The sequence below is a fragment of the Balaenoptera physalus genome (assembly GCF_965194825.1).
Source record: "Balaenoptera physalus genome assembly, chromosome: X".
Classification (NCBI taxonomy): Eukaryota; Metazoa; Chordata; class Mammalia; order Artiodactyla; family Balaenopteridae; genus Balaenoptera; species Balaenoptera physalus.
In genome coordinates this window covers 91,787,290-91,859,378 of record NC_138903.1, presented here as the reverse complement: position 1 = coordinate 91,859,378, position 72,089 = coordinate 91,787,290, and the positions used below count along the sequence as shown (strand labels likewise).

Here is a 72,089-nt window from a genome sequence, read left to right as displayed (position 1 = left end):
AATAATATAGGAAGTCATTTAGAATATTGATTTGGGAGCATTTTCCCCCGGCATGACATGCCAAAGTTCACAAAGGAAAAGGTTGACACATTCGTGTTTCTTATACACACAGAGAGACCCACTTAGAAGAAAAATGACAGTTTGGAAAAAATATTTCCAACATACCAAAAAACCTTAGTATTTAATTATTAGAAGTCAATAAAAGAGGCAAAACAACCTAGTAGAAACGAGGACAAAATATTTACATAAGAAAAAGATACATATGAATGTCTGAAGATATGCTCAGTATCACACAAATGCAAATAAAAACATCTTACTACATACTAGATTGGACCCCCCAATTTTTTTTCCAAAAAGATGTTTATCCAGTGTTGCTGAAGGTGTGGGTGAATGAACTTTAACGTTTTTGCTGGGAGTACAAATTAAAACAGCTCTTTACAAATTAATTTGCCTGTATGTCATCAAAGTTGTAAATAAGCAAATCCTTTGCGCAGTTCCACTGCTGAGAATGTCCTGAATACTTACCTAACATGCTAATATGTCTGTACACTGATGTCTGTTACAGCATTTCTATAATAATGAAGTATTGGAAACAACCTAAATGTTCATTTATATGGGGCTGGTTAAATTATATTATGTGGAGATTATAGAATGATGCGGATATTAAAAAGAATGAGCTAGGTATGTGTGGATATAGATGGCCGTGATAAAGTGAGAAAAGGTGGGGAGCAATATGTATCTCACATTTGTCAAGACAAATCAAGTAAATGCATGATACATATTCACAATATGAACAGACACATTTAGTTTTAAAGGTAGGTTTTTGTGTGAATGTGTACATAAAAAGATTTGAAAGCATACACACTCATTCTGGGATTGAGGTGGGGAGGGGAGAATGCCCACATCTTTATATATTCTGGTATTTATAATTACGTAAAGGAACTATTACTCAAATGTTACCACAAAATTAATTACTCAGGCGGGAGGAATATATATTTTCAGTTCACAATTTAAATAATTTCTGGGTGGATTAAGGAATTAAAATATAAACAAATCCATTAAAATGTCATCTTAATCTTTAAGCTTAATGGAAGGAAAAACCACATATTTCATCATACAAATCTTAATCTTATCAGACACTAAACTAGGGGAAATATTTGCCCAATATGATAATTGATAAACAACTGTAGATGTTAAACTCATTAAGAACCAACTCAAAATGAATGGGCAGAGGACAAGTAAAATATAACTGGCCAGGAAACACATTTTTTAAATGTCAAAACCACTAATAAAAAATACAAGCTGAGTAGATACACCCGTTTTCCTTATCAGATTTACAGTGCTGGATAGACGGTGCCGACCAGAGTTGTGAGGTTGAAAATTGGTACAACTTGTGGGGAAAGTAATTTGGCAACAAACATATTACCTCTCAACCTACTAAATCTGCATCTGGGAATCTTAAAGGAATAATGAGGGCAAAAGATATTTTACTTACAGGATAGATTGAGGGGGAGGGTCACTTTCCAGAAAGGGGGTGGTTAAGTAAATTACAGTATGCCCATTTGGTGGATCTCCTACAGCTCTCAAGATGTATGCAGATTATAACCTTACTAACATAGGGAAATGATCTGTTGTAATAGCAAGTTTTTTTAAGTGAAAATCTGATTTAATACCAGGATGAGGTTACCTCCAAGTATTTACACAGAAATTGAAGATAGAAAACTAAGGCAAACATACGGATGTGTTTTCTCAATATCTGGCATACCCTAGAGCTGACCTGTAGGGAACAAGTGGAAAAATATTTCATGACTGTCGTCCCTAATTTGTGCTTCCATTTTCCCCATGTGTTGAATCACCTCCTCACTGATTCACTAATGTATACCATACCCACCAGGGACCTAAGTGCTACTGCAAAAAGCACAAGATACATATTACACAAGGCCTATGGCAAATGGAGGTTAATGATGTAGTTCCATAAGCAAAACTAACACATGAAACATTTAAATACTAAGCTGTGGAGTACTAACGGCTTCATATGACACTGGCGATGGGAGTGAAAGGTGGGCTAGAGTAGTTAGGAAATTTAAAGAGGAAATGGGACTTTCGTGATATTTAGATGAGGGAGATGAAGGGAGGAAGCATGATTGGAGTTAAGAGTGGGTATACAAAGCCAGTAAACGATGTTAATAAAGTCAGAAACTGGCAGATTTGAAGTTTAAAACAGCTCAAAGCAATATATAGTGCTAACGTTTTTAATGAGGAATATGCACAGCACGTCTGCCACCAAGCCGTGGAGTAATGTAAGCTTCTAGGAAGGGAGGTACAAAGTACAGTGACCCTAATGAAACTCCATAAATTTGTATTACAGGTAGGAGCCAGACATCAAAAGGATGGGTCTTCCCTCTGATGTTTGGCTTCCTACTCCAGGTAGTAATAGTTGCTTGATCTGTAGGATACTCAGATGGAAATAAAGGTACTGAGACAATTCTTAGAAAGGCTGCTTCCCTGGCTTTATTCAGTCTGGGCAAAAATCTTGACTCGTGTGGGTATTCTTCTGTACCGTGTCAGGTATTTCATTCAACTTGGGACTTTATATGAAAAATAGAATTTGTAGAGAATGATGGAACTCACCCACTTAATGAGAGCCAGGTAGAATTCCTTGTTGTAATTTTCTTGTGCATAAATACATGTAATCAATGCCAAGGATATACAGTAGGTTCAGGGATCATTCTCAAGTTCCTCACTAAGGAATTGCTGATGACCAGTGTGACTTCCAAAAGAGTTCCTATGCAGCCTGGCTCTACTTCTGTGTGTTTTACAGTCTGGTTGGCACTGGGTCATTCTGCTTTCTTTAGTTTGTATTTTAACTATACCCTTGTTTTGTGGAAGGTCTGCCCATTATTAGCCCCCAGGTAGGCTTTCTGGATTTCACCTATATAACTTAACTAAATTCTCTGATATCCACACATACTGTGTCCCCACTGTCCCAGTCACAATAATTTTTTTTTTAGAAACACTTTATAAGCTTGGTAGCTTACAGTATAATGCCATGAAACACTGGCCACTCTCTGATCCTTCACAGGATGTGTCTATATATCCCTCTCAGCCAGAAAGTTTCTGATTCCCACAGGGTCAGTGTCTGTATTCACAGATCTTGATGCTCTCTGAGGAGCACCTTTGCTCTGATTTCTGCTGAGAGCTTTGTGTTCTGTCAGAGGATATCATTTGCTTAGTGATAGAAGCCAGGCCTCTCTCGCCAATAACTGGCTTCCCTGATTCACAGCTCTAGTTTTCTGGCATTTCTCACCTCATTTCCTCTTCACGGATTCCCTGACACCTGCCCACATAATCTTAGGGGCTAGCGATTGGCAAAAGGGCTTTTTTTCTGTGGGTTAAAATTGTAGTTACCAGAGAAACCTGGTTTAAGGCTTGCCCACCATCATATCTCGTTCTTTCCCCGAGGTTACCCTGGCTTTAATGGTGTGGTGTTTATTCATCTAGTTACTTTCCTGTGTATTTTTTTAAAAATATTTATTTATTTATTTGGCTGCGCTGGGTCTTAGTTGTGGCGTGCGGGATCTAGTTCACTGACCAGGGATCGAACCCGCGCCCCCTGCATTGGAAGCGCGGAGTCTTAACCACTGGACCACCAGGGAATTCCCAACCTTCCTATGTATTTTTATACACATCAGTTTAAAACATAGAAATTGGACCTCACTGTTCATAAAAACTGTCTAAAATATTGTTATTTCTCCACTTGTGCTATCTCTGGGATCCTCTTGTACACATTATTATGCAACTTGCCTATTTACCTAATAGTGTATAATTGAACATCTTTCCATGTCAGTACATGAATCTCTGCTTAATTCATTTGAATGTTCTTCCATGGTGTGCATACATAATAATTTCTATTACCATTTCCCTGTTGAAGAATATTTGTTTCCAGTTCTTCAGTATTACAAACACCACTGCAGTGAACATCCTTGTATCCATGTTCACATATGCAGATATTCCTGCAAGGTACTGTGCTAGCTGTTCAGCCACATCGTATTTATGAAATTCTTAACAAGAACCTGTGAAGGCTGGGGGTAATTTGCTACATTCCATAGATGAAAAAACAGGCTAAGAGAGCTTACATATCTTGCCCATAGCCTCACAACCCATAAATGGCAGAGCCTTATTGAAGTAGAAGTATGTCTAACAGCAGAACTCATGTATTTTCTTTGATATCACAATTGTAAACCACATGTTTTTAAATTAGATTTTTTTCCCAGTATTTCAGAAAAGTTTATCTTCATTGCTGATGTCTGCTTTCCTTTCTAGGTTGTGTCTCCCACCTCATCTCTCCAGACATCCCAGAAGATCTGTAAGATTCCATCTGGGAAAACACTAGGAGTTTTTGGAAGGGAAAGAAGGAAGAGGATTATGTAAGTCAAAGGACTTGTTTAATCTGTCATACCATAAGAATCACAGAACACTGTCTTTTCATCTTTATCTTACTAACCCTCTCTGCTGCATTTTACAGTGTAGATTATCTCTTTTTCCTTCTTGAAACTCTCAACTACTTTGGCTTCCAAAATAACATTCTTCTAATTCTCATACGGCTGCTCTGACCTTTTTGTTTTATTTGTTCTCTCTCTCTCTCCCTCTCCTCACCCCTTAAATACCATTCTTTCTTAGGTTTTTCCAGAACTCTGTACTTGGTTCAGTTTTTCTTCTACTACCAGCTATATGAGGATTACTCTCAAATCTCCGTTTCTGGTTTTGACCTCTCACCTAAGCTTTAAAGTCATTTGTTTAACTCCATACCTCACACTTACTACATCTAGTACTGAACTTCTTTCCTCTCTAATCCATTTCCTTCTCCTCTAGATGCAGTCTCATTTGGTGATAATACTATGACCTAATCACCCATTCTCAAAACCCTGGCAGTCATCACTGACTTTATCCCTCACCAATTTATTATCTCCTCCAACAAGCTATTGCTGAAAGTGGTGTTCGGTAGCATTTCTTGTTTGCTCCGAAAATATTCTGTGCCTATAACTATCACTTTACTAACCTTGTTGTTTTATAATTGTCACTTTAGATATTCGAATCCCTAGCGCCTAGCATAGTACATGTCCAGAAGCAGATAAGCAGTAATGTATGATGACTAACTGAATGGATGAGGTTAGGGTGGGGTTCCTGGGGTTAGGGTGGGTGCAGGGGTCATTCTGTATCCTTGTCTGCCTTGTACCCACCATCTCCCCAACTTGTGTGACTCCCTTCTCGTCTACCTGCCTCTGTAAATACTCCGCTTCCCCCCAATCAAACTTGGTGTGTGTTCTCCCAAAAAAAAAAAAAATAAGATCGGGCGCTCCTATTATTTTATTGCTGATTCCAAACTAACCATTAAAAATTAGTGCTTTTATTAATTCATTAATTACTCAGGCTTAAAACTGTGGAGGCACCTTTGACTCCTCCCTCTCCTTCATTTACCAAGTTCTATATTCAGTTTCTCTTGACTCTGTCATCAGCTTAGTTCAGGCCTACTGGACTTACAGAAAAACCTTTGCTGTTACTCATTTTGCCTCCAGCCACCTAAGTTAATCTTTCTTGTTTCTTTCATCTTGTCATTTTCCTGTTCAGAAGTCTTGAATTTCAGTTCCACTGCCTTTTGTAGTTTAATTCATTCTTTCGCTAAAATTATATTCCTGTCTTTTGAGTGGCATTGAAAAGCTAATTTATGGGCAGGTCTGATGAGTGATTGGGTGGGCTGAGAGTAGTGGGTGGGTGGTAGTGAGGATCAAAGAGAGAGAAGAGGTAGTAAGTCACTTACAATTAATTGGTTGGCCCTGAAATAGGATTTGAAATCCAAATTCCAAGAGAGTAGCGTGTGTTGTGCTTTGATAGGTTTTTAGGAAGCACGGTGTGTTAAAGTTCGCCATAGAAAACAACCAAGTAAAATACTTTATATATTACAGTGGTTGGAATAAAAACAGGGTTGAATGAGTTCCAGAAAGCAGGGTTCTCAAACTCGTGGACAACAATCTGCAGACGAAGACAACTTCAAAAAACCAACTAGAAGCAACATGCAGAGAAGTAAGATGAGAGGGGCCTCCTCGGGAAAGAAGACAGCTGGTCCCCAGCAGAAGAATCTGGAAGCAGCACTCCCAGGCAGATGGGGGGGCCGCTCTGCAGAGAACCCCCCTTCAGGGTCCGTGAGGAAGACAAGAAAGAACAAACAGAAGACCCCTGGCAACGGAGATGGTGGCAGCACCAGCGAAGCACCTCAGCCACCTCGGAAGAAAAGGGCCCGGGCAGACCCCACCGTTGAAAGTGAGGAGGCATTTAAGAATAGAATGGAAGTTAAAGTGAAGATTCCAGAAGAATTAAAACCATGGCTTGTTGAGGACTGGGACTTAGTTACCAGGCAGAAGCAGCTGTTTCAACTCCCTGCTAAGAAAAATGTAGATGCCATTCTGGAAGAGTATGCTAATTGCAAGAAATCGCAGGGAAATGTTGATAATAAGGAGTATGCAGTTAATGAAGTTGTGGCAGGAATAAAAGAGTATTTCAATGTGATGTTGGGCACTCAGCTGCTCTACAAATTTGAGAGGCCCCAGTATGCCGAAATCCTCTTGGCTCACCCTGATGCGCCGATGTCCCAGGTTTATGGGGCGCCACACCTACTGAGATTATTTGTAAGAATTGGAGCAATGTTGGCATACACGCCCCTTGATGAGAAGAGCCTTGCGTTACTGTTGGGCTATTTGCATGATTTCCTAAAATATCTGGCAAAGAATGCTGCGTCTCTCTTTACTGCCAGTGATTATAAAGTGGCTTCTGCTGAGTACCACCGCAAAGCCCTGTGAGGGTCTACTGACCACTCACTGTTATGTCTGGTATCTGTAAACACTCTTTTTGTTCTTAGTCTTTTTCTTGTATAATTGATGTTCTTTAAAATTGTTAATGTATAACAGGGCTTATGTTTCAGTTTGTTTTCTGTTTTGTTCTAAACAGAAAATAAAAGGAGTGCAAGCTCCTTTTCTCATTTCAAAGTTGCTACCAGTGTACGCAGTAATTAGACAAAGAAGAAACATTCAGTAGAACATTTTATTGCCTAGTTGACAACATTGCTTGAATGCTGGTGGTTCTATCCCTTTGACACTACACAGTTTTCTAATATGTGTTAATGCTACGTGAAAAAAATGCCCTGATTCCTAGTGCCAAAGGTTCAACTTAATGTATATACCCGAAAACCCATGCATTTGTGCTCTTTTTTTTATGGTGCTTGAAGTAAAACAGCCCATCCTCTGCAAGTCCATCTATGTTGTTCCTTAGGCATTCTATCTTTGCTCAAATTGTTGAAGGATGGTGGTTTGTTTCATGGTTTTTGTATTTGAGTCTAATGCACGTTCTAACATGATAGAGGCAATGCATTATTGTGTAGCCACGGTTTTCTGGAGAAGTTGATATTTTAGGAATTGTATTTCAGATCTTAAATAAAATTTGTTTCTAAATTTCAAAGCAAGAAATTTGCAGTGTGCCTTTAATGTTACTGAGGCTGAGAAGTCAGCAGGCTCAGGAAAGATCTAGGTGGTATTAAAGGAGAGAGTTCTGACCCCTAGTGAAAGAATTCCTTTTATTGGGTGGGGCAGCCAGGTGTGTACCCTGCCCGGCCAGTCTCCCTCCTCTCCCCTCTGTGAGGCTTCTCAGGGTGGGATTGCTTTCTAGTGCTGCCTGTAAGAGCCACTTTTGTTCCCGATGCTCCTTGCCTCTGTGAGTTGGGCTGGTATAATAGGATATTTAATGGGTACTATAACAGCCCCTTATACTTACGCAGACCTTTGCTCTTTCCCACCAGGGGAAGCATGGGCAGCCACCTTCAGTATTGTATCAGAAATACTTGTAGATTTGGGGCCAAGGATGGCAGCTTTCCCAGCTCCAGCATTGATGCCATGTTCCCTATGCTTTTATAATCCCTTGGACATAAGATTGAGAATCCTAGAGTAGGGTATCTGTGGAGAAGAGGGATGGTGTTGGACGCCTATGATTATAAATCCATCTTACATGAAAATTCCCTAGTCAAACCAAGTTTTGCTTCATGACAGTGTTTTTTTACTTCTTTAGTGAAAAAAATATTCCATGGTTACTGCAGAAATTTCGGAAGATACACTAAGAACAAATATGAGAATAAGAATCACAGATAATGCCACTGGATCCGTCAGGGTCCCAGCAGGAAATAAATGAGACCCAAAATGGATGATTTGAGAAGTTCAATAGAGAATTTTTTCCCAAGTTGTCAGCAGAGGAGTCACCCACAGACTGGGTGACTTAAACAACAAAAATTTATATTCTCATAGTTTTGGAGGCCAGAATTCTTAAGATCAGGGTGTTGGCAGGGTTGGTTTCTTCTGAGGCCTCTCTCCTTGACTTGTAGATGGCTGCCTTCTCCCTGTGACTTCACATGGTCTTTTCCTCTGTACCTATCTGTGTCCTCCTAATCTCTTCTTATAAGACCAGTCATATTGGATTAGGGCCCACCCTAATGATCTCATTTTAACTTAGTTACCTCTATAAAGACTCTATCTCCAGATACAGTCACATTCTGAGGTACTGGGGGGAAGGGGGTAGGACTTTAACATGAATTTGGAGGTGACTCAATTCAGCCTGTAACAGGGTGTTACTACATCTAGACAAAGAAGAGTAGGAGAGGAGAGAACAGGGTGAGGGGAGGGAGTGGGAGGAGGGAGTGTGGGAGACTGTGGAGTAGGGGTGAGAGGAAGGAGCAGGGTGAGGGGAGAAAATAGGAGTAGTGGGAGGGGGGAGGGGAGGGGGAAATTACTGGAATGGTAGACAGCTGTGTGGAAAGGGCCACCTGACAGCAGCTGGAATCTTTAGGATGCAGTTAGCTCACAGAAACCTCAAAGTAGGCAGAATCCAGGAAGAGGGGCTGGGGTGGTGTACCTGACCTCACTCTTCCCTGCTTTTTATCTCCTGCTGGGTATTTCCCTTTGGCCATATTGGAAACCAAAGGGCAAAGAAGACCTTTGATATATCTATATTGGTAAGCTTGGGGGACACAGCAAGGAGGAAAAGTAGATTGGTGGGGGTAGAGCAAATGAGATTTCTAGCACACACATACCTGAAATAACCATTATTCACACTTTGCCATATATTCTTAGAATTATTATGTCCTCTTTGGGGCCTAGGGCGTTGGCCAACTAGCAGGATTCTTAACAAGGCCATTTATCCATTGAACTGGAGGCCTAGTAAACAAACGGATGTTAGCTCACATGCTTGAACATGTTAGAAATATCACATTTTAAAACATCACATTTCTAAAAATCACATTGCCTCTAAATGAACATAAATATGACCCTGAGATCCAACCGTAACATGTTGGTGGGATAGCCACTTCAGTTATTATTGAGGATCCCCCATCTTTATTACTTGTACAAACATTCTATGGTCGCATCAAAGCCTGAGGAGGTCCCCACTGACATCAGATGTCTGTCCACACTGGTTAGGAATGAGGTGCTCCTTTACTGAATTGGCCCGGTATCTTCAGATCCCTTGTCCCTGCTGCTTCCGTCAACCCTCTGGGTAGGGGGATCTTTAGTAAGACTAGGTGCCCAGCTTCTCTGAGCCCACCACAGAGTCTTCCTTGGGGCCTAATATGGAAAAACATGTCTCCGCTACTGGAAGGACCCATAAACCCTGACCTCTTTTCTCTTGCTGCCTTCAAATGCCCTCCATTCCCATCTAGGGAAACCGTGTTTGATTTTGTCAAGGCATATAGTCCTTTTCAAAATATAAAAGCCACTGGCTTCAAGCAGCTTTCACCTCCAGCTCTGCTATAAACCTCCCTCTCATGGATCTCTGCGGAAAATGGGAGGAGAGAAAAAATATAAGAACACAATATACATGTTAATATCTCAATGACTAATAATTCAGTATTTTCCAGTTAGGTTCACAGGTACTTTCTTTCTATTTTAGCTGATTTCTTCTTGTGTCATTTTTTAAAAGCAACACCTTAGGAATATTCAGGAGCGGCCTAAAGTGCTTTGTTAGGACCTAAACCAGGCCATCCTATTGATTAAAAAAAAGAAGGCAATTATAATAAGTATATCCAAATTATTACCCAAATCTCTGTTGATTTAGCAAGTTTCTATATTCTTAAACTACACAGGTGATGTAGTTTCATCTAGCCATCTAAATGACTAAAGGCTTCCCTTCTGAAACTGAAGGGTGGTTTTGAGAATATATTTACCGCATCAGATTCAGCACCTAGCTAACATGGTGGTTCCATAATAAATGCTATTATAATTGTTATTTATTATTTTCAACAACATCATTAACAAGAAAAATAAGTCATTTTCCATTCAGGAGAATGTATGTGGATTTCACAACGGAAGCAGGTTGTGAAATAACTCTCATGACACCCATAAAACACCTAGAAAGTAAAGGTAGCCATTAAATATAAGCCTTATCTTGCCTAAGAAAATTTTCTGGTACAGAATAAACGTTCAAAAATGATAATCCTCTCTCCTCTTTCACTTCCCAAAAGAAAAGGGTGAATAATATATTTCTAAGATCCGTGGTTCTCAACCTGAGGTCCCCAGACTCTTAAGGGTTTTTAAAGATACCATTAAGAATTGAAGAGCTCTCTTCTCTTCGGGTCTTCCCTCTTCTTTCTTTTTTTCCTAATTCATTATGAAGTAACACCTAGCTGAGCTTTTTCTAGAATCAAAGGAGATAATATATTTTAAAATACATCATGAATTGTGAATTATAATAATAATAATGGTTAACAGTTTGCTTGCTTATAGAAATGCCAGTTATCAGAAGCTGTATATATATATATATTTTGAAAGACCTTTCAAAATGTAGAAGTCTAAATAAGGAGGAGCATAGAAGTTGGAGATAGTTTAGATTTTGTTTAAAAATATAAAGTTAGAATTCCCTGGCAGTCCAGTAGTTGGGACTCTGCACTTCGCTGCCAAGGGCCTGGGTTCCATCCCTGGTCAGGGAAAAAAGATCCTGCAAGTCGTGCAGCACAGCCAAAATAAATAAATAAAAATTTAAAAAGTTAGATAATCAATTTAGAAAAATCTTAGGACAAGCACTAAAAGATTAAAAATAGAGGGGGCTTCCCTGGTGAGGCAGTGGTTAAGACTCTGCCTGCCAATGCAGGGGACACGGGTTTGAGCCCTGGTCCGGGGAAGATCCCACATGCCGCGGAGCAACTAAGCCCGTGCGCCACAACTACAGATCCTGTGAGCCACAACTACTGAGCCCGTGTGCCACAACTACTGAAGCCCGTGCACCTAGAGCCCGTGCTCTGCAACAGGAGAAGCCACCGCAATGAGAAGCTCACGCACTGCAAGGAAGAGTAGCCCCAGCTCGCTGCAGCTAGAGAAAGCCCGCGTGCAGTGACAAAGACCCAACGCAGCCAAAAATAAATAAATTAAATAAATTAATTAAAAAAAATAGAATGTGTAAATACCAAAATTCCAAAGAAAACTCCATTGGTCCAGCAGAAGGCAGGAAAGGAGAGGAGGGGAAGGATGCAAAGAACAAACATTATAAACAGAAAACACAAATTAGGAAGGTAGAAATAAATGTAGCTACAGTATGCCAATAATCAAAATAAAGATACACGGATTAAACTCAACAGGAATAAAACCTCAGATTGGATTTATTTTCCAGGCACAGAATCCAGTTCCATGCTTTTTCTCAGAGATGCTCTTAAAATTATCCAGAAAAATTCAAAATAAAAAGATGGAAAAATATATACCAGGCAAATACTAGTCAAAAGAAAGCTAGTGTAGCAAAAGTTTTTCCCAGGCCCCATGGCTTTGTAGCTCACTCCAAAGAGCTCTCCAGTCACTTTAAATCACAAATTGAGCCTCATTTCAGTGATTAGAACCCCTAGTCCCAAATAATAAAGGAGCCTTTGAACTCGATTCAGAGTTAAACCTCTCCTCCCTTAGCTAGCACCAACTTCTGGTGGGCCTCCCACTTTGTGGGGAAGGGATGTGCTGGGTTTCTTCTCTTTCCCTATCTTCCCCATTCTCTAGCCCATCAGATTTCTTATGCTAGAGTCAGATCCCATTTCACTGTGCCTCCAAACTCCAGGAGCTACATATCAAGCTTCAAGGGGTCCAGTTAAAGCCTTGGGGTGAAGGGCAAAGCACCGGAACTCTTCCCCCTTGGAAGCCCACTCCAAAGAAATCCTCAAAAAAATTCTTTCTCCATATCTCCTCTCTCTTAATCCTTTTAATCCTTTTAAGTTTTAGAGCTGCTTGGTTATTTCCTTTGAAAACGTGGCTTTAGAATTTCGTATCTATTATATCTTGGTTGCTCATGAGAAAACTCAAATTTAACATCCTGTCATGCAAATTTAAACCAATAAATCCCCCAGTCCTGGAAGGTCACCATCTAAAGTTTAAAAAATTTTAAAAGGTAGGGTATGGGCTTTGGAGTATAACGAAACCTAGGTTAGAATATAAACTCTATAATTTACTAGATTAAGGGCCTTGGAAAATACACCTAACCTCTCGGAGTTGTTTCTTCTTCATGTAAGGGAAATACTGCTACCTACCTCACAGGACTGTTATGGGGATTAAAGAGAGAATCAACCCAAAACACCAAACACTGCATCTGGCCCTTAGTGAGCACTCATGAAAATGTTAGTTCCCTTCCCACCCTGCCTCTTCCCTTCCTTGAAAAACATGCCTGTGACACACTCTACCATAAAGAGTATTTGGTAAATGTAACAACAAGAAGAGGAATCACAGGTATGGTCTTCAGTGCCATTTCTGTATTCCAGAATAAGTTGTCTGATGGATACAATATAGGAAAAGGGACAATATTATCATACCATTCTCACTTTGGGAGTTACCCACCCAATGGAGTTGAAGGCAGGAGTCACAATCATCATGCCATTTAACTGGTTCATGTGTTTTCCTAAACCTTAATTTTAGCTTCTGGGTTAAAAATCAATAAAACATATGTACTTAGAGCTGTAGAACCGTAAGACTGAGAGTTCCAGACCCAAGCTCATCAATAGCTACAGGACCTGGTAAGATCCTTCCCCTCTTCTGCCTTCATCTACCAAAGGTGGTAAAATAGCTGATATTATTTAATATGTGTGAGATACTAAGTGGTCTGTATAAAAATCATTCATATAAACCTCACAACAATCCTAAGAGGAAATAATGTGATTATCTCAGTTTTAGAAAAGGGGCACAGAGGCCAAGGACACACAGCTAAAAGTAATAGACCTGGGACTTGAACCCAGTTAGTCAGGCTCTTAACTACTATACTACCCTGCGTCTCTGAAAAACAGTACAGCTATTGAGAAATGTGAAACGTGAGCTCTCATCTGTGAAAGTACCCTGAGCCTAGGTACCAGTTCAGGCCTTCCTAGAAGCAAATGCCAAGACAAGATTAGGCAACATTAGAGATTTATTGGGGGAGCACTTATGAAAAATAAAAGAGGAAGGACCTGGAAGACATGGGGAAAGCCTTCAGACTGTGATGCACATCTCACACCTGTGAAAGAAGAGAGGGAAGGCAGGCAGACTAGGCAGGAAGAGCCTCAGACTGTGGTGCAATAAGAAAGTCTGGGAACTTCCCTGGTGGCGCAGTGGTTAAGAATCTGCCCACCAATGCAGGGGACACGGGTTCAAGCCCTGATCCGGGAAGATCCCACATGCCGCAGAGCAACTAAGCCCATGTGCCACAACTACTGAGCCTGTGCTCTAGAGCCCATGAGCCACAACTACTGAGCCCACGTGCCACAACTACTGAAGTCCGTAAGCCTAGAGCCCGTGCACTGCAACAAGAGAAGCCACTGCAACAAGAGAAGCTACCACAATGAGAAGCCCACACGCCACAACAAATAGGCCCTGCTCACCGCAACTAGAGGAAGCCCGTGCGCCGCAATGAAGACCCAACACAGCCATAAATAAATAAATAAATAAATAAATAAAAAATAATAAATAAATTAATTAATTAATTAATTAATTTTAAAAAAAAGAATGTCTGCACCAGGCCAGTGGGGAGGACAGGCAAAGATTAAGGGAATGCAAAGAGCAGAAACGGCCTGGCTCTGGCTGCCCAACTGTGCTCAGTTAGGGTATGGGAGCAATCTGGGTAAAATGTGGCCTTAGCGTGAATGTCAGGGAAGATCTAAAGGTTCTTTTGAGGAAATATCTGAGCTATGTGACTCCATGGCCACCACAGACCCGGTGACTTTTTCCTGGCAGTCATCCACATACCTTCTGGCGCCTGAGTGTTTTGCAAGAACCCTGAACCTGATCCCTCTACCCTGCCTCACCAGAGGGGCTCCCACTCCCAGGCACTGTCTCCCAAGGGCTTGGGCATCCTGCTTAGCAGACAGCTCTCTCCAGGGTCCTGGACCCTCAATGCTTTCTGCTCTGGAGTTGGCCAGGCAAGTAGCTTCTTGGACACGTGATGGGGATATCAGCCTTCTGTGTGGGCGGGGAAGTGGTGAGGGGGCCAGAGAACCAGGCTCTGGATGCTGCTGACCCTCCACCATCAACGCCTCCAAAACATCTTCACACCAATCCACAGCCTGACTGCCCTGACCTCCAAGTCGTGGGCTAGGCCTGCAGTGCATAGGGGTGTTCACACAGGAGGTGCCACCCCTCTTCTCCTGAGCTGTGAGACCACATGCCTTTGAAGCTCCCTTTACCTGGGGGCTCCCGTGCCTCTGGGCCTGGGCTGACGCAGACCTCAGGAGCGCCGCACCAGGCACACACAGACCTAAAGTCACCGCAGAACCACTCAAACAGGCCAGGGCACATCTGAGGCCCTTCTGGGAATCTGAGCAACGTGAGTGGGAGAGGGATGGGTGAGGTCGTGTCTGAGGTCTAACCCCATTTCAGGGGGGCTACTTCACTGGACTCTGACAGAAGGGCCAGCCCCTTCTGCTTCAGCCCCAAGTTACCTGGTCAGGCCCAGCCAGGTCAGACATCTGTTTGCTCAAAGACTGTCCCGACCAATGTTTCCACTTGGGAACCCTTGGGCTTTATCTCCTCCCCTATAAAAGGTTCCCCAAAAGAGACAGGGAAAAGGAAAGAGAGGCAAAGTGCTCTGACCTGCAATGGGACAGTCGTTGTCCTCCTGGTGTGTATGTCCAGGACAGCCTGGCCTTTAGCCTAGAAGAGTCTGGTGCCTGCTGCAGGCTGGAGCAGAGAAACCAATGTCAGACCACCCTGGAGAGGAGTATGGCTTGGGGGCGCCTTTCCACATCCTGCCCCAGCACCAACCCTCAGTGCCAGGGGGCTGGATTCATTCCATCCTATAAAGCTGGCAAGTGAGTTGCTGGACCCTCAACTCACTCCAGCCAGAATCCAGCCCAATCAGCATCCTTCAGGCTACCATAACCTTAAAGAATGGTCTGAAGATTCCCCCAAAATAATACCACTGAGAAAACAAAAAGGCAAGGGTACATTCATTCTTACTTTGCTCCATAGAAACTTAATTATACTTGTCACTTTTTCTTTACAATTTTCAATTTTTCGTTTTAGTGCTTTAGAAAGGCACTCCCCCTGGAATTTTTATGAATATTTTCTTTTAGTTTATTTTTCTCACTTTATAGTATATACTGCCTCTGCACACACAAAAAAACTATGCTTCCTAGTCCCATAGCACCCTCAGCCCCTTGCCATTAGGTGAGGCTACGTTACTAGTTTTGGCCAGTCAGCTGTGCAGAGCAGTGACTTATGTTACTTCTAGACTACAGTGACTTTAGAAGAATAAGAGATTTCTATGACACTCTCCCTTTGCCACAGTGACCAGCGATGTTCCAGGCTGTGGAGCCTCTGTCAGCTGGTGTCCCTGACAGATAGGAAGCAGAGCCCCCTCACCCCTGACCTTCACCAACATTTGTTGGGCACTTATTGCGTGCTAAAACTAAACCCTTACTATGTTAAGCCGCTGAAGTTTGGGGGTTGTTACCCCAGCATAAGCTTAGCCTAACCTGACAAACAGCGATGGCTCTCAAAGTTTAGGATGCAATAGAATCACCTGTGAAACGTTAAAATACATATTTTGTGACAAAAAATATATTGGGGGACAGACATGGATTAGTGATGATAGGAGAGAACTACTCAATTATCGGCTGATTTGACAAATCCTTTTGAATTTTATACTTTTTAATTTTTTTAACCTTATAATAGTATTTGTCACCCAGGTGCTTGGAAAAACAGAAGACGCAAACAAAAAGGAAAAATTAAAAATCCAGAACTCCACACAGATATTGCTAACCTTCTAGTGTGGCATGTTAGGAATTTTCTTTTGAAAAAAGTCCATGTTTTCCCTACAAGAGAGGAATGGAAAAAAGAATGCACAGCACTCCTTTCAAGAGCTCCGTCAGCTCCCCTAATCAGACACACACACGTACACGCACACGCGCGCACACACACACACACACACACACACACACACACAGGCACGCACGCGCGCGCGCGGCAGGGCAAGAGTGTAGGGAATGCAGTCCTGAAAAGGATTCGCTTCCATGTCTGCCCGCCCCCGCCCCTGAGGGCTACAGGCGCCAGCCACTCTCGCACCCATCTGCAGGGATCCGGGGTGCTTACCTCTCTCCATCTTTCCCTCGACCCGCCCACATCCTCCGCAATAGGATGCTTGCAGCCACGCAGGGTTCCCGCCCACCTCCCCAGCATTCCCCATTGCCCACCATTTACTGAATCAAAATGGATAGAAGGCGTGGATGTGGGGTGAAAACTGCAGAACGGGGTCCGCTTCCCACCCCACCCCCCACGCCCCTTTCCTTTCCAGTGGTTTGCAGGTGGCTCCCACCTGCACTTCCACTTCCAGGGAACCCTGGTGTTTTCCTCCTCCTCCTCTTTTTCTGGGCCAGAGGCCAGCCTGCTTTCAATGCAGTAGGGAGCTGGTACTCAAACATGACCGCCGCCCCCTTCCCAGATCCCTCCCCCAAGCCCACCATTTTTTTTGCCCCAAAATGGACCGGAGCAGGGGCAGGAAAGGAGCATAGGCAATGCAGTCCTGGACTCGCAATGGTGTTCGCCCTCGCCTTCGGATAGCCTCTGCTCTTTCAAACCTGCTCAGATCCCCCGGCAGGTGGTAGTCACTTCCTCTGGTCTAGTGTCCAGAAGAGCGCCCGCCTGCCTCCAAGGTAAGAGGGAGATGGTGCTCAGGCGGGGGAAAGAGGAGTCAGACTACACAGTGACTGAAGTTCACGTCAGCCCTTTGTCCAGCGAGGCCCATGTTAACAGTGAGTTCAGTTCCCCAATTAACTCTCCCAACAGCACTGCAGCGGGAGCCAGGTTGTTCCTGCCCCGCCCCACTTGACAATCTTTTCAGTCTTGGCCAGAAACTGGAGAAGTGTATCATCTCCTTGGAATTTCTATGCGCCTTTCTCAGATTATCAGAGAGGATCAGCCCCTGAAGGTTAGTCGACCCGTGTCTCCTTCCCCCGCCCCCCCTGCTCCCTAGATTCTCCACCTCCCCTCCCCCAAGACCCGAAGGTCTACCATTTCCCTTGCAGTCCTGTCCAGGCACTGAAATGGGGTTCAGGAAGTAAGGATCGGAGTGAGAGAGAGATTTTTTTACTAGTTCTTTTTAACATTTGTCAGTTCTGTGCCTTGTAGTTATTATTATCATTACCATTATTACTATCAGCCTATGTCCTTTTTACCATTAGAAAATAGAAAAGAGCTATCTATTGTCATTTGGGAAGCAAGAGGTAGATTCACGTGTGTGTGGGAATAAGCAAACAACCCAGCCACCTGTTTTCCCTGCTCAGTGTTAATACAAATATAGATCCTTTAGGCAGCTACGTTTTTGGAAGTTTGAAATGTACAGAGCAGCTGGAGGCTCCTTTTGGGAGGGGCCCCTGTGTGTGTGTGTGTTTGGGGGGCTGGTCCATGAAGTCAGCCTCTGAGGTCACATAATTTCATAATACCAACTTGGAATTTCAGATTTTAAAAGCTGGTCACATGTCCTGGTCTTCAAGATTATTATTAATTTAACCTCCACAATTGCTCTGTTTCCCAGTTCTCTACCACATCCACATCCCTATTAACCCTTTCCAATTGCAACCAAAATTTCATACTACTTCTTACCATCTCAGGGACAGATCTAGGTTGTGAGGCCTGAAACTTAAGATTCAGGGGACCCTCTTTAAGAAAAAGGACACTAAAAATTTATGGGTAATGCAGGCAATTAGGTGCCAAAGTTAATATTTATTTATAATGAGAAATCACAAGAAATTATGAAATTTGAACAGCTGGCATATACAAAACATCCCAATTTCTATACAAACAATATTTTTATTAATTACTGCCTGGCACACCTCTATGATATTTTCCCTACAATTTTTTTTTATTATAAACTCTTTGATCCTCTCTTCATATGCCTGTGTAATATTTTTCCTAGAGAAAATGTAAAGATAATTCAGTCTTTCCTTTGCATGGTTAATCAATTTATTATTATTATTGTTGTTGATAAAAGTTTCAGCTTTACAACTCATTCTTGGTGATGGGTGAATTTTTAGTATTATCAAATTTGAGTAAACTGCTGTCTAACTCTGTCAAGTTTCTTTCTTATATGGGCTTAAGATTTAGGTTTTCTTGTGCAGATTCTTATCTTAAATAGTCTTAATAATGACACTTACAAACCAGTTTGATGTCAGTGTCCTGAAGAGGAGCAGAATTTGCCACCCCAAAATATGCCTCCTGGGCATAAAGATTATTTTAGACTGATTATTTTTAAGAAACCCAGACCTAGTGAAACAAGAGGGAAGGGGGCAGGGCACAACCTTTAAAAGGATGACATAGACACGACATAAATGGTTAGAACCAACTAGGTCCAAGATGGCAGACGAAGACTTCCACTAGACCTTGAGCCTCAGTATACGCTTATTGTAGCACATCAGCACGCTAAATGACACACCCACAGGCACCATGACAGTTCCAAGGCCGACCATAAATGTCAAAAAGTGGGCAGTGGCCCAACTCCTGGAAATCCCTACCCCTTCCCCAAAATAGCTGGAATACTCCTCCCACTCATTAGCCTATGAAATTACCAACCCCTACAAAAACTAACAACCCCATACTCTAGGGCCATTTTTGCCTCTGAGGTGGCCCACACTCTGTCTGTAGAGTGTGTTTCTCTCTAAATAAATCCACTTCTTACCCATCACTTTGTCTCTCACTGAATTCTTTCTGCGATGAGACATCAAGAACCTGAGCTTCATTAAGTCCTGAGACCAGGTGTGTGATCTCAGTTAAAAGACCGTGGGTTCAAGTTCCAATCTGGGTTTTGGCTGAGTTCAAGTCCCAATCTGGGGTTTAGCTGGGTTCAAGTCCCAATCTGAGATGCACCGTTTCACTAGCAGAAGCTCAGAAAACTGGTAAGTTACCCTTTTGTAAGAGAGATTTACATTTATAAGGGAAATCTCCATTTGTAGGGGTGTCTCCCTCTCAGTGCCTGGAGGAGAAGGATGACTAAATCTCTAGAAACTCTTATCAATGGAGAAGGCAACGACTCGAATTTGCATAACAACCTTACTCTTGTTTACTGTGCTTTTCCTGGTCACCTCCCATAACTGGCCACCCACCCACCCCCCCAGCAACATCCTTTGTCTTTAGAAGAAGATGATATTTAAAGTGGTGTCTTGGGCTATTTTGGGGAGTTACTCAGTTTTGCTGGGTCTCTCCTCTGTATACACATTATTATTATTTTTAATATTTATTTATTTATTTGGCTGAGCCCAGTCTTAGTTGCAGCACGCAGGATCTTCATTGCCGCGTGCAAGATCTTCGTTGTGGCATGCGGGATCTTTACTTGTGGCACGCGGGCTTTTAGTTGCAGCACACAGGATCTAGATCCCTGACCAGGGATCAAACCCGGGCCCCTTGCATTGGGAGTGCAGAGTCTTAACCACTGCACCACAAGGGAAGTCCCTATACGTGTTATTAAATGTGTTTGTTTTTCTCTTATTAATCTGTTCTTTATTACAGGAGGGTCTCAGCCAAGAACCTAGAAGGGTAGAAGGAAAATTATTTGTCTTCCCCCACAGTCCTCATTGTAGTAGTGATTTTGAGTTTTAAGGTATCTTAGCCAATGTCAGTATTTCATGCCACATCACCAAGAAATTAATACGAACCTGTGTGGATGTGATTGGGCAAAACCATACATGTGGTCGGTGTAGCAAAAGACCAGGAGTGCATTTTTGATAAATCATATCGTACATACTTATAGGGCAGCAATGGGAGCCAAGACTAAAAAAAGTATCTTGGAATCAGGTAATGAAGTGGGAAATAGCATCAAATGCTGGCAAGTAGCTGGTGTTAAACCACCATGGTATTAATTTGAGCTGTAAAATTTGTTCATAGTTCCCTAAACATATGAAAGGCAATAGAGTGTAGCATTAGTTCATTAGCATTAGAATCAGACAACCCTAGTTTGAATCCTAGAGCTTCTACTCACTACACTGTGAAATCTTACTAGTAATTAATCATACATGGAAGTGACTGAGAAACACATGAATAAATTATCCAATTAAACCCAAACTAAATGTAATTCCAAGTCAGCTTCCCCTCAGCTTGATCCCAGACATGCCCACCTCCATCTCACTGTTGCAGGAAGGGGGACGCCTTCCAGGGCCCAAGAGTGGGCTCTTATCTAACACTCGGAAAGGAATTGTCCGAGGAGACACACGTGCTGACAAAGCAAGAGACTTTTATTGGGAAGGGGTGCCCGGGTGGAGAGCAGGAGGGTAAGGGAACCCAGGAGGACTACTCTGCCACATGGCTCGCAGTCTCGGGTTTTATGGTGATGGGATTAGTTTCCCGGTTGTCTCTGGTCAATCATTCTGACTCAGGGTCCTTCCTGGTGGCGTGTGCATCGCTCAGCCAAGATGGATCCCAGTGAGAAGGATTCTGGGAGGACATATGGACTGGCGTCTCCTGTCTCTTTTGACCTTTCCCGAATTCTTCCAGTTGGTGGTGGCTTGTTAATTCCGTGCTCCTTACCAGGACCTCCTGTTTAAGATAACTCATGCAAGTGGTTACTATTGGGCCTGGCCAGAGCGGGCAGTTTCAGTCAGTGGTTCCCCTAACAACTCCCCCCTGAGAGACTTCATACTCAAGATAGTTCTTGGGAGTTGGGGCAGAGGTCTCTTTCTTCTGTAACTATTTCCTGCTGAGAGTGGGCATAGTCCTGCCTAGTAGAGTAGAAGTCTCTCTCCACCTGATCTAAATCGAGGTATTCTGTGCCCGAAACCAGTATTCACCCTCCTGGTAACAACAATTTAGCCTGAAACTGTTGAACCCTGTCGGAGATGAAACAGACAGGGGCCAAACAGGAAGTCTAACTGGATGGTCATCACTGGGCCCAGAAAAAGAAGGCAAAATCTGCAGGATGTGTGACTTTCTTCTGATTGGTCGGTGGCAAAGTAACAGGACATTGCTCCAGGAATCTTGCACTCAGCTTGAAGTTACCATCCTCCACCTGGGTGGGGGCCTTAGTTCCTGCAGAAGAACTCAAAGGTATTGCTATGCATACTCCTTAGGAGGAGCCAGAAGCCTGTCCCAAGGCTGTACCACCACTTGACTCCCCTGTTTCTGTATCCCCTCCCTTCTCTGATTAGCAACTGTTTGAATCTGCCCTTTGGAATTCAGGGATGGTCAAGGAGGCTGAATGAAGTCTAAATCCTACAAACAAGAAACAGGGAACACAGAAAGGATTTGTACTCCAGAGCCCCACAGAGTCCTGCTCAGTTTCAATTCAGGGAACTGGATGATGATGGCTCTGGCCACTTCCTGCTAAAATGGGGCATAGTCCTGCCTCAATTTGGAAAATAGACACTGAATCAGAAATATTTCTGAGTTCCGAGTTCTGGATCTGAGTCTTGTATGATTAAAATCTCAATCCCTTGGTCTGCCATTTTAGTGTAACAGACCCAATTAGAAGTAGTTGGAGGAGTGACAACTGGAATTTTAATAGGAAAAATAAATCTCATTTCATTTCAGGAAAGTAAGCCTGAAACCCAATCTGGACCAGCACTTTGGGGAGACTTGTAGCCAGGTAGCCAGTTGTCTACTTTTATCTAAGTAGGTTTTAACTTTTAATGTGGTATTAACACATAGATAACAGGTGCTATTGGTCATCATACATGTCTCTTCTGTTTGTTAATGTATGATCTAAAGCAATTTCATTGTCTAAAAATGTAATAGTTACAAGACGAGACCTTTAAAAAGTAAGGTTGCAGTTACCAGCTGCCAGCTGACATTGTTTTGAGAATGGCTGGTGGCATCCAATTCTGACACAGCTCAGAAAACTCAAGTTCTTAGCAATACAAGGACTTGTCTGAAATCACACCCATAATGTTACCTAGTTATTTCATTGGGTGTCTAAACCATAGCTGCTCCATTTTGACTTTTAATTGTAATATTCCCCTTATAGCCAAAGCAGATGTCACCGTTAATGATGTTAGTTTTTCTCTAAGTATGAGAAGATGCAAGAATTTGGGCTCATAAGATCTTCTCCTGAAAACATCTAAGTAGCTAAAGGCCTGTTCTGCCAGGTTTTCTCAGAGCACAGAGTGCCTCATCCTGATCTACACCCTGAATTCCTTTCAGGGGATGTTGAAGGTCAGTGGCCGCAGTGGCCATTGACTTAACCCTTGCAGAGGCAGATGGCAATTTTCAGTTGGCAGAGCCCCTTCAGGGTCATAAGTTTGACCATGGTTTGTGGGGCATTTCATGACCATTTCGTCCCACGGTGCTAAGAATACCTATTCCCAGGTCTGGCGAAGATTTCACTGATAGGCCACTCAGTGTCCTGCTATTATTGGACTAGGCTTCATTAACAGTGCCACTAGTCTCCAGACCACCCGTCTCACTAGTCTCTTATGGTCCAGGAAAATATTCCCTCTTGTTGCTTCTTCCCATATCTAGAATTACACCATTAAATCATTGATCTTATATGGAACTATATATCATCATTTTATCAGAGGCTCAGTCACACATTTGGTAATGCAAGAAACAACAATTTTGTAAAACAGGCAGTATAAAAAAACAATATAGCTAGCAGATTAGTAAGGTCATAAGCAAGAACATAAGTCAAGAACTTCCATTAGGTGCAGCCCAGTATATCCTAGGTCATCTGACTTAGTCTGTTCTGTACCAATCCCTTATCTTTAAGGGAAATTATATATTGGCATTGTCCATAAGGCACCCAGCCCAGTTTCCTAGTGTTACTAGACTGATTATCCTTAGTATGATTTAATGGTTCCCAACATATAGGAGCCTTAATTACCATAGTCTGGTGTTACATAGCTACATAAATCCATCCCATAATTGTGGGAGGTCTTATTCCTTGGCTGAAATTTTGCTTGTTGCTCTGATTGAGCCTGAGTAATAGACGAAAACTCATATTTATAGCCAGGGGGTCAGAGCAGGCATTATTAATTGGCCAGGTGAGGGGATTCCATCTAGTAATATCAGTAGTGACCTGAACATGACTATAATTTTGCTTTTAAAGTAAATTTCCTCAGAGCCAACCAGTTAGAGCCTTGAAGTGGAGAAATTCACCAAGGTAACCCAGAAGTACTAGATACATGTAATTGGCCACAAACCGAACAATTGGATTGATTTTTAAAACTAGCATAGGATCGTGCTCATGATAGGAGAACATTTGATTCATATGCAAGGGTCCAAGAAGTCAAGAAAACATTATAAATGATCGTACGAGTCAGGTTGAGGATCTTGAGCAAGCTGTCTACTTCTGATGTGGTCTTCTTTGCATCCTAGCATGAGTGTAGTTTCTCCTCTGTTTGAGCACTGTTTCAAGGTGATTTTGAGGTAAACCGTCCTCTCTACAGGCCAGTCCAGTGCGGGGGCCCTTTGTGAGTGGAAATTAATCCAAGAGTCAATTCCCTTCAGTTTCACCGTGCTTGAGCTAGTTAAAGAGCACCTGATAAGGGTCCTTCTGCCCAGGGTAGAGAAAGTCCTTTAAATTATGTCTTTTCCAGCATGCATAATCCCCTGGTTGCAGGTCGTGGGGCATCTGATCTTCATCCAAAGATAGATTATTGAGATAAGCTTCAGAAACAAACTTAGCATGTCCTTCAATTAAACTTTACATTAATATAACGTAACAGCAAGGAACTATCTGGGAGGTGAGTCTTAGTAAATACAGACCTCCGTAAACAAAACTGGAATTTAATATTCACTGAAATGTAATTTTTCTCTCTAAAATTACCCTCGTTTTTACAAAATATAACCAAATTAAGACTAGTTTGTTTGCAAAATAACTCTGGTCTTAATAATCTTGGCCTGATGATTTATATAACTGTAATTGATCATATAGGCATTTTGCTTGCTGAAACTTTTATAAGGAGTCTCAGACTGGACTTTTAAAAGACCTCTCAGGGCTAGGAAATTCCCACCAAGAGCTTATCACAGATTTTGCCTCATAGATCTAGGTGAATTCCTCCCTTTTCAAGGTTCCCAAAATACCTTGAGATTTCTGTACCTGTTAGTGAGGTAGCCTTCCTGATTTATCTGATAAAGCTGCTGGGAACCTAAGAGTTTTCAATCTCTGGAGGAAGCAGATAGAGAGAAAAGATAAATGTTTCAATTCTGCTGACAAAGGTATAATTTACCAAATTATTGTAAGTCATAATTAGTGTAAGGGGAAGGTTTTCCTTACACCTGGAAAACATAGATTTAAACCAGTAATTTTTCAGACAGAAACCATAAAAATTATAACCATATTCACCAGTTCACTCAGTCCTATGTAACTAATCCTTTTTGTTGACAGCTTTATGAAGCCATCAGGTTTCCCATTAGAATTCTTCAATTTCTTACCCAGTTCAGCATTATGGTCTGAAAGTCAGAAACTTGTATTTATCCAAAAGTCCTTTCTATAAATCTTCTTGAAGAGGAAGCATTTTTGCAAAGGCATCAGAGTGAAATCATAACTGTCTATAATGACAAAAGACTTAAGAAGGCACGTTTAAATCTGATTACAATGCAATTGACAAAGTAACTTGGTTACTGCTGTGACATACAACACTTTCAGATAATAACTAGAGTTATGACTGATAACATTTTACCAGGACATATCAGATTTTTAGGAACTCCATATAACCTCTAGAATATCTATATTAGTAACATTTACCATACAATATAGCCTAAGAAGGTTTATTACTTTTTTTTTAAACATCTTTATTGAAGTATAATTGCCTTACAATGGTGTGTTAGCTTCTGCCTCACAACAAAGTGAATCAGTTATACATATACAATATGTTCCCATTTCTCTAGGTTTATTACTTATTTGGTAATACTTCCCATGTAATTTAACCTACCAAATGAACCTAATTAGTTTAATATCTCTCATTGGGATGTTTCAGGGGCCCTCTGAAGCATCCCAAAGTTAGCTAGAGGTCAAAAGAACTTCATTAGAATTTGATTTAGGAAGTTTTGCCTAAAAATATCAAAAGGGTTTAGAACACTCAATCAGATAGGATCATAGGTCACTGTCAAACAACAGTTATTCACTTAGCCAAAATAACAATAAAAGATTTCAAAGGCAAATATAGAACAGATCACTTAAAAGGTAAAGAAACTCAAAATCTGTTATCAAAGGCAGTTCAACATCTTAAGAAAACTTGTCCTCTTAACAGAGAGAAAAGCCAAATTCAAGTTTTGTACCAGCTTACCTTTAAAATTCATTTACTTGGGACTTCCCTGGTGGCGCAGTGGTTAAGAATCTGCCTGCCAATGCAGAGGACACAGGTTTGAGCCCTGGTCCGGGAATATCCCACATGCTGCGGAGCAACTAAGCCCGTGCACCACAGCTACTGAGCCTGTGCTTTAGGGCCTGCGAGCCACAACTACTGAGCCCGCGTGCCACGACTACTGAAGCCCACGTGCCCTAGGGCCTGTGCTCCTCAACAAGAGAAGCCACCGCAATGAGAAACCTGCGCACTGCAACAAAGAGTAGCCCCTGCTCACCGCAACTAGAGAAAGCCCGTGTGCAGCAACGAAGACCCAACGCAGCCAAAAAAAAACAAAAAATCCATTTACTCAATCAAATTTATTTTAAACTCAGTCAGTCCTGACCATGCACAAAACTCTTCTCAGGATCCACTTTCCACAAACCTTTTCATCACTTTCTGTATCCAGCACTTTATTTTTCCATTCAGAAACAGGCAGCCCTAAGTCAAACCTACTTCCTTTTCCCTTAATAAAATGCAACTCCATTCCTCATACCCTCTTTACTGAAAACATACATCCTACTTTCCTATTGTATACTGAAATGTTTTATTATTTCTATTATTTTTTTTAGGCACCAAAATTTTTATTAACCCACCTTCTTGCTCTCTTTTAACATTATAAACCAAATTAATCTCTTTTTGACCCAGAGTTGTGATGGGAACATCAAGTTACAATGCACTTTTATGTTTCTCTGGCCCCTCTCAACCTCTGGCTGTCACTTCTCTCGTCCTTTCTTGGCTATCCCTTAACAATATATTCCAACCCCTGTAAAATAGGGACTAAAAGTACCAACCCCATTGTTCTGAGGTTTAAGAGAATGCCAAGCACTAAGCCGGGCTCTCAGGAGCATTCAAACTCCAAAAGTTCCTCCACACCCTTTGACATAGCTCCTTCTCATCTGTCATGGGCTGAGGAACCAATGAACCTGTAAACCAAGAACATGAGTATAAAGTCCATAGGCCAAGTGAGGGCCTGGATGGTAAAGTGCATGGGCTTTGTGAACACCACTGCCAACTTCCAGCCTAAGGAAGGACTGACTAAGTGAGCAGTTCCAAAACCCCTGAGCTCATGGCTCCCTGTGGGTAACTCCCGTGTACCTCCATCGTGACCAGGGCTTGAGGAGGGACTTCTCAATTCCCCCTGCCACACTTGGAACAGTATGAGGGATGCAGCAGAGGCCAAAGACTGAGTGACTAGCCCCAGGGAGTTGATGGGGAACATTATCAAACCAGTCTCAAAGGTGGTGCCATTTGCTCTTGGGGAGGAGAGGTGGGACCCAGGCAAGGACAGCAGCTGGAAGGCAAAGGGCAGGCCTGGTTCTCAGTAGCGGTAGTGATCAGGTTTGAAGAGGCCATCACAGTACATGCCCAAGTACTGGGCCTGCTTCTCAATCAGCTTGGTCAGCTTCACATTCAGCTTGCCCAGGTGGGCTTCAGCCGCTGCTTCATCCAGCTTCTTGGGCAGGAAGTGGACCCCGACAGGATACTTGTCTGGGTGGGTCCACAGCTCAATCTGCGCCAGCACCTGGTTGGTGAAGGAGTTGCTCATCATGAAGCTGGGGTGGCCCATGGCGCAGCCCAGGTTGACCAGCCGGCCCTCGGCCAGAATGATGATGTGGCGCCCGTTCTTCAACAAGTAGCGGTCCACCTGGGGCTTGATGTTCACCTCCACAGTGTTCTCGTTCAGCCACTTGACGTCAATCTCCACGTCAAAGTGTCCGATGTTACACACAATGGCGTCATCTCTCATCTGTTCAAAGTGCTGGCTGAGGATGATGTCGATACAGCCCGTGGTGGTGACAAAGATGTTGCCCTCCTGACAGGCCTCATCCATGATGGTCACCTCATAGCCCTCCATGGCAGCCTGAAGCATGTTGATGGGGTCGATCTCTGTGATGATGACGCGGGCCCCGAAGCCCCTCAGGGCCTGGGCACAGCCCTTGCCCACGTCGCCATAGCCCGCTACCACCGCCACCTTGCCCACAATCATCACGTCTGTGGCCCGCTTGATGCCATCTATGAGGGACTCCCGGCAGCCATAGAGGTTGTCAAACTTGCTCTTGGTGACAAGAGTCGTTGACGTTGATGGCAGGCACCTTTAGGATCCCGTTGGCCATCATCTTGTACAGGTTGTGGACCCCCGTTGTGGTCTCTTCAGAGATGCCTCGGATGCCTGACAGGAGCTGTGGGTACTTGGTGTGGATGAGGTTGGTGAGGTCACCACCATAGTCCAGAATCATGTTGAGGGGCCCGTCCTTGAAGTACAGCCTCTGCTCAGTGCACCACAGATACTCCTCGTCTGTATCACCCTTCCAGGCATACACTGGAATGCCAGCCTTGGCAATGGCAGCTGCTGCATGGTCCTGGGTGGAGAAGATATTGCAGCTGGACCACCGCACCTCAGCACCCAGGGCAACGAGGGTCTCAGTGAGGACAGCTGTCTTCACGGTCATGTGCAGGCAGCCGGCAATGCGGGCGCCCTTCAGTGGTTTGGAGGCCGAGTACATCTCCCGCATGCGCATCAGGCCCGGCATCTCATTCTCTGCGAGGTCCAGGGCCTTGCGTCCCCAGGTGGCCAGGCTGATGTCAGTTACTTTGTAAGGCAGCTTGTCCGACATGCCGGCGGCGTTTCCGCACGGAGTGATGGACACGGGCGAAGGGTCCCGAGCCGCGGGCTGGGGACAGGCGCAGGTGGCGGCGCCGGGTAGGGCTATTTCTATTATCTTTAGTTACATGTTTAAATTAGAATCCTCTGCTTTTAAAACCTTAATTTCTTGTGAAAACTAAGAAGTAAGCAATTATGAACTGTCTTTTACATTAGCATTCTGTAGATTGGTGAACATAAATACCAGTGATAATTTTTTTTTTTTTGGCTGTGTTGGGTCTTCATTGCTGACCAGTGATAATTTCTAAAAACATTTGCTTTCTTATAGAGAACATCTCAGGGTTGCACCAAACATATTCATTAATAGTCCTAAATACCTTTAGTTTCTCTGTTTAGTAATTGATGTCTCAGTATCTTACTTTATTTGGGAAATACCCAGCTATTCAACAAACTTCCATCATTTAACTTAATTTAACACAACTCTAAAATTTCACATTACCAAATATCTGGAGAGATCATCCTCAAGTAGACATTCCTAAAAGTTCACCCAAAACTCTTATCTCATTTGCATTTTATTTCCTTAAAAGTTTCTTCACATCAAGTTACTTTCCTTGCTGACAAATTTGTAACAGATATAACAAGATTTTATTTAGCTTATATTAAACCTAGGCACAGTAAAGGTATTACACTTAATGTTGGTGACTCTAAAGACATGTTTATATTAATTAGATCAACAAACTTAAACATTAATACCAGGTATTAATTTAATACTGAATATTTCCCAGTTCACGTGAACCTGAAATTCATTTAGCTTAATTTCTCTCGTATTTAGAATTGTTTGATTTGTAAGCGCTTACTTTTCTTTAAGCCAATTAAATAGAGCTCATTTACAAATTAACCTCAGCAATATTATCCAAAGACAAAGACACATACTGAGACATATATATATCTAGACAGACACAACGAGAGATGTAGCTTCATTTTCTAAACTTAGTCATGAATCAGATATCACAATATAAAATTCACTAGTTTATAAGTAACAGTTGGAATAAGTAAAATTTTTAAAGGCTTCTTCTCGTTTTTCCCTCAGTCTCAGGAATTAGAGATGGTCTAGATAAGTGTTCCTGAGATCCCTGGTCTGAAGGCACAGGGAGAGAAAATCAAGTTCTCCTAGTAGGACTTGTTCCCGCAGGGTCAGAATTCTGAAAAGACGTTTGATCAAGCTTGCTTTTACTAACTGTATATGCAAAAAGAACCAGTTTTGGAACCAGTTTTCAAGAGTTTTACCTAAACCAGCTTTCTCTGGAGTCTAAACAATATGGTGACCACACAATGTTATCCCATTTCACAAGGCAGAATGGCCATCACAAATCATAACACAGAACACAAAGTATAAAACACACACAGGCCCGGCTGTACTAATCAAACACTCCCTTAAATACAAGATTGCAGTCTGTCAGAAAAGCTCCTACAGAGACACAGAACTTCAGATCCGAGTACTAACAGAGTAAAGGGAAATATCTCAGGTCTTCAAAGATTTTGATGGTAGGAAAGGAGGCCAGGTTGAAAGAAAAGGGGAAGTAGGGGGAACAAAAGGGGTGGCCTTACGGACGTCTCCTGCCAACTGCAGACACCCAGGCATTACGGGACTTTTCCCTGTGCTTCCAGGAAGGGAGAACAGGAACTCAGCCCTAGCAGAAACCAGAGACCAGAACCAGAATTTGAGTTCTCTGCCCACCGGAGGTGATCAGGCTCCGACCCTCAGATCAGGCTGAGGCTCTTAAGCCAGACTCCTGCGTCCAGGACGGGGACAGAAGAAAAAAGAGTAGGATAGGAGGGGTTGAAAAGAGGAAAGAGAGAGGAAAGGGGAAAGAGGTCAGTAACGTCTCTTGTTCCTTACCCGGTCAGGGCACTCTGGCCAGTCGTCCGCGTCAGGAGGAGACCAGGGACAAAAGGGTCCCAGTTGCACCTGCTGGGTCTGGTCCATCACAGGGCGAGCTGGTTCCCGAGTACCCCAAGTGGTGAGAATGTCAGTCGTAGTGAAGAAGAGGCCCCACCAGAGTCGCCATTTGTTGCAGGAAGGGGGACCCCTTCCAGGGCCGAGAGTGGGCTCTTGTCTAACACTAAGAAACGAATTGTCCAAGGAGACACACGTGCTGACAAAGCAAGAGACTTTATTGGGAAGGGGCAGCCGGGTGGAGAGCAGCAGGGTAAGGGAACCCAGGAGGACTGCTGTGCCACATGTCTCGCAGTGTCGAGTTTTATGGTGATGGGGTTAGTTTCCAGGTTGTCTCTGGCCAATCACTCTGACTCAGGGTCCTTCCTGGTGGCCTTCCTGAATTCAGACCAGACTGAAAATTTATAAATCTATATTTATAAATACTATATGGACACAATTTTATAAATCTGCTTTTGATCTCATTTACAGATGACAAAATAGAGACAGAGAAAGATTAAATATATTGCTAAGTTCATCTAGCAAGCCAAGAAAGAGACTGGCCCTGGAACACACATCTGTGGACTTCCGGTTATTCTTACTAGATTCCTTGACTGGCTTATATGATTTAGGAGGGACTTGCTCCCCACATCTCACCTTCTAGAGGTTTTCAGAATATGTTACAGGGATCTTCCCTTAGTGAAAGCTGCTTACAGAGAAATGGGCTCCAGCCATGCTTACAAGCAGCCAGGGTGGGCAGCACAGGCCTTTTCAGGGAACAGGAGCTGAAGGTCCCAGAAGGCAGGCAGGGCAGCCATGCAGGCAAAGGGGGAAGGCAGTCAGCCCTGGCAGCTGCTGCCCTGACAACAGTCTTCAGGGGTGTGGCCTTTCTCTGGGGGATCTGAGGAAGCCCAGGGTGGGTTTCTGGTTCAGGGATTCCTGCTCCCTAGTGAGGCTGTACTTCTGTGGCAGATACAGAGTCCCCCTGCCCTCTGAGTGCCTCTCCAGCACAGACCCCATGGAGGTCTGGTTTCCCTTTTCAGGGCCCGTCTGTCTGGACTTGGAGTTGAGGAGTTCTGCCCTCTCCAGCCCAGAGGTTCCCCCCTGCTGCTGCTGCCTCTGCATTCTTTCCTAATGACACCCATGGCAGTACTTTGGTCTCAAGACTTGCTGCCTGGGACTGCAGCAGGCTCTGTCCAGCCTGGGGCTCTCAGGCTCACCTCCCTCACCCCCACCCTGGGGGAAATAGCCAAGTGGGAAATGCAATGACAAGAGCCCCTCTTTTCTGCTTCTGGCCTCATCCTAACTGAGCCTAGACAGACAGACAGACAGACAGACAGACAGACACACACACACACACACACACACACAAATTACACACACACTGTGCATATGCCCAGAGAAACAAGCAAGGGACTCTGAAGAAAGGTGGGGTGGCAACTCAGGCTGCTGGGAAACACTCAGGGACAGGGAAGGCTGGTCCAGACCTGGGCTGAAGGGAGGCAATACCTGGCTCTGGGCTGGGCAGGACTCAGGCTGTCACTGGCTGGAGGGCTCTGGAGGCTGGGAGCCTTCTACCCCTCTCCATGCATCTCTTTGTGTCCTCCTCCTTCTCCCTAAAAGGTGGGGTCAGGGGCTGTGGTGAACGAAGTCCCTTGCAGCTCTAGGATGCTCTGACTCCACACTGCCCACCGTGGTGAGGTGAGAAGGGGTTTCTCTTAGGAACACCATTTGGCCTGAGTGGGGGCCTCTCCAGACTGGCTGCTGCTGCCTTTCCCAGAATCCAGCTGAGCTCAGAGCACAGAACTCTTCCCTCCTGGGCCAGAGCATACTCACAGCCTTACTCACTCTTGGCCTCAGGGACTCTCAAAAGGGTCCAAAACAACCTTAGTTGTTGAAGTCGGGGTGATAGAGGTTGGAATAGAGGACACAGAGTCACAATCTTGTATATATGGTTCACCGAACTTATATTTAATGAGTGTTTGTTCTATCCTGTGTCCTATATAGGCCGACAAATAAGACACAAATGTCCCCACGTAGATCACTGATTTATATGGGAGATAGACATCTAAACATAGTTTTAACACATGACGATAATAAAGTCTGATCACCTGGTGATTTAGGAACACCGGGAAAGAACACCTAACTCAGCTTTCCCTGATGAATGTCAGGGAAGTCTTCTAGGATTAAGTGATACTTTAGTTGAATTTTAATGATTGAATAGGATTTTGCTTAACAGAGAAGGGGAGGGCAGTCTAGACAGAAGGGGCATCAGGAGAAAGCTTGAGGCAAAGGCATGGAGGTTTGGCCTCAAAGATCTGACTGGACCAGACCAGTCAAAGTCTAGCAAGAATTCAGATGACAGATGTCCATTACAGAGGCCAGTTTAACAGTGTACCCCATGACTCCACAATTCCACTTCTAGTCACCAATCCTAGAGAAATATTTACACACATGCACAAGGAAGCAGACACAAAAAAGGTCATTGCAGCATGTTTGTAATAGCAAAGCATTGGAAACCACCTAAATCTCTATCATCAAGGAATAAACTATAGTATATTCACACTGCAATATATGCAGCAGTTACATATGAACTAGATATAGATCTAATGTGTGCTTTTTTCAACACACCAAGCAATTAACAACTCTGACACTGAGGGAGTGTCAGATCCCACTGGTTAAGGGCTCAGTCCCATAAAACTGTGCCCTCCCGCTCTTCAGATGCCAACCTTAAGTCCAGGTTGTCACCTGTGCTTCCGACCGACCAGTCATAGATCAGAGGTTCCCATGACCCCCCTCCTCCTCGGGTTCAATGCACTTGCTAGACTGGCTCACAGAACTCAGAGAAACATTTACTTAATGTTTTCCAGTTTATTTTAAAGAAATGAGATGGATAGCCAGATGAAGAGGTGCAAAGGGCGAAGTCCCGAAGTGTCCTGAATGCATGAGCTTCTGTTCCCAAGGAAGTGGGGTGTGCCACCCTCCCAGCATGTGGATGCATTCACCAGCCTGGAAGCTCATCAAATCTTGTTCCCCTTCCCAGAGGTCCTTGGGGCTGAAAGTTCCAATTTCTGGTGACTAGCCCCATCTTGAGGCTATCTAGGGGCCCCACCCCCTTAAGCTTAAGCTCAAAAGGGTCTGTCTCCTTATGAATGACAAAAGACACTCCTATCATTAAGGAAATTCCAAAGCTTTGAAGACCTCTGTGCAAGGAACTGGGGACAAAGATCAAACATATTGCTTATTATACCACAGAAGGTAATAACCTAGATAGATTTCCAAGACATGCTGGAATGAATAAAAGAATCTTTTGTCGAATGAAATGTAGGGTATGACGCTATTTGTGTAATGTCATTCAAATTCTATGAATATGTGTGTTTATATGTGTGTGAATTGTTCCTTCTTGTGGGAATTATTTCTCCATATACTTTGCTCATTTTCTATTGGTGAGTGGAGATTTACATTTTTCAAAGATATCTCAAATCTGTAATATATGTTTTAAATATTTCATCCCAGTTTCTCATGTGCCCGTTAATATTCTTTGAGATTTTTCTAACTTTAAAGATTTTAAAAGAGATAATTCTTTATTAATTTTTCTGATTGCAAAAGCATTCTTGTGGTTAAAAAAAAAATTCAAACTTAACAAGAGTGGGGCATGAGAGTGGGGTAGTGTTCACAACTTTTCTGAATTCCAAAAGGTGAATGCCCCTAGACTCAGCAGTAAGACAGAAGGTGTGAAATTTTGGAGCAAGCAAGGCATAATGGTTAGGAGGCCTGATTTAAGAGTCAGACAAATTTAAGTTCAAATACAGGTTTCTCCACTTATTGATTGTGTGACCCTATATAAGTCACCCAAACTTTCTGAGTTTCAGTTTCCTCATCTATAATAAGGATGAATGCCTTCCTCAAAAAGTTGTAAGGATTAAAGATCCCACAGGTAAAGTACCTGGCCCAAAGTAGGTTCTTGCTCGTTTTGAATTCTTTCCCCAACTCCAAACAAAGCTAGTGCTCTTCCCTCTACCTTATGCCTTTTGGGGGGACCTGTCCATTCGTGTGGCCTTCAGACATAAGCCTCTGAAATCAGAGAACAATTTTATCTTCACTATAGACATTACTGTCAAGGGGTGTGGTTGACGGAATGCCCATGTGGATGAATGTCATGGCACATGTGCAAAGAAAAATAAAGGAATAAATAAAATATATGCTATATAAGATATAACAACAAACAGGGACTTCTCTGGTGGTGCAGTGGTTAAGAATCTGCGTGCCAATGCAGGGGACATGGGTTCGAGCCCTGGTCGGGGAAGATCCCATGTGCCGTGGAGCAACTAAGCCCGTGCGCCACAACTACTGAGCCTGTGCTCTAGAGCCTGCAAGCCACAACTACTGAGCCCATGTGCCACAACTACTGAAGCCTGCACGCCTAGAGCCCATGCTCCTCAACAAGAGAAGCCACTGCAATGAGAAGCCCATGCAGCAACGAAGACCCAACACAGCCATAAATAAATAAATAAATAAATAAATAAATAAATTTATATATTAAAAAAAGATATAACAACAAACATATAAATGAATACATAAAGGCATCTGAATGTATAATATATAAATATATAAAGTAATATACATATATACTATATAAAAAAGTAACTTGACAAATTATATAAAAGGAGATATATGTACACATACAACGTAAGTACATGCATGTTGTAGGGGAGGAAAAATAATTTTCCCTCCACCCTTCTAGGGCCTTGGCTGAGACACCCCTCTGTCATAAAAGATTAACAGGAGAAAAGCAAACAGAAGTTTGATACCACGTATACCTCCTGTATACATAAGAGATACCCAGGAAAACTGAGTAACTCCCTGAAATGGCCCAAACCACCACCTTAAATGCCATCTTCAGCTAAAGACAAAAGAAAGTGTTTGGGGGGAGGGGCAGTTATGGGAGGCTATCAAGTAGAATACAAAACCTCAAAGACATTTAACAGGACTAGAATCTGAAATCCACACAGGTGCATTATAGTTTCCACTGAAAACATAATTTTACTCTCTACAGACACCCCCATTTCTATCAGAGATAATCAACATAAGACTAATTTGTTTGCAAAATAAGTCTAGTAAGGGAAATCTTTGTAAGAGTGTCTCCCTCTTGGTACCAGGAAGAGGAGGATGACAAAATCTCTAGAAATTCAGGGAGAAGGAGCAAACAAAGCTACATAACAACCACACTCTTGTTTACTGTGCTTTGCCTGATAATGAAACCATGCCCCATAGGGTTAACAGAAGCTGGCACCTAAACAGAAATCCTTGAGTGTGTCTTACAGAACAGCAGATAAGGGAACAGCTTGTTAAAAAACCCTCCGCTTGTAATCTGCCTGTACTGATTAAGCTTGCTTTAGATTTTTTTTTTCTCTTTTTTTTCCCTTCTTTAATTGCATACCCTCCAAGCTTAGGTAATATATCATAAGACTTCTTAACTACCCCTACAGATAAAGCCTCTGACGTATGGGTCACTATAGTAACGAGGCTTAAGTTGTTTTCCAGGAACTTGGAGTAGGTCCTGTCCAGTTCAAGCTGGCTAAAACTGGTTGGGACCACCAATCCTAAAACCAGGCCAGCGCCGGTATCTGATGAAGGACCTTTTAACATCAGAGGGCTGAAAACTCCACCCTTAGATCATGCTAAACACCTCCATTTGTTTTTTTTTGTTTTTTTGTTTTTTGTCATGAGACATTCCACCAAGCTTTATTAAAGGAAAAGCAAGGATGAACATCTCTCTCCAGGTACATTTTATTGGTGTTTGATACCCCTGATGCCATGGTCAACTTTCCACTTTACCCCTTCCTTGACTCAGATTTTCTACTCAGTTCATCTATTTTCAGATTTTTGCCTAAAAGGAAAACATTTCTACTACATACCATCCTCAGTAAGAAGGTAGAATTCGATATACACTGTTTTGCTTCACAAAATCTTTCAGAAACTCACTGACTTTCTAAGTTTTGGGATATTGCTTTAAAAGTACTTAGGCGTTTTGTTTTGGTCTTATTCATCACACTCATATAAAGCTATAGAATCATGCTTGGTAGTGTCATCCGATAATATGAAGATTGATAGAAGTCAGGAGGGAAGCTACCTGTCATTTTGTACAGGCTTAGATGGACCATGGCCTGTCCTATTCTGACATAAAACATTCCCAGAGGATTGTCTTTCAGGACCCAGAAGAAAAACTATTTACTATTTATTATCACCCACCAAATTGGGAAAAGCCTTGACTTTTATTTTTTACTTTTTTATTTATTTATTTATTTTTAACATCTTTATTGGAGTATAATTGCTTTACAATGGTGTGTTAGTTTCTGCTTTATAACAAAGTGAATCAGCTATACATGTACATATATCCCCATATCTCCTCCCTCTTGCGTCTTCCTCCCACCCTCCCTATCCTACTCCTCTAGGTGGTCACAAAGCACCGAGCTGATCTCCCTAGCACCTCCATTTTTTAACATACATCCCATGAAGAAGCACATAACTCAGATATGCCTGCCCAGAACACTAATTACCTAACCTTTTCCCTACCTCCAATCACCTTTCCCCATGCCTAAGACCACCCTGCTTCTTTATCCCATAAATATCTCAAGCCCCTCGACATTGGGAAGGTAGATCTGAGACTTGTTCTCCTGTCTCCTCACATGGCTGCCTTGTGAATAATCTTGTCCTCTGCTATAAAACCTCAGCATTTCATCATTTGGCTTGCTGAACATCAGGCAAACGAACCCGGTTCAGTAACAGTAACCGCCCGAGACTGCCCCCACCCCCACCAACATCTTTTGTCTTTAGCTGAAGATAGTATTTAAGGTGATGGCTTGGGCCATTTGGGGGAGCTACTCAGTTTTCCTGGGTATCTCCTATTTATACAGGAGGTATACATGGTATTAAACTTCTGCTTGTTTTTCTCCTGTTAATCTGTCTTTTATTAACAGCAGATCTCAGCCAAGGCCTTAGAAGGGTAGAGTGAATTATTTTTCTTCCCCTACACAGTTAAAGCCTTGTTAATATAACCAATGTTTCTAACTGTGTCCTGTTACAGGAACGGATTCTTATTGAACCAATGCGAATAACTACATTGCCATGAAAACTACCCAGTAAGTTTCCGAACTCTGGAGGGATCAGACAGGGAGAAAAAGTAATTGTTTCACCTTTGTTCATAAGGGTATACTTTACCAACTAGCTGTAAATCATAGATAGCTTCAGAGAAAATAAAAAGAGGTTTCCTTAACTTTGGCAAACAAAACATTAGAGAACCAAGATGTTTCAAAGTCATAAAAAATTATAATCATCCTCGTTAGTTGATTCAATCCCACGTAAATTAACTCTTGTTGATCTTGATCTTTTGTTAGCAGTCTTATGAATCCAGTTGTGTTTTTTTTTTCACACACACACTGTATTTTATTTTAAAGAGAGAAATAAACTGACACCAAGCATTGTAAATGGATGACCACAACAAAAGCAACAATGATTGCAATTACCAAACACGAAACACACTCATACTATGTCATAATATTGACAATGAATCCAGTTTTTTCATTAGAGTTCTATAGATTCTTACCCAGTTCAGTGGTATGATGTGAAAGTTATCAGAAATCTGTACTTCTCAGAGTCCTTTTCATGAATCTCCTTGAAGTTGAAGCACTTTTGCAAAATCATCAGAATAAAACAGTAACTATCTATAAATGACAAGAGACTTTAAAATGGCCATCGTTAAAGATCTGATGAGAGTACATTATAATGCAATTGATAAGGAAATTCGGTTATTTCTGTGACACAATATTTTAAGATAATAACTAGCATTATGACTGATAACATTATACCCAGACATATCAGAAGTCTAGAATTTTCATGCAATTTCTGGAACACTTATATTAATAACATATACAAATATAACCCAAAGAAAGTTTAAAATATCAAATAAGCCTAATTAGTTTAATATCTCATTTTTTTTAAAGGAGAGAGAACAAATCTTTTGAGATTTTCCGGGGCCCTTTTGGAAAATTCCAAAATTAGTTTGAGGTCAAAAAGACTTCATTTAGAATTTGATTTTGGGAAGTTAGTCAAAAATAAGAACGTGGACGCTTGACTAAAAAGGATCACAGATCATTATGAAGCTACTTAATTTCCATCTAACCAAAGTGAAAAATGATTTTAAAGGCAAATATTGAGAAGACTTGGTTTTAAGTAATCAAAGACCTGATGATAAAGACAATATGAAGCATAGAAAACTACCTTGGTAAGACACAAAATCTTTGCTTTCTAGGCAGATTATTTAAAAGGTAAAGAAAAACCTTTCACAATCTCTTATCATGAGCAGACTAATAGTCCATAAAACTTTTTCCTTATACCAGGGAAAAAGAAAATTAAGTTTCAGTTTTACATAAGTACACTATTGATACTAAAGCTTATTTTTTTAAAACCCTTATAATAAATTCATTCAATTTTAGCCAGCTTAACTACACAAGGTAAGATTATCTTCTTCATCAAGCGGTGCGGTTGATAGAATGAATACCCATATGAATGTCATGGCACGTGTACAAGGAAAAATAAAGGACTAAATAAAATATATGCTATATAAGATATAAATACAAATATACATATGAATACATAAAAGTATTTAAATGTATAATATATAAATATATAAAGTAATATACATATATACTATATAAAAAGTAAATTGATGAGTATATAAAAGGAGATATATATACACACAATGTAAGTACATGCATGTTAATATTAGTTATTTTCTCTGGGTAGAGAAACTATAAGTAATTCATATCTTCTTTTATACTTGTCTACATTTGCAGATATTTTCTAGTAGAAACATGTAACTTCCATAATCAGAGAAAAAGTGAAAATAGTATAAGATCACTCAGTTTAAACACACACACTTGCACAAACACACTTATCTTGACTTGAGACAGGGAAAAACCATCTAACTATAGGTTGCTTCTTGTGCCACCTCACCCCCAGGAAGAGGCTGATACTGTGTCAGTCCAGTGTGAGTCAGGATTGAGGTCTTCTCCCCTATCACCCAATAGTTTCTCTCCTTCCCTCTCTCGTTAGCTGTTTTCTGCTCGCAGTCTGGCTATGGCCACCAGATGGCGCGCTTACCTCTAGTTTCTAAATACTCTTCAAAACGTATTATCTTGGTAGAGGTCTAAAGAAAAAGTTCATTTTTCACACACAGACTATGATTCAGTGAATTCAGTAGAATCGCACTTCTGTTTGAAAAATATATATTTATAGGAAAGGACAGAAGGATATACAATTGGATTCTTGCTTACTATGCACCAGGTACCACCAACCAAAATCCGTATTTCCATGCCAATCTCTTTTCCGAATTCTAGACACATATATAACTGCCTACTGGACAGTTCTACCTGGAAAAAGATAATAGTGTGGAAGCTCACCCAAATGCACAAACCAACAAGGATACCATACTTAGCAAGTCTAAATCAATTATTCCGTAAGCCCCAGAAAGCTACAATCTAAATTGGAGGCAGTGTGGCACAGTGGGGAGAACACAGAACTTGATTCAGACAAATCTGAGTTAGAACACAGGGTCTACTTCTTATTTATCTGTATAATCTTCCTCATTTGTAAAAATAATTGAGTTTATATTTCTGAATGGGAGAGGGAGGAGTCTCTGGGCATTTTGCAAGGACCCTGGACCCAATCCCTCTACCCTGCCTCACCAGAGGGGCTCCCAATCAGCATCCATCAGGCTACCATAACCTTGAGGAATGGTCTGGAGACATGAAGATCCCCCCTAATGGCATCACACAGTGAAAAAATTAAAAGCAAAATTAAGGGCACAGGACTGGCTTACCATTTTGAGATCTGATTACCAAAGGAGAACTTTGAATTTATTTCTGATGTACCTTACTCATATTGTAAGGAAGTAATGCAAGGCATTACATAATGTCAACCATAGAAAATACATCTTGCTGTTTTGTCATCTCTCTTAGGTTTTTATTCTGTGTATGGTCTTGCTTTGTTGCAAAAAAAATCTAAATTTTATGTAGTAAGGTTGATGAGGTTGTTTTTAATTCTTTATTTAAATATATGGTTGGACAAGCCTTTCACCTCCTTAATTCTGATATAATCATCTGTAGTTTCTTCTATTTATGTCATAGTTTATTCTTACTAAAACCAGGAGTATATTGTATATAGATAGCAGTGTCTCTCCACCTTGTGTGCTCATATACAGGAAAGCAGATTTAGTGGGTCTGGGGTAGAGCCCAGGTCTCTGCTTACTTTATAGGAGAAACACTGATACCTGAAATATTTGAATAATCTTAATGTTGAATTTGGGGAAAGAATCCCTCCCCCTAACGTGATCCCTTTGGAATTGCAATTCATGCTTTCTAGAGATGTGAACACACTGAAGCTAACATAGTCCATCAGACAGACTGGGTTCAGGACTGGGTCATAACTCAAAAATTATTAGCCACTATCTGTGTTTCTAGAATTAACATGATCAATAAAATAAAATCTTAGAAATCATAATATCTGATACAGACACATATATGTATATGCATATATATAGTACTTTAATTACTTACAAATCTTAGATTTTTAAAAAGCAGTTTAACAGAAATCATAACACCTGATACAGAGACACACACACACACACACACACACACATATATATATATATAGTGCTTTAATGACTTTTGCATGTTTCTTGTTGATGTGGGGTGGGGCAGAAGGGAAATGTCCTAGTTTGAGCTTGCCTTTTTTTTTTTTAATATTTGTTTATTTTGGCTGCGCCAGGTGTTAGTTGCCACACACGGGATCTTTAGTTGTGGCATGTGTGCGGGATCTAGTTCCCCAACCAGGGTTCGAACCCAGGCCCCCTGCATTGGGAGCAAGGAGTCTTACCCAGCGGACCACCAGGGAAGCCCCTGAGCTTAGGTCTTAATTTCCTCTTTAACTTATACATAGAGTAAGTCAGATGAATTGGTAAGGCAAGCCTGCCAAAAGCCCCTGGGAGAGAACTCACCCTAAGGCAAGTGTTGGGCAATTAAAACCATAGTTATCCTTGGAGATTATCTGGGAGGGGGTTCCAATTCTGAGCACAAAGCATTGTGTCTGGCTTACATATTCATCTCCGAGCCCAGGTCCCAGTGAACTCATGTTTGTGCCCAATGGAGAAAAGGGAAGCTTTTGGGGAAAAAAATAAATAGGAAAGACTATTCTGCTAAGAATTCTTTAAGACATAGAGGTCTAAGCAGCACTGGGATGGTATCCACCTGGACAGGTGTAATATTAAAGCTAGAGGAGGGGCATCCTTCATATATATGTTAAGTGACACAGTTCAGCTTTGGCCCAGCAGGGACTCCAGAGCAATGAGTAAAGCTTTGCACCTGGAGGACTCTGGCACCTCAGCTGTGATGCGGGCCATGGAAGGAGTAGGACCCAGGAGAAGGGGCAGCTGTACCCAGCAGACATGGCGGTATCTAAGGGAAGAGAATAGCAGGACAGGAATAGAATGTGGCACTCACCCAGAATTGCACAGGATTTGTGAGTGCAAACGAGACCTCCTTTGGGTACTATCCCCAGTATCTGAAGGGAATCTATAGGGGATGGGGTCCAGCATGTGCAAGTAGGGGGAAAAAATACAACTCACATGACCTTTACCTCATTTGGTTCCACAGCAGCCCTGTAAATTGTCCTATTCCTATTTAAATGGGAAAAGAATGACCCTTAAACAAATATGAGTACAGTACCTGGTTTACATTTCTGCCTAAGAGATTCAGAAAAAAAACATCGGATTTAAGTTCTGTCAAGCATTTATTAAGTGCCACATTATCTTTATAAGTTGATTGACATTATTTTTAAATTGCTTTACAATTTTTCCATTATATTGGGGTTTTTTTGCAACACATGTAAAATGTGTTCATCTTGAAAAAATGAGAAATTCAGATGCAGCAAAAATGAAAAACAAACAAATCACCTGTTATCCTACCACAGATAGCCACTGTTAAGCCTTTGAAGTATATACTTTCAGTTTTTTCTTTGCATATTAATATATAAATATACATTTTTTACAAAAATGAGATACTACATATACTTTTTGAAAATTGCTTTTTTCACTTCACAATATATAATGTACATCTTTCCATGCAAATAGAGAAGACTCACGATTGAAAGAGGGGGACTTGCAGATGGGGGGGCAATTTTATGCCAGTTACAAGCAAAACACCTCAGATAAAGCCACGCAAAGTTAAGATTAGGAAGACGGGGTAAGGTATATGAGAAAAAGCAAACAAAGGTCAGGTGATAATACTCATACCAGGCAAAACAGAATTAAAGGTCGAACACATTAAATAGGATAAGGACGGTTCCGCCTTGCCTTCCAATGCATGATCATCAATTTGTTTCGTACTCGCTTCATCTCTTCCATCTCCTCTGCTACCTTTATCATCTCCTCATTGCTTAAATTTCTGCCGTGTATGTCCCCTCTAAATTGCGGGCGGGAGCGAGCCAGCCTTTCTTTAAAGCTTCCCTCTTCTAGCTTATGTTTGCCCACTCCGCAAGGAGGCTGCTCCATGGGAGGGCGCTCCTCAAAAAGGTCCTTCCTAGACAGGCATTCCTGAGGAGGGCGCTCCTCGGACACGAGCATCTCGGGAAGGAGCTCAGGAAGGAGTTCCTCAGGAAAGAACTCCTCCTCCGAGGATTGCTCCTCCGAAGACGGCTCCTCCGGAGACGACTTTTCGGGAGAGTGTTCCACAGGAGGCCGCTCCTCATCCGCCTTGGGCGAGCTCTGTGGCTGCTCCTCAGGCTCTTGGCAGGCGTTTTCCATGTCCAGGATGGTCTTTTTTAAGCACGGTTATTCACAGGGGACAGGAAAGGCAAAGGCGAGTCAGAATACTCGCTGTCTGGACCAAAACCCCGCCTATGGGTTCCAATACCTGCCTCTTCCCGAGTCTGGGCCCGGGTACCCGAACCTACGCTAGCCGAGGGGCTCTTCGGCCCCCGGGACCCCGCCGCGTATGGTCGTTCCCCCCCCACGCACCTTGTCACCCCCTCCTTCCGAAAGCCCACCATTTTCCCGGCAGGCCTTGCCACAGAGGCCTCTCCCGCTGGGGCCGGGGCGGGGCGGGCTGGCAGTGCCGCGGACCCGGCTCCCTCCAGCGCCCTCCCTCTCACCCCATCCCGGCCCGCTGTCCAACCCTTCCCCGACCTGGACCTCTCCCGGCGGCTGGCTCCTAGGCATCCTCTCCTCCAGGTGCCCCGCTGTGACCTGCGGAGCTGCAGACAGACGCCAAGACAGGGTAGGGGGCGGGGAGAGGGGATGAGGGAAGGACTGGCTCACACGTCCCTTTTACAGGCACCAGCTGCCTCCCCCCGTGTTCCCCTCCCCCGCCGCCCCATCTCAAAGCTCCGTTCTCCCCCTGACCCCCGCCAACCCCGCAATGCTCGCCATTTTTTTCCAGGCGGGAAGTGAAAGCGAAGGACTACTTAGAAGCTGTTTCTAAGTGTCCGTGTTTCCTTCCCGTGGGGAGCCCACTCACCTCCCCACCCCACCCCCTAGACCACCGTTTTCTGCACCGAAATATGGGCGCGGGGGCGGGGCGGGGCGGGGCTGGGCACGGGGGCAGGCCTGAACTCTGTGCCATCCCAATCCCAGGGGTTACTGGGCAGCACCGACACTTACACCGATTTAAGAGGGCGGAGGGGACTTACTTCCTTCTGTTTTTCCCCTCGACCAAAGGGCAATAGGAAGATGGTGTCTGCACAGGGAAAAAGGGCCAGGACGAGAGGGACTTGGGCAGACACAGGCTCTGGTCACGTGATGGCCGCGCGTCACCGCCAAGCTCAGATCCCCAGTTACCACTTTGACCGGCGGCGGTGGTGCCGCAAGCAGCCGATGTTTCCTGACCCCCTAACACACCAGACATCGTCGTCACTCACCTCTGTGTTTATATTTGCCTTTTCCTGGTTACTAGAGGCGGTCAGCATCCAGTCTTGAGGGTTATTGCCTCTTCCTCTCTGCCTCTTCCCCTGATAACACCTCTCTCCCTCATTCTCCTGTCATCAGCTACCAAGGCCCATTATTTCCCCTACAGTTCAGATCCTGTACTGAAATTTGACTGTTTCTCCTTAATGAGTCACTATCATATGCCACCTCTTCCAGGTTTAATCCACATCCATAACTCCATCATGTCCGTTTAGGCTCTATCAACATAGTTTTAATCTCTTGTCACTTTCATGGGAGATAAACTTTCACTTTTCCATGACTTCAGGATTTTTTTTTTGAGTCTCCAGACCTAAATTACAAATAGAAGCTCCAGTCTAAATTGGTAATCATTCAGTTCTAGAGCTCTAGAAAGAGTAAAGTTTGTGAAGTATCAATACATAAATCTAAAAAGACTGAGTACTTTGATTTTCATAAATCAAAATACACATTTGTGCATCTATGTACAAATAATTTGAAAACTTATTTATTATTTGAAATGGGAGCACTTTTGGTGGAGAGCATGGCATTATTATATATATGTATGTATGTATGTATTTATATTACATATGTACCATATATATACTATTGAGTAATTATTATTTATAATAGAAGAAATAGATTTTGCTGGGGGTCTAAATCTTTAACCAGCAACCTACTGGTGTTGCTGGTTGAGGAAATTTATATCAATTCATTAAATCTGCAAATATTTGGGTCCTAGGACTGCTATACCCAAAAAGATAGATTCAGCACAGAGGACATTCATATTAAACTATGTAATAATTCTTTGGAGCACACACAAAGTAGCAGGATTAAAATCATGCTAACACAGTTGTTCTTACAAGCATGTACTTTTGGATCTAATGGTGTTTTATGATCTTCAACTTCATGCCTGCATCTCACATCAGCCTGGATGCTACTTTGTCATGCAGATTGTCTTTCTTCCAGAGAGCAGACTATACCTCTCCTTATAATTTACACTTTCAGGGTAGGTGGCCATCAGATCTGTGAGGATCCTGGGCTGTCTAGTAAGTTTCCAAACAGAAATTCATACGTGGAATTTCCCATTTTAAGAGCTTTTTGTCACTTTTCTCCAACATCTAGTTTACTTTGTGTTGAGATAGCAGCATGACAGATAGATATTAGTTCACCTTTATATATTTTCCATAACTGTTTTACCTTTCAATTCTTCAATGATATGTGTCTTTTAAACCAAGTTTCACTATACCTTCTTTATTCTTTTCACCAAGGGTTGGCTTTATCATTTGTATGGTTTCTTTCCAAGAGGAGCCCCATTTATTCATTCTTCATTTTTATCCTTTTTTTCTCACATCCTGTGATGGAGAACTCACTACCTTAAGAGATACTCCAGTGAAATTTCAGACAGTTCTAATCATTCAGTGTTTTTTTTTTTCCCCCCTTTGAGCTGAAATCCGCCTCCCTGTAGTTTATGCACATTGGTCCTGGTTCTGCCCTCTGGAGTGTTACAAAACAAGTGTAAAATAACAAAAGTGCCTTTTACCCTTGACAACCTGACACTGCCAAAGTTAATGTTCTGGTTCTTTCCCCTGCCCATCTGTGAGATACACTGGGCAATATATTTGACCTTTCTGTGACTCTACTTCCCATCTGCAAAATTGGAGGCAAAATAGTACCTACCTCATAGGATTGGTAAGAAGAATAAATGAGTCAGTATGTGTAAAGGACCTGGAGTAGTGCTAGTAACAGTAATAATAGTATGACAGTACTAGTAATACTACTAATTATCATTCTTTTATTATTAACATTAATTGAGCCCGTGTGCCAGGCATTGCACTAAGCACTATCTCATATACTATCTCATTTAATCCTTCAACAGTTATGCTCTCACCAAGACTGTTTTTTTTAGGTTTAACCTCACCAGTTGTTTCAGCTCCTTCTGACGTGATATATTTGTTCACAGTCACTCACCATCCTACATGCTCCTGAATTTGTAAATGTCTGAAAACACTGAATATTCTTCCTGGTGTAGCGTGGAGTGATCTTACCACACCCTTCATTCTAGAATAGCCACGATACATCTACAGATGCATCCTAAGATGTAGTAGATTTTGTGGATGCCATATAACACAGTTGAATCCACTTTAAGTTGCAGTCAACTGAGATCCCCAAATCCCTGTTAATGCACTTCTGTAAATCAGTTTACTTTTAAGCCAAGTGCAGAAGCTTGTATTTTTCTGGGTTAAATGTTGTCTGTTAGATTCACTCCCTCATTCTTTGTATTCAGATTCTGTCATTCAGTACATTAGCTACAAAATATTAATTTACAGCACACCATTAGTACTAAATGGGATGATAAATTCAGCAAGCTCAGGAAAGATCTAGAGGAGATCTTCAGCAAAGAGCTCTGACTCCAAATGAAAAAATTCCTTTTCCCTTTGGGTGTGGCAGCCAGGAGTACGCTCTGCCAGGCCAGCTCCCCTCCTTTCCTTTCTCAGGGTGGAATTACCTTCTGCTGCTGCTGATAGAAGACATAGTTGCCTCTGAAAGCTCCCAAACCAGTATAAATTAACCCTTGATGAGCACTTGGTAAACATGGGGGGCAGACAAGGGAGGTATGAGGAACTAGAACCGGAAAGAAGGAATGAAGACAATATCTTCGTATTGGCTCTAAGTCTCTGCCTGACAATAGCTGATTTGAGATTCCCTTGAGAGAAAGGGCTCTCAAGAGAGCATAAGGTGAAGGGGGTTCTGCCACGGTGACAACCATTTGGTACAAAGGGAATGTGGTCTGCTACTTGGCTGCATGTGGGGGGAGGGAGGGTGGTGACGAAATAATCCTTCCCATGGATTTGATTTGATACTGCTGATTTAGGGTTCTTTGAGGGTTTAAGTCTAAGGAACTCCATTTTAAAAGTGAGGTACCTAAAGCTCTGAGAGGTTACAAATTGTTGGCATGGAGACAGATGATAGTAAGTAGCAGACATGGGATCTAAACCCTGGTAATGTGTCATGAGAGACTGAAACTGTAACCACTTTGTAAAACTGCTGCAGGGCAGTGGGCTCCAGCCATGCTTACAAGCAGCCAGGGTGGGCAGCACAGGCCTTTTCAGGGAACAGGAGCTGAAGGTCCCAGAAGGCAGGCAGGGCAGCCATGCAGGCAAAGGGGGAAGGCAGTCAGCCCTGGCAGCTGCTGCCCTGACAACAGTCTTCAGGGGTGTGGCCTTTCTCTGGGGGATCTGAGGAAGCCCAGGGTGGGTTTCTGGTTCAGGGATTCCTGCTCCCTAGTGAGGCTGTACTTCTGTGGCAGATACAGAGTCCCCCTGCCCTCTGAGTGCCTCTCCAGCACAGACCCCATGGAGGTCTGGTTTCCCTTTGCAGGGCCCGTCTGTCTGGACTTGGAGTTGAGGAGTTCTGCCCTCTCCAGTCCAGAGGTTCCCCCTGCTGCTGCTGCCTCTGCATTCTTTCCTAATGACACCCATGGCAGTACTTTGGTCTCAAGACTTGCTGCCTGGGACTGCAGCAGGCTCTGTCCAGCCTGGGGCTCTCAGGCTCACCTCCCCCACCCCCACCCTGGGGGAAATAGCCAAGTGGGAAATGCAATGACAAGAGCCCCTCTTTTCTGCTTCTGGCCTCATCCTAACTGAGCCTAGACAGACAGACAGACAGACAGACAGACACACACACACACACACACACACACACACACAAATTACACACACACCGTGCATATGCCCAGAGAAACAAGCAAGGGACTCTGAAGAAAGGTGGGGTGGCAACTCAGGCTGCTGGGAAACACTCAGGGACAGGGAAGGCTGGTCCAGACCTGGGCTGAAGGGAGGCAATACCTGGCTCTGGGCTGGGCAGGACTCAGGCTGTCACTGGCTGGAGGGCTCTGGAGGCTGGGAGCCTTCTACCCCTCTCCATGCCTCTCTTTGTGTCCTCCTCCTTCTCCCTAAAAGGTGGGGTCAGGGGCTGTGGTGAACGAAGTCCCTTGCAGCTCTAGGATGCTCTGACTTCACACTGCCCACCGCGGTGAGGTGAGAAGGGGCTTCTCTTAGGAACACCATTTGGCCTGAGTGGGGGCCTCTCCAGACTGGCTGCTGCTGCCTTTCCCAGAATCCAGCTGAGCTCAGAGCACAGAACTCTTCCCTCCTGGGCCAGAGCATACTCACAGCCTTACTCACTCTTGGCCTCAGGGACTCTCAAAAGGGTCCAAAACAACTCTAGTCTGAAGTCTGGGTGACAGAAGTAGGGACAGAGGCAGAGTAGGCTACATGATTTGCGAGGCCCAGTGTAAAATGACAATGCAAAGCCCTTTGTTCAAAAAGCAAGGAAAAAAGTGCTGTTTAAAGGTACTAACATATAAAGCTTTTCTTTTTTCTGTGGTCTCTCTTTTGACTTTTTTTTTTAGTAGACTTCATTTTTTAGAACAGTTTTTGATTTACAAAGAAACTGAGAAGATACTATAGAGGATTCCCATGTACTCCGTACCCAGGAGCATCTTATACATTAGTATGGTACATTTGTTGTAGTTAATGAACCAGTATTGACACATTGTCATTAACTAAAGTCTACTTTATTCAAATGTCCTTTTTTGTAGGTAATGCCCTTTTTCTACTCCTGGATCCTATCCAGAATACCACATATTTTTAGTTGTCATTTCTCCTTAGCCTCCTCTTGGCTGTGACAGTTTCTCAGACTTTTACTGATTTTGATTATCTTTATAATTATGAGTACTAGGCAGGTATTTGTAGAATGCCTGTCCACTGAGATTTGTCTGGTGTTTTTCTCTTTGTTAAACTGGGGTTATGGGTGTGGGGAAGGAAGATCACAGGATAAAGTGCCATTTCATCACATCATATCACAGCTGCATGCTATCAATGTGATTTATGACCACTGATGTTGACCTTGACATGGTGCTTCCTACTTATTATTTAATGTTGTTCTAAGTAAAGGACAGTTGAAAATTTTAACTATTAACATAAATGATATAGTCCATCTTTATATTGTACAATGTCAGTTTTAAATGCAAATATAAGAGCATTTGACTCATATGCAGAATCACCAAAATTGCGTAATTCATATTTTGTATATGTATTCACTTCTTACCAGAATAGTGGATTGCTGCACAAAACTGACTCAACTGTTTTTATTTGACTTCTTGGTACGTGCACACATGCACATTCTGCACACATAGAATGGAACTGGAACTGTGGGTTGTTCTATCCTTTCTTCTTTGTCATCATTTTCAACAGTAAGTGGTTGGCAAATACAAGGAAGTAACACATGTCAATAAGGATATGATTGGGTTTCGTGGTCATTTGTGGTTCTTGGAATGTGACTGTGTGTTGGAAGTAAGTTGTTTTTTTTAATATTTATTTTTGGCTGCGTCAGGTCTCAGTTGCGGCACATGGGATCTTCGTTGTGGTGCACGGGCTTCTCTCTAGTTGTGGCATGCGGGCTCAGTAGTTGTGGCGTGCAGGCTCCAGAGCATGTGGGCTCTGTAGTTGTGGCACGTGGGTTCTCCACTTGTGGCCCGCGTGCTCAGTAGTTGTGGTGCACAAGCTTAGTTGCCCTGTGGCATGTGGGATCTTAGTTCCCCAACCAGGGATCGAATTTGCGTCCCCTTCATTGGAAGGCAGATTCTCAACCACTGGACCACCAGGGAAGTCCCTGGAAGTAAGTTCTGAGTGGAACCAAAAAGGTGGCCTCTCCTGGCTATCAGCAATCATAGAAGTAAGGAGATTGCCATTTTCTTGCTTTGAGTCTTGCTAAGCACCCATTTATCAAGGGTCCACTTGAATTTGGTGCTCATGGGGCATGGGGAATGCAACATGCAAACCGGACAGCAAGAATGGCAGACACACATACTGTGTATCTTCACTCCCATCCTTTTGCCAATGCTATGCTGTCTTGGTTACTACAGCTTTATAGGAAGGCTCAAAGTCAGTTATTGTCAGTCCTCTGATATTCTTTTTCAAGATTATTTTGACTGCTACAGATTCTGTGCATTTCCTTACAGATTTTAGGATCAGCCTGTAGATTTTCACACACAAATAAAAGCCCACTGGGATCTTAATTGGAATTTTACTGAGTATTCAGATCTGGGGAGAATTGCCACTTTGACAGTATTGAGTCCTCTGATACATGAACATGGTATACTTTGTCATTTTTCAGGTCTTCCATGATTACTCACAGCAATATACTGTAGTTTTCAGTGTATAAGTCTTCAGGTATTTCCTAAAATTTATCCCTATTTACTTCACTCATTTTGATGCCATTGCAAATGGCATTTAAGTTTTTCATTTTCTAATTGTTTATTTCTAGTACATAAGATATATACTTGATTTTTGTTTTTTTGTTTTTTTGTTGTTGTTGTTGTTTTTTAACATCTTTATTGGAGTATAATTGCTTTACAATGGTGTGTTAGTTACTGCTTTATAACAAAGTGAATCAGCTATACATATATAGCTGATTACATATATCCCCATATCTCTTCCCTCTTGCATCTCCCTCCCTCCCACCCTCCCTATCCCACCCCTCTAGGTGGTCACAAAGCACCGAGCTGATCTCCCTGTGCTATGCAGCTGCTTCTCACTAGCTATCTATTTTACATTTGGTAGTGTATATATGTCCATGCCACTCTCTCACTTTGTCCCAGATTACCCTTCCCCCTCCCCATGTCCTCAAGTCCATTCTCTACGTTTGCATCTTTATTCCTGTCCTGCCCCTAGGTTCTTCAGAACCTTTTTTTTTTTTTAGATTCCATATATATGTGATAGCATACGGTATTTGTTTTTCTCTTTCTGACTTACTTCACTCTGTATGACAGTCTCTAGGTCCATCCACCTCACTACTAATAACTCAATTTTGTTTCTTTTTATGGCTGAGTAATATTCCATTGTATATATGTGCCACATCTTCTTTATCCATTCATCTGTCGATGGACACTTAGGTTGCTTCCATGTTCTGGCTATTGTAAATAGAGCTGCAGTGAACATTGTGGTACATGACTTTTTGAATTATGGTTTTCTCAGGGTATATGCCCAGTAGTGGGATTGCTGTGTTGTATGGTAGTTCTATTTTTAGTTTTTTAAGGAAACTCCATACTGATCTCCATAGTGGCTGTATCATATACTTGATTTTTTTTAATAAATTTATTTATTTTATTTTTGGCTGCATTGTGTCTTCGCCGCTGCGCGCAGGCTTTCTCTAGTTGCGGCGAGCAGGGACTACTCTTCGTTGTGGTGCACAGGTTTCTCACTGCGGTGGCCTCTCCTGTTGCGGAGCACGGGCTCCAGGCATGCGGGCCTCAGCAGTTGCGGCACGTGGGCTCAGCAGTTGTGGCTCGTGGGCTCCGGAGTGCAGGCCCAGCAGCCGTGGCGTATGGGCTCAGCCGCTCCGCGGCACGTGGGATCCCCCCGGACCAGGGCCCGAGCCCGTGTCCCCCGCACTGGCAGGCGGACTCCCAACCACTGCACCACTAGGGAAGCCCCCATATACTTGATTTTTGTATAGTGACCTTTCATCCTGAGACCATGCTAAATTCATTTATTAGTTCTAATAACTTTGTATAGATCCTTAGGGCATTCTATGTACATGCTTGTAATATTCCTGCAAATAAAGAGAGTTTTACTTCTTTTCCCATCTGCACACTTTTTTTCCCCTTGCCTTACTGCACTAATTAAGATTTCCAGTACATTGTTGGATAGCAGTGGTGAGAACAGACATCCTTGAATTGTTCCTTTCATAGGAGGAAAGTGTTCAGTCTTTCACTATTAAGTATGATGTCAGCTGTAGTTTTTTCATAGATGCCTTATTTCAGGCTGAGGAACTTCCTTTCTATTCATAATTTCCTAAGAAATTTTATCATAAGTGGGTACTGTCTTTTATCAAACTCCTTTTATGTATCTATTAAAATAGTTATAATTTTTCTCCTTTATCATGTTAGTATGATGAATTACATTGACTTTTTTTTTTTAAGAGATTGGGGCCGCGCCGCGGGAAGATGGCGCAGGAGGCAGGCGACATGGAAGATGGGCAGCTTTCTGACTCGGATTCCGACATGACTGTGGCACCCAGCGACAGGCCGCTGCAGGTGCCGAAAGCACTAGGTGGGGACTGTGCAGTGAGGCCCTTCCAGAGTACTGCAACAGTGTGTGCTCCAGTATCACATTATCGGACTGTTAAAAGTGTGGATTCAAGTGAGGAGAGTTTTTCAGATTCAGATGATGATAGCTCTCTCTGGAAACGCAAACGACAAAAATGTTTTAACACTCCTCCCAAACCAGAGCCTTTTCAGTTTGGCCAGAGCAGCCAGAAACCGCCTATTGCTGGAGGGAAGAAGGTTAACAACATATGGGGTGCTGTGCTGCAGGAACAGAGTCAAGATGCAGTGGCCACTGAACTTGGTATCTTGGGAATGGAGGGCACTATTGACAAAAGCAGGCAATCCGAGACGTACAATTATTTGCTTGCTAAGAAACTTAAGAGGGAATCCCAAGAGCATACAAAAGAATTAGACAAAGAGCTAGATGAATATATGCATGGTGGCAAAAAAACGGGATCAAAGGAGGAGGAAAACGGGCAAGGTCATCTCAAAAGGAAACGACCTGTCAAAGACAGACTAGGAGACAGACTAGAAATGAACTATAAAGGCCGATATGAGATCACAGAGGACGATTCTCAAGAGAAAGTGGCTGATGAAATTTCTTTCAGGTTGCAGGAACCAAAGAAAGATTTGATAGCCCGAGTAGTGAGGATAATTGGGAACAAAAAGGCAATTGAACTTCTGATGGAAACTGCTGAAGTTGAACAAAATGGTGGCCTTTTTATAATGAATGGTAGTCGAAGAAGAACACCAGGTGGAGTTTTCCTGAATCTCCTGAAGAACACTCCTAGTATCAGTGAGGAACAAATTAAGGACATTTTTTACATTGAAAATCAAAAGGAATATGAAAATAAAAAAGCTGCTAGGAAGAGAAGAACACAAGTGCTGGGAAAAAAGATGAAACAAGCTATTAAAAGCCTAAATTTTCAAGAAGATGATGATACATCACGAGAGACTTTTGCAAGTGACACAAATGAGGCCCTGGCCTCTCTTGATGAATCACAGGAAGGACACGGAGAATCAAAGTTGGATGCGGAGGAAGCCATTGAGGTTGATCATTCTCATGATTTGGACATCTTTTAGGACATTTTGAGAAATAAGCCTTTCTAAGATAACATTGTAATAAACCATTTCTACTGAGATTGCTTTATTTTACTTTGCACTGATAAACCCAAAAATCTGGAGAGAACTGTTGTCTTGTTTTAAATAAAATTGAATATGTGGGAGATGAATGCAATAAGAACATTTAAAACTTTCTCATGTCTGACAAACTACTTAAAAGTATATAGCAGAGGATTTAATTTCTCAATCTGTTGCATGTGCTAATCATTACTAGTTGATAATCAGTTTTGTCCAGGTCATATAACATGCCATTCAAAAGTTTGTTTTCTTTTTCTGATTTATCTTTGTAGTGATTTATGATTGGTTTCAAACATTCCATTAAAAGATCCTAAGACATAAATTGTTAAGCTATTACAAATGCATTCAAATTTAGTTTTTCTGTGTTCTAAGAACTCTTAAGCAGTTTTAATAATAGAGACTAAAAATAGGTTTATACTAGTGGCTCTTCCCACTTGTTTGTCCAGAAGTAAATAAACATCAGAAGCTTTTCAAAGAAGTATCTGTTCTTAACTTTAACTTTGTTTTTGACCTCTTATTAGTTACCTTGGTCATATATTAAATACTGAATATGATCCATACCTGCATAATTACCATGACATTTAAAAAATTCCCAGTGAAAGCCTGCCTAAGACTGTTTTACCTTATGTTAAGGAAGTTAGGTATTAAAAATGTTTCATCTGCATGATGTTTAAAATTATTCATTTTTATTTAAGGAAATAAAGGTAGTTTACTTAAGGTGTTCCAGGAGTTGACTACAGTTTACAAAATAGATTAAGCAAAAATATGTAGGGAGCAATTATTAACAATTCTTTGCAGCAATGTACTTGAAGTCTTTCAGTAGTTTCTGAAATACATGGTCATTGAAGTTGGAGCTAAGTATCTAAGCAGGGAAAGAAAAGGAAATGGTAATTGGTTACATTTTATTCATAAAGAATGCAAAAATAAAATTGGAGTTCTGGCAGTCCTTAAACCAAAAAAAAAAAAAAAGAGAGAGATTGGAGTTTATTTATTTATTTATTTTTAGCTGTGTTGGGTCTTCATTTCTGTGCGAGGGCTTTCTCTAGTTGCGGCAAGCGGGGGCCGCTCCTCATCGCGGTGCGCGGGCCTCTCACTGTCGCGGCCTCTCTTGTTGCGGAGCACAGGCTCCAGACGCGCAGGCTCAGTAGCTGTGGCTCATGGGCCCAGTTGCTCCGCGGCATGTGGGATCCTCCCAGACCAGGGCTCGAACCCGTGTCCCCTGCATTGGCAGGCAGATTCTCAACCACTGCACCACCAGGGAAGCCCTACATTCACTTTTGAGTGCTCAACCAACTTTTCATTCCTAGGATAAACCTCACTTGGTCATGATATATTTATTATACTTCTTATATATAGATGGATTCAATTTCCCAAAATTTTTAAGAGAAATTTTGCTTTTATGCTCATGAGGTATATTGGTCTTAGATTTCTTGTAATGTTTTTGTTTAGTATCAGAGTAATTCTGGCCTCATTATATAAGAGGAGACCTGTTCCTCTACTTTCTGAAAGAGTCTATTTAAAATTGGTATTATTTCATCCGTGAATGTTCGATAGAATTCACTAGTGAAGACATCTGGGCCTGGAGTTTTCCTGGAAGGTTTTTAATAACAAATTAATTTTCTTTTATAGGTAACAGACGGTGTCATGCTGGAGCTGGCTTGTACCAGCTAATGAGAGCTGATTGTTTTCATCTCTTAACGAATCTTCATTCAGTGATGTCGCTTTGATAACTTGAAATTGGCCATGGTTTACACCGTGGAAGTTAGATATGCTTATGAATTAGGGGTCTTATTTTCTTCTAGAGACATGATGGTTAAAAACCATTCTTCTGTTCAGGTTTTCAATTTATTTTTTGAGTGAGTTTGGCAATTTGTATCTTTCAGGGAATTTGACAATTTTATCTATGTTATTGAGTTTATTGATATAACGTTACTCATAATATTCCCATTACTATCCTTTAAATGTTTGGAGTATCTATAATGATGGCTTCTTTCATTCTCTTTTTAAACAGTTTTATTGAGATATTGTTCACATATCATACAGTTTACCCATTGAAAGTACATTTCAGTGGTTCTTAGTATATTCTCAAATATGTGTAACCATCACCACAGTCAATATTAGAACATTTTCATCATCTAAGAACAAAAGCCCATACCCTTTAGCTATCACCCATCATTCCCCCTCATTCTCCCCAACCCAAGGAAACCACTCTTCTACTTCCTGTTTCTATGGATTTGCCTATTCTAGACTTTTCATATAAATAGAATCATGTAATATGTGTCTTTTGTGATTGACTTCTTTCACTCAGCAAAATGTTTTCAAGGTCCACAAATGTTGTAGCATGTATCAGTACTTTATTTTTTTATAGCCAAATAATATTCCATCATCTAGATATACCATATTTTAAAATCCATTCATCAGTTAATGGACATTTGGATTGTTTTCACCTTTTAGGTATTATGAATAATGCTGCTATAAACATTCATATTCAAGTTTTTGTGTGGACATATGTTTTTGTTTCTCTTGGGTATATAACTAGGCGTGGAATTACTATGTCCTATGGTAGCTCTATGTCGAATATTTAGAGTGATCTTGTCAGTTTCTACAGAGATGTTCACAGGGATTCTGATAGGGATTGCATTTAATCTGTAGATCAGTTTGGGATTATTGTCATTTTAACAATATTAAGTCTTCTGATCCATGGACATAAGATGTTTTTCTATTTTTAGATCTTTAATTTCTTTCAACAACATTCTTAATTTTTTAATGTACAATTCTTACACTTCTTTTGTTAAATTGATCACCAAGTATTTTATTTTGTTGATGCTATTGTAAATGGAATTGCTTTCTTAATTTCATTTTTTGGATTGTTCATTGCAAGTATATAGAAATACAATTGATTTTTGTATATTGAAATTTTATCCTGCCACCTTGCTGAACACATTTATTAGTTGTAATAGTTTTTTAGTGGATCCTTCAGGATTTTCCATATAAAATCATGTCATCTGTGAATAAACATAGTTTTACTTCTATCCTTTCCAATCTGGATGCCTTTTCTTTCTTTTTCTTGCCTAACTGCCATGGCTAGAACCTCTAGCACAATGATGAATAGAAATGGAAAGAGCAAACATCCTTGTATTGTTCCTAATCTTAAGGGGAAAACATCCAGTCTTTCACCATTAAGTATGTTAGCTGTGCATTTTTCCTAGATGTCATTTGCCAGGTTGAGGAAGTTGTCTTCTATTTCTAGTGTGTTGTGTGTTTTTATCATGAAAAGGTGTTCGATTTTTTAAAATGCTTTTTCTGCACCTTTTCAGATTGTCATGTGGTTTTTGTGTTTTATTCTATTGATATGGTGTTTTACATTGATTGAATTTTGGATGTTAAACCAACCTCACACTCCTGGAATAAATCCCACTTGCTCATGGTGTATAATTCTTTTTATATGTTGCTGGATTCAGTTTTTAGTATTTTTGTGATGGGTTTTTGCATCCATATTTATACAAGATATTAATCTGTAGTTTTCTTTTCATATGATGTCTTTGTATGATTTTGGTAGCAGGATAATACTGACCTCATAGGATGAGTGAGGAAGTATTCTCTCCTCTTGTATTTTTTAGAAAAATTTGTGAAGAAGTAGTATTAAGTCTTCTTTATGTGTTTGGCAGAATTCACCAGTGAAGCCATCTGGGCCTGGACTTTTCCTTCTTGGTAGCTTTTTGTTTACTAATTAATTCTCTTATTATAGGTATGTTCATATTTGCCATTTTGTCTGGAGTCAGTTTTGGTAGTTTGTGTCTTTCTAGGAATTTGTTCATTTCATCTAAGTTATCTAATGTATTGGCATACAATTATTCTTAGTATTCCTTCATAATCCTTTTATTTCTGTAAAGTCAGTAGTAATGTCCTCTGTTTCATTTCTGGCTCTAGTAGTTTAAGTTTTCTTTCTTTTCAATCTATAGGTTTGTCAATTTTGTTGATATTTACAGAGAATCAGCTTTTAGCTTTGTTGATTTTCTCTGTTGTTTTTCTATTCTCAGTTTCATTAGTTTCTGTCTAGTTTTTATTACTTCCTTCCTTCTGTTTGCTTTAGGTTTAGTTTGCTCTGTTTTCTGAGGTCTTATGTTAAAAGGTTAGGTTATTGATTTGAGATCTTTCTTCTTTTTTAATATAGGCATTTACAGCAATACATGTCCTTCTAAGCCTTGCTTTAGCTGCCTCTCATAAGTTTTGGTATGTTGTGTCTTCATTTTCATTCATCTCAGTATAATTTAATTTCCCTTTTGATTTCTTCTTTGATCTATTGGTTATTTAGGAGCATGTTGTTTAATTTCCATGTATTTGTGATTTTCCCAAACTTCTTTCTGTTTTTGTTTTCTACTTTCATATTATCAGAAAACATACTTAATATTATTTCTAATTTTTCAAATTTATCATGGTTTGTTTTATTACCTAGCATATGGTCTGTCCTGGAGAATGTTCCATGTGTACTTGAGAATAATCCTGTTATTATTGGGTGGAGTATTCTATAGATGTCTATTACGTCTAGTTGGTTTATAGTGTTGTTCAAGTCTTCTATTTTCTTGTTGATCTTCTGCTTAGTTTTTCTATCCATTATTAAATATTGAAAATCTCCAACTATTGTTGTTGAATTGTCTACTTTCCCTTTATTTTTGTCAATTTTTCTTCATTTGATGCTTTTTGATGCTTTCTTATTAGGTGCTTTCTTATATATGTTTATAACTGTTATATCTTCCTGATAAATTGACCTTTTATCATTATAAAATGTATATCTTTGTCTTTACTAACATTTTTGTTTTAAAGTCTGTTTTGTCTGATATTACTATAGCCACTTCAACTTTCTTGTGGTTGCTGTTTGTATATCTTTTTTATCCTCTTACTTTAAATCTATTTGTATCTTTGAATTTGAAGTGTGTCTCTTGTAGATACCATATTACTAGACTTTACAACTGTGCCTTTTATTGGATAGTTTAATCTATTCACACTTTCTGTTAATACTGATATAGTTGGATTTACTTCTGCCATTTTACTTTTTGTTTTCTATGTCTCATATCTTTTTTGTTCCTCTATTCCTCTTTTGCATTAAGTGAATATTTTCTAATGTTGCATTCTAATTTCATTATTTTTTTTGCTATATTTTTAGTTAGTTACCATATACATATTAACTTACCAGAATCAGCTTCAGATTTATAACTAACTTAATTCTAATGAGATACAGAAAAATTACTCCTGTGTAACTCTATTCCCTTTCCCCCTTTCTGTGATTTGATTGTTATAGTGGGTTGGCCAAAAAGTTTGTTTGGGTTTTTCCATAAGATGTTACGGAAAGACCTGAACAAAACTTTTGGCCAACCCAATATGTATATATATGACACCCATACATCTTCAAACCCAACAATACACTGTTATAATTATTACTTTATGTAACTTTGGAGAGAAGAAAGGAAAGCTAGTATATGTTCATAGCTTTTGTTATATTAACCTTCTAATGTATCATTTTGTTCCCAGTGCATTTAAGGTTCTTTCTTCATCACGAAAGAATTCAGAGATGAAGCAGAAAGGTTAAGAAAGTAAAGTGAGAGTTTATTTAAGCAAGGATACGCTCTCAGAGGGAGAGCGGGCAGACAGGTGAGGAGCTGCTGCCCTGGATTTCTTTGGCAAGCCAGTTATGAGGGGCATACAAATGAAGGGGTGGAATATTCACTGGAGAAGGAGGAGTTCGGCGGTTGTATTCCCTGATTTTTCATCCCAGCTCCATCTTCCCGAGGGGAGGAGGGATTATTGTACTAATTTAGCTTAGATCAGGAGTGTCATGGCGTCGGTGCATGATGGGTACTTCTTATCTGTAAGGCTAATTTTATTGTAATGAGAGCATAATGAGCAACAGGTTACATTCTGACGTAGGAGATTCCCGTCTTTCCTCACCTTTCTTTGTCTGCTACCCGGACACTTATCACCTGAAATGTGTGGTTTCCTGTCAGTCTGGAGGTTCCTGCTTTCCTTTGTCTGCCTATGGACCCCCCACTGTTTACAAGGTGCATGATTTCCTGCCACTTGGCCCCTGCCCCCGTTTCTCTGCTCATACCCTAGCTACCTGCCTGCTGTAATAATTTCTGGATCTCTTCACTTGGCTCCTCTGGATTCAAGTTACCATTGGGAGTCATTTCTTTAACCAATATAGCACTTAATAGTGTCGCACATTTCTCTGAGGCTCTGTACATTTTTCTTCAGCCTTCTTTCTCTCTGTTGTTCAGATTGATTAATATCTATCAGTTTATCTTCAAGTTCACTAATTAGTCTGCCAGTTTAAATCCACTGTTGAATTTCTCATTTCAGTTATTGTACTTTTCAATTCCTGAATTTCCATTTGTTCTTTTTTTAAAAAATGATTTCTCTTTATTGGTTTCACATTGTCATCATATCTTCCTTTACCTCTTTAATCATGGTTCCTTTTAGTTCTGTGATTACATGTATAGCAGCTACTTTGAAGTCTTTGTTAAATCTGACATCTGTTCATTCTCATAGGCAATTTCTGTTGCCTGCTTTTTCTCTGATATATGTCATACTTTCCTCTTTCTTTGCATGTCTCATAATTTTTTGTTGGAAACTGGACATTTTAGATAATATATTGTAGCAACTCCCCCTCCCCATCTGGGGCTTGTTATTGTTATTTTTATGTTTATTTGTTTAGTGACTAGCTAGATAATTTTAGAGAATTTAGATTATTTTTGATGATCCAACTGGTTTCTAAATAAATAATGCCTGTGCCCACATGCGTAAGAGGTGTGAAACCTCTTGTGTTACTCCTCAGTGGGCACAGCTTTAGGTATGCCCACAGTCACCTTGGGATGACAGTGGTTTTGACAGGGCTCTCTATGTCCCTGACCATACACAGCTGTAAAACGCCACTAATTGCCTGCTGACTGCTCTCTTGTTTTCAACAAGGCCCTGAGGCATAAATTGTTCTGCAGCCTGAGATTAATTCTGCCCCCAGGTCTCCTCCTAGCTCTCTCTTTCCCAGTTTCTCTCTGTTAAATGAGCTGACCTACAGTTTAGTCTGTATCTCCAATGAATCTACCAATGTCCTCTCAATTGCTTTTCACCATGTGTGGTGTTGTCTGACACCATTTCTGATACCAAAGGCAGTGTGTTTTTCAACACCAACCAATTTTCTGATTCTTCAACTGGGTGTCCTGCAATTCAATTCAATTCTGACACTAACTCATCACAGGTTAAAGGCTCAGTCCTACAAGAATATCCCCACTTCAGACACCAGCCACAAATGGGGTGCCCTGGCTACCTACACTTCTGCCTAGCTGACTACAAATTTGGGGGTTCCCATGACCCCCTCCTCAGTTTTGATAATTTACCAGAACAACTCACAAAACTCAGGAAAATGCTTTAGTTACTAGTATTGGTTTATTTTAAATGATACAACTCCTGAACAGCTAAATGGAAGACAGGCATTGGGCAAGGTATTGGGGGGAAGTAGAAATGCAGGGTTTCCTTGTCCTCTTTAGGCACACCACTTTCCCAGCACATTCATGTGTTCCCCAACCCAGAAGCTCCCCAAACCCTGTCATTTAGGGTGGTTTATGGACGTTTCATTACATAGGAATGATTGATTAAATCATTGACCAATGGTGATTGAACTCAATCTCCAGCCCTTCTTCCCTCTCCAGAGGTCAGGGAAGAGGGGCAGGGTGTTAGGACTGAAAGTTTTAGCTGTTGATTGAAAAACAATGCGCAACCTAAAAGCTGAGAATTGTGTTTTGTTCAGTGACCTTACTGAGGACTATAGCCCAGGATACAGCCTCTCAGATAGCTCTGAGGAACTGTTCCAAAGAGATAAGGGAGGAGGCAGGATATATAGGAGTTTTTGCTGAAAAAAAAACAAAAACAAAAATAAACCCATGTACTCGAACATCAAAAAGTTATTGCTAATCACAAAAACAGACATCTCAAGTTAATGATTTTAGTGATTTTCTATATATGGGAAGATGCAAGAGTCTGGGCTCATTGAAATTTTTTCTTTGATATGAATCTTAACTACCTAGGGCCAATGTCCTGTTTTTCCTCATCCTGAATTCCCCTCAGGGTGCACTGTTGGGGTTGGCTGCAGTGGCTGATGGCTTGATAGTGGGCAACATCTTGTTTACCAGAATGGCAAGAAACTTTTTTTCTGTCCACACACCCCTCTAATAATTTATTTGGTCTTTGTGGTGGCCAGCCCTCATCCTGAAGCTATCTGGGGCCCCACTGTGAGTCACCTCATTAGTATAAACTCAGATGTAATCAAAAGGGGCTCATTATTAATAACAAAAGACACTCCTATAAGTTAGGAAACCCCAAGAGTTTTAGGAGCTCTATGCCAGGAACTGGAGACAGACCCAATGTATATTTTTATTATACCACACAATACAACCTCCACTGTTTTCAAAAGCTCCTTTAGGCTTGATCTTCTTCACACTGTTAAACGAAGTCATTTCCTTTGGGATGAGATTTAGAGCTCTCTGTTTTACAGTCTGCTTCTCCCTCCAGGTAAAATATCTGAGCCATGCCTCTGGAGTTTGCAGTATTTATTTTATATTATTGTAACACGGAAGAACAAAATCTGACTCCATGTTGGATCTGTTTCTTTTACTTTGACCTTAGCTTTCCATTGCTTTTGTTCTGTCTATAGCTATAGGCATACATGATGGCCTGCCTCGGGGAACCCTGCCCCTCTGCCTGAATGTTAAACTAAAGTACCTTTGTTCAGCTTACAGGGAAACAGCCTAACCCTGCCCACCTGTGAATGGCTGCAGAAAAGAACAAACTAACACATCCCCTCCCTGAGACTGGCCAAAACCAGGAAATATTTTGCAGGACTTATGGCCTTTTTACTTTACTTCCTCACCTCCTCCCCATCTCTGTTCTATAAAAGAAACTAGCATCCAAACCCCGATAAGGACACTAGTTCACCATCTTCTTGGACACCCGGCTTTCTGAATAAAGTCATATTCGTTGCCTCAACACCTAGTCTCCCGATTTATTGGCCTGTCATGTGGTGAGCAGACCGAGCTTGGACTCAGTAACATTATCACACGATATCTTCAAATAATATTATATGACTTTGTGGATAATGGAAGAACTTTACACCTGTGTATCCCCCTTCTGATCCTTTTTTCTATTGTTGTCTTACATTTTACTTCTACATGTGTTATAAACCCACAGTGCGTTATTATATTTATTATATAATAATTTCTCTTCAACAGTGTTATTGAGTTATAATTTATATTCCATAAAATTCACCCATGTACAGTGTACAAATCAATGGTTTTTAGTATATTCATAGGGTTGGGCAACCATCACACAATCTAATTTTAGAACATTTTTCATTATCCCAAAAAGAAACCTGGTATCCATTACCAATCATACCCACCCTGCTGCCAGCCCCAAGCAACCACTAATCAACTTTCTGTCTCTATAGCTTTGCTGATATGACAATATCTTATAAATTAAGTAATAAAATATGGAGTCTTTTGTGACTTCTTTCACTTAGCATATTGCTTTCAAGGTTCATCCATGTTCTAGCATATATCAGTACTTCTTCCTTTTTATTGCCAAATATATTCTATTATATGATATACCACATATTGTTTATTCGGTTGATAGACATTTGGGGTTTTCTTCCACTTTTTTATTGGCTATTATAAACAATGCTGCTATGAACATTTTCCCTCAGGTATATACCAAGGAATGGAATTGCTGGGTCATATGATAAGTCTATGTTTAACATTTTGAAGTACTGCCAATCTATTTTCCAAGTTGGGTTCAACATTTTAGATTCCCACCAGTAATGTTTGAGGGCTCCAGTTTCTCATTATCCTCACCAAAACGTGTTATTTTCCATCCTTTTCATTTTAACCATCATATTGTATATGAAGAGTTTTCTCCTTTTGGTTCTGATTTGCATTTCCCCAACAACTAATGATGTTGAGCTTCTTTTCATGTGTCTATTGGTTATCTATATGTCTTTCATAAATACCTATTCAAATCATTTGCCCATTTTTAATTGGGCTATTTGTCTTTTTATAGTTGAATTTCCAGAGTTATTTATATATTCTGGAAATTAGTTCCTTATTGAATAAACGATTCACAAGTATTTTTTCCCACTCTGTGGGTTGTCTTTTCACTTTCTTTTCTTTCTTTCTTTCTTTATATTTGCTGCGTTGGGTCTTCATTGCTGCATGCGGGCTTTCTCTAGTTGCAGCGAGCGGGGGCTACTCTTAATTGCAGTGTGCGGGCTTCTCATTGCGGTGGCTTCTCTTGTTGTGGAGCACAGGCTCTAGGCACGTGGGCTTCAGTAGTTGCAGCACACAGGCTCAGTAGTTGTGGCGCATGGGCTTAGTTGCTCTGCGACATGTGGGATCTTCCTGGACAAGGAATTGAACCCATGTCTCCTGCACTGGCAGGCGGATTCTTAACCACTGTGCCACCAGTGGTATCATTTGATGCACAAAAATTTTTTATTTTGATAACTTCTAATATATCTTACCTTTTGTCACATATGCTTTTGTTGTCATATCTAAGAAAACACTGTGAAACCTAAGGTCAGGAGGATTTACTCCTATGTTTTCTTCTAAAAGTTTTTATAATTTTAGCTCTTGCATTAATACTTATAATCCATGTTGAGCTAATTTTGGTGTATGGTATGATGTAGTGGTCTAAATGAAATCTTTGGCATCTGGATATCCAATTGTTCTGTCACTATTAGTTTTAAAACAACTCTTTCCCCCTTTGAATTGTCTTGTTACATTTGTCAAAAATCCATTGACCCTAAATGTGAGGGTTTACTTTTGGACTCTTAATTCTTTTCCATTGATCTATATATCTATCCTCATGGCAGTACCACCCTGTTTTTTTTTAATTTATTTTTTATTGAAGTATAGTTGAATTACAATGTTGTGTTAATTACTGCTGTACAGCACAGTGACTCAGTTATACACACACACATATATATATATATATATATATATATATTCTTTTTCATATTCTTTTCCATTATGGTTTATCACAGGATATTGAATATAGTTCCCTCTGCTATACAGTAAGACCTTGTTGTTTATCCATTCTATATATACCAGTTTACATCTGCTAATCCCAAACTCCCAATCCAACCCTCTCCCACCCTCCTCCCCCTTGGCAACCACCAGTCTATTCTCTATGTCCCTAATTCTGTTTCTTTTTCACAGATAGGTTCATTTGTGTCATATTTTAGATTCCACATATAAGTGATATCATATGGTATTTGTCTTTCTCTTTCTGACTTACTTCACTTAGTATGATAATCTCTAGTTGCATCCACGTTGCTGCAAATGGCATTATTTCATTCCTTTTTATGGTTGAGTAGTATTCCATTGTATATATGTGCCACATCTTCTTTATCCATTCATCTGTCAGTGGACATTTAGGTTGTTTCCAAGTCTTGGCTATTGTGAATAGTGCTGCTATGAACATAGGGGTGCATGTATCTTTTTGAATTATAGTTTTGTTTCCAATGTCTTGATCTTTTACAATATCTGTAAGCATTTTTGAGATGAATAGAGCAGGTTTAGGATTTGGTAAAAATGATAGGTGAGCTTTAAATTGCTTCTAGAGTCACATTTCTGTTCTCTGAAAGACTCAATTTGTAAGACAAGTACAATTGTTTTTAATTCCTCAGAGAATTGGGTTGAAACCTGAGTGATATCAAGGGGCTAACACACCAATCCAACTACAATACCATTTCTTTATATCAGGGAGAAGATATCCAACTAAGATGGAAATCAAAAGAGTCCTATGTCCTAGATTTAGAGCTGTGTATCTTTGGAATGGTTTTTTAAAAATAAATTTATTTATTTATTTATATTTTATTTTTGGCTGCACTGGGTCTTTGTTGCTGCACATGGGCTTTCTCTAGTTGTGGTGAGCGGGGGCTACTCTTCATTGTGGTACGTGGGCTTCTCATTGCGGTGGCTTCTCTTGTTGTGGAGCACAGGCTCTAGGCGCATGGGCTTCAGTAGTTGTGGCACATGGGCTTAGTTGCTCCACAGCATGTGGGATCTTCCTGGACAACCAGGGCTCGAACCCGTGTGTCCCCTGCATTGGCAGGAGGATTCTTTTATTTATTTATTTATTTTTCTATTTATTTTTGGCTGCATTGTGTCTTCGGTGCTGCACGCAGGCTTTCTATAGTTGTGGCGAGCAGGGGCTACTCTTTGTTGCAGTACGCAGGCTTCTCATTGTGGTGGCTTCTCTTGTTGCGAAGCACGGGCTCTAGGCATGCGGGCTTCAGTAGTTGCAGCACGCAGGCTCAGCAGCTGTGGCGCATGGGCTTAGTTGCTCTGCGGCATGTGGGATCTTCCCAGACGAGGGCTCGAACCCGTGTCCCCTACATTGGTAGGTGGAAGGGAATTCCTGGTGTTTTAGTAAATCTTTTACTAAATCTGTCTGTTTTAGTAAATCTTTCCACAAAGACTTCAGAATGTTTCATTTTGTTTTTTCCACTCTGGGTACGTAGTTCCATTTTAGCTTAGGGGAGAAGGCCTGAAAATGTTCCTTGTCAGGCTGTGAATATCAGCTTCCAATGTGGCAAACTTCTGACCAGAGTTCCTTTTAAAGAAAAATTTTCTCAAATATCTTGTAAGGTTTTTAGAAGCAGTAAATATTCCTGGCAGTATTGAACTCTTTTTTAATTTATTTTTTCCTTTTACCTTTAAGCCGAGTGTATTCCTATCAAGTTACTTCCAACCAAAATCAATAAGCCTTTTATGGCTTAACTGTGGACACATGAAGCTTCCCCAAAGATGGTGAAAAGATATAGTTCTCCCATGATCCAGGCCCACTTGCAAAGATAACCAAAAGAAAAAAAGACTTGGACAAGTCCCCTGAGAGCTAGCAACAGTCAGTAGGACACTAGCCATAAATGGAGTGCAACCCACATTTCTGTCTGGTCATATTCTTCGGGGCCCAAACCTGATGGTTGAGCTGCCTGTACATGTAAGCAATGACTTGTGTGCCCCAACAGGAAGAAAGCCAAGCCAAGTCCTCAGTACACAAAATGAGAAACAGACAGGAAAGTAATAGTTGTTCCTGGTATGGAAAGGATTGATAACAAATGGGTACCCAAAACCAAACTCACAGGAGTCCGAATTTGGAAAAAAAGGGACACCATGAAATTTTACCTTCCTCTCTTAACTGGACACTACAGACTGAGATCCAGGAGAGCTGACTTTGGTCAGAATTCTTACCTTTCACTGGCTTCTGTCAGTTTTCCTGTGGTCCCATCTATAGGCTCCAGAGCAAGTGAGGTGTCCCAGAGGGTCCCATCTGTGTTATCAGAAATTGTAGGGGAGGAAAAATAATTTTCTCTCTACCCTTCTGAGTACTTGGCTGAGAATCCTTTTTCTTTAGGGCACCTTGTAAATGGATGAGCTCATCTAGGTTAAAAGTTTCTCACTGTGGCCACTGTAATTAAAGATTATCTTTGGTAAGGTTAAACCATTTTTTCAGACAAACACAGGTTCTGGGCCCATAATTTTTATACATATAGTTAGCTGGAATCCCAGATGGAGTAGTCCCTGACTCCTTGGACTCGAATGAACCAATTTTTTCTTTTTTCCTCTTAAAACAAAATTTATTTACCTGAGGCCTCACACTGGCCCAGTCCAGTTTAAGTCAGACCAGTCCAACTGCAGACCCAGTCTGGAAAAATAAATGCTCAAGTAAAGTCGGATCCTCATAATGCAAAAGCTGTAGAGCTTGGATATCCATGAGGGACTTATTCACGACCTCCAGACACAGAAAGAAAGCAATGAGCACAATGGGATCAGCAGGTATCTACTCTTGCTCATTGCTCATTTCTCCTTAGGGCCATTGGTGATCTCCTTTGGATCCCACTTCTGACACCAGGACAATTAAAAGATCTGAAGAATATTAAAAATTTTAAGAGTTTATCTGAGCAAACATTGATTCAAATTGGGCTGTAAAAAACTAGAAGTTGTTAAAAGCACTCCACCAATGGGACCTAGGGGCAAGGATTTTATAGAGAAGACACAGAAGCAAAGCAAAAAAGTTGTCTGATTTGCTATAGCTTAAGTGGTTGCATTATTTGGGAAAGCCTAGTTGGCTGCTTGTGATTAGTTGTTCTTATTTTATTTTAATTTGTTTTTAATTTTTAACTTAATTTTATTTATTTTTTTATACAGCAGGTTCTTATTAGTCATTAATTTTATACACATCAGTGTATACATGTCAATCCCAATCGCCCAATTCATCACACCACCACCCCCACCACCCCGCCGCTTTCCCCGCTTGGTGTCCCTACGTTTGTTCTCTACATTTGTGTTCTTCTTAACCTTGAGAAACTTATAGGAACTGACTCTGGCTTAGGTTTTTATTTGCTTACATAGACTACCAAGTCATTGGAGCCACCTCAGTTTAATGGTCTCCTTGTTTCGTTACCATAACAGTATAGAAGAGGAAAACTTCCCAATTGATTCTATGAAAGCAGTATCACTCTGATATCATAACAAGACTAGGTACAACAACAACAAAAATACAGACCAATATTTTTCATGAATATAAATGCAATCCTCAACAAATCACCAGCAAGTTGAATCCAGCAATATATAAAATGGATTATACACAATGACCAGTGGAATTTATCCCATGAATGCAAGTTTGGTATAACACAAAATCAGTCAATGTAAACCACCATATTAACATAATGAAGGCCCCAAACCACATGAGCATCTCAACAGATACAGAAAAAACATTTGACAAGAATCAGCACTTTTTCATGATAAAAATATTCAACAAACTAGGAATACAAGGAACTTCCTCAACTTGATCGAGGAAACCTACAAAAACATGCAACTGACATCATACATAAGGGTGAAACACTAAAAAGTTTCCTTCTAAGAACTGAAACAAGACAAGGATGTCTTCTATTGCCATTTCTAGAGGTTGTACTAGAGGTTCTGGCCAAGGTAGTTAGGCAAAAATAAATAAATAAATAGGCATCCAGTTAACAAAGGAAGAAGTAAAAGGATCTCTATTTGAAGATAACATAATCTTGTACATAGCGAATCCTAAGGAATCCATTAAAAAACTATGAGAACTAATACATGAGTGGAACATTGCGGCAGGATACGTATCAATATACAAAAATCAATTGTATTTCTTTTTTTTTAATTTATTTATTTTTATTTATGGCTGTGTTTGAGTCTTCGTTTCTGTGAGAGGGCTTTCTCCAGCTGTGGCAAGTGGGGGCCACTCTTCATCGCAGTGCGCGGGCCTCTCAGTATCGCGGCCTCTCTTGTTGCGGAGCACAGGCTCCAGACGCGCAGGCTCAGTAATTGTGGCTCACGGGCCCAGCTGTTCCGCGGCATGTGGGATCTTCCGGGACCAGGGCTTGAACCCGTGTCCCCTGCATTGGCAGGCGGATTCCCAACCACTGCGCCACCAGGGAAGCCCAATTGTATTTCTTTATAATAGAAATTAACAATCTGAAAATGAACTGAAGAAAATGATTCCATTTACGATGACATCAAAAATAAAAATATTTTTAGGGATATGTTTAACAAAAGAAAGTCCAGGCTTATAAATTGAAAATACAGAATGTTGTTGAAAAAAAAATTAAAGAAAACCTAAATAAATGGAAATAAATCCCATGTTCATGGATTGAAAGACAGTATTGTTCTAATGGTAATATTACCTAATTGATCTACAGATTCAGTGCAATCCCTATTAAAATCATATCTGGCTTTTATGTAGAAAATGACAAGGTGATTTCAAAATCAAAGGATCCAGAATAGACAAAACAATCTTAGTATAGAAAGAATAAAATAGGATATCCTGTACTTCTTAATTTCAAAACTTACTACAAAACGACAGTAATCAAGGCAGGGTGGTACAGCAACTAGAGATTATCATACTAAGTGAAGTAAGTCAGAAAGAGAAAGACAAATACCATGTGATATCACTTATATGTGGAATCTAAAATATGACACAAATGAACCTATCTATGAAAAAGAAACAGAATCAGGGACATAGAGAATAGACTGGTGGTTGCCAAGGGGGAGGGGGGGTGGGAGAGAGTTGGATTGGGAATTTGGGATTAGCAGATACAAACTGGTATATATAGAATGGATAAACAACAAGGTCTTACTGTATAGCAGAGGGAACTATATTCAGTATCCTGTGATAAACCATAATGGAAAAGAATATGAAAAAGAATGTATATATATGTATAACTGAGTCACTGTGCTGTACAGCAGTAATTAACACATTGTAATTCAACTATACTTCAATACAAAATAAATTTTTAAAATTTAGTTATAGAATTTCTATTTCATGTTTTTTATAATTTCCAGTTACCTACTGAAATTTTCAATCATGTCTTTTATCTCCTATTTAGTAAGAAAAATTATTATTATTATTATTTAATTTTTTTGTTTGGCTGTTCTGCAGAGCATGTGGGATCTTAGTTCCCCAACCAGGGGTCGAATCTGCACCCCCTGCAGTGAAAGCGTGGAGGGTTAACCTCTGGACTGCCAGGGAAGTCCCAGAAAATTTATTTTTAAATTGAGTCTTATAATTCCAGTGTCTGGAACTCCTATAGATCTGTATTTGTTGTGTGTTGTTTCTGCAGTTTTTTTTTTTTTCATGTTGTTTGGGCTCATTTTGTACCTGTCTACCTTTTACTGTGTAGACAGACTGTTGATCAAATTGACTGTAGGCTTAGGATGATGTAAACTTCTTGCAGAGAAAATTTACTCCTGTTTATGCCAGGTGCCTGTAATCATGGAATTCAGAATCCCCTGAATCTTAATATAGGAATTTGGATAATTAAAAGTTGAGCTGTTGAGCTGTTGATCCAGTAAAAAAAAAAAAAAAAAAAGATTCTCTCAGAAATATAGAAACTTTTTCAAGTTCATGTGATCTAGGATAATCTTTGGTAAATAAAAGCTAGTTTAACTTTGTTGGTTTAATTAAAACAGGCATGTCTTCAGAGTTATCAGCCTTAAATATAATGCAAACATACAGCTTTTATTCTAGCCAGGTTTACTAAAAGTCATGTTATTTCTGTTACAGGATTTGTTAGCAAGAAAAATAACTTAAGTTGATGGTTAGCTGTTTAATGCCTCATGAAATTTTCATGAGTAACCTAAACAGATGAATTATATATCTGTAATTAAAAGTTTACATGTGAATTTTTCAACAGTAATTATATTTTATGGTATGTCTACTTAAAAATAGTTTCAAAAATCTTTTTGATAACTTGAAACCTTAAAGTTACACTAACTAATGATGGATATGCATTGAATATCTAGATCATTTTCAAATAAAATAAAATACTGAAACTACTGAGCATAGGTTTATCTACTTTGGCATCTTCTTACAAAGAAACTGAAGCTATTTCTATCTATCAGCAAACATGTGTTGTGCCATACTGGAAATTTTACTATCAGGAAGGATATACTTTTAGAAATTATGAAATATATTTTTAAATTTACCAATCCATAGAATGGTTGTATAACAGGCAGTCCACAATTGCTTACTTTTTAGTTTCACTAGAAATTAAGGTTTCTAAGGGTTAAGAAAGGTAATCAATATATGTAATTAAAAACACTAGAAATAGGGGCTTCCCTGGTGGCGCAGTGGTTGAGAATCTGCCTGCCAACGCAGGGGACACGAGTTCGAGCCCCGGTCTAGGAGGATCCCATATGCCGTGGAGCAACTAGGCCCGTGAGCCACAATTACTGAGCCTGCGCGTCTGGAGCCTGTGCTCTGCAACAAGAGAGGCCGCGATAATGAGAGGCCCACGCACCGCGATGAAGAGTGGCCCCCACTTGCCACAACTAGAGAAAGCCCTCGCACAGAAACAAAGACCCAACACAGCCATAAATAATAAATAAATAAAATTTTTTTAAAAAGTAGAGGAATTTAAACAAAAACTCCTAAAGAAACTCAACATTAAAAAAAAATACTAGAAATAATAAGGGTGAAGGGAAACAACTGTGTTTGAAAAGTAGGTAAGGAAAATAGGATGTGTGTTTTGGATAAGAAGAGGTATGAAAGACATGTTTTTGTTAAGGGAAAAAGAGTAATTTTGTTCTAAAGTAGAATTACTGGGTGTTCCAGAATAAGAAAGAGGAAAATACAGGGAAAAAAACCTGAGTGGGTAGAAGGAATCTTGGGAAAGGAATTTTATGTGTGATCAAACTGGCTAAGATTAGAATGGATTTATTTGTAAGTTTTTAAAGAATGAGCCTTAATATCAAAAGTAGACTTGTGCAGGGACTTCCCTGGAGGTCCAGTGGTTAAGACTCCGCACTTCCACTGCAGGGGGCACAGGTTCGATCCCTGGTTGGGGAATTAAGATCACACATGCCACGCAGCACAGCCAAAAAAGAAAAAAAAAGGACACTGGTGCAAAATTAGAGTTTGGTTTTCTCTCTGTTAAAA

The 72,089-nt window shown here is 41.0% G+C and overlaps 2 protein-coding genes and 2 pseudogenes across 14 annotated transcripts in view; 2 read left to right on the top strand and 2 right to left on the bottom strand.

The window, feature by feature from the left end:
• The window catches only part of MORF4L2 (mortality factor 4 like 2), a 12,781-nt gene extending 5,264 nt beyond the window's left edge, over window positions 1-7,517 (top strand). For all 4 annotated transcript variants that reach the window (XM_082447737.1, XM_082447736.1, XM_082447739.1 and 1 more), the window contains exons 3-4: window positions 4,324-4,427; window positions 5,964-7,517. In XM_082447737.1, coding sequence (XP_082303863.1) covers window positions 5,988-6,854 — 867 coding nt within the window. In that variant the 5' untranslated portion in view covers window positions 4,324-4,427; window positions 5,964-5,987 and the 3' untranslated portion in view covers window positions 6,855-7,517. The remainder of the gene's footprint in view (window positions 1-4,323; window positions 4,428-5,963) is intronic.
• A 19,590-nt stretch (window positions 7,518-27,107) lies between these two features.
• Window positions 27,108-28,494, bottom strand: LOC309653192 (adenosylhomocysteinase pseudogene; annotated as a pseudogene). Its single transcript has one exon. The product of its transcript is annotated as an adenosylhomocysteinase pseudogene (transcript).
• A 13,667-nt stretch (window positions 28,495-42,161) lies between these two features.
• Window positions 42,162-48,890, bottom strand: TCEAL1 (transcription elongation factor A like 1). Of its 8 annotated transcripts, XM_082447754.1 has the most exons (4): window positions 44,299-48,890; window positions 44,071-44,150; window positions 43,568-43,649; window positions 42,162-43,198 (listed from the first exon to the last, which is right to left on the bottom strand). In XM_082447754.1, exons 1-4 carry the CDS (start codon window positions 44,344-44,346, stop codon window positions 42,707-42,709), a joined length of 702 nt encoding a protein of 233 aa, XP_082303880.1. In that variant the 5' UTR covers window positions 44,347-48,890; the 3' UTR covers window positions 42,162-42,706. The 8 variants fall into 8 exon arrangements, with proteins under 8 accessions (XP_082303880.1, XP_082303884.1, XP_082303879.1 ...); XM_082447758.1 differs by lacking the exon at window positions 44,071-44,150 and having other exon boundaries at window positions 43,568-43,635; window positions 44,299-47,100; XM_082447753.1 differs by lacking the exon at window positions 44,299-48,890 and having other exon boundaries at window positions 44,071-44,292.
• Window positions 43,504-54,519, top strand: LOC309653186 (phosphorylated adapter RNA export protein pseudogene; annotated as a pseudogene). The gene is made up of 2 exons (XR_014268782.1): window positions 43,504-43,658; window positions 52,308-54,519. The product of XR_014268782.1 is annotated as a phosphorylated adapter RNA export protein pseudogene (transcript).
• The last annotated feature ends 17,570 nt before the right edge of the window (window positions 54,520-72,089 follow it).

Coding starts and splice junctions, on each gene's coding strand:
- TCEAL1 (XM_082447753.1), bottom strand. CDS start 44,285: ATGTCTGGTGTGTTAGGGGGTCAGGAAACATCGGCTGCTTGCGGCACC. Junction 43,650..44,070: donor GAGGGGAAAAACAGAAGGAA/GTAAGTCCCCTC, acceptor TACCCTGTCTTG/GCGTCTGTCTGCAGCTCCGC. Junction 43,199..43,567: donor AGCCGCCGGGAGAGGTCCAG/GTCGGGGAAGGG, acceptor TGCTTAAAAAAG/ACCATCCTGGACATGGAAAA.